Raw genomic sequence first — 72,089 nt, 5'->3', positions numbered from 1 at the left:
TCTTGTAAATTTAACTCATCTAAGCTTCAAATAGCGAAAGTGGAATCGCTGTGAATCAGAGTTTGTGACTGATCACCCAAGTTCTTTAATTAAAAAAGGGTAAAATTTCTTTTTTTTTTTCCGGATGTGGTGTCTCCAGCCCGGTCTGCATCATAATATTCCAATTAACATGCATAGTGTGTTTTCTTGCTTGTTGTATTAGGTGTAATATTCCAGCCATACGAACTTACCAGATGCTTAGTGTGAACTTTTTTGCCATATTGTTTAGATCATGTACTGTAATTTTTTTGGAATGAGTCTCTTGTGGGAGATTGTAATTGCAGCAATTTAATAGCCTCTTAAGCCTATAGTTTATAATAAAGTTAGGTGTAGAATTATGTGTCGTTTTACATTTACTGGTAATTGTTCTAAACCTCGTCTAATGTTCTTTGAAAAAAGGAGCACGATTAATACATTTTCTCTAGCTCCATGAAATACGTAAATTATATTTAAATTACAGTGGGTTTCATTACTTCTGTATTTAAAAAAAAAAAAAAGAAAAGAAAAGGAGGCTGTTGAGATCCTGGTTACAGGAGACTCTCCTATACAGAACATGACACATCTACTTCTGGCTTATTCCCATATGAGAAATGGGGGAAATATTATAAAGTGCTATAAATGATAGAGAAGATTGGAATATAATACACAGAATTATCTGGGAGAAAGTCTGATTGTATCTCTGAAAATCACTGGCAATCATCTTCCATTAAATGCCATTTCTCAAACTGTACAGTACATTTGCTGACTTTTTTTCTGAAAATTCAAGTGCACATAAATAACATTTTCTACGATTTCTTCTTCCATACTTGTGCTATTTAATCATTTACCCAACAACCAAGCGTTATCAATCATTTCAGAGCCCTACCAACCTTTCTGCAATAACTTTCAAAGAATGAAGAAGTAAAAATTACAGCCTTCTCCAAGTGCACTTTAGATAACGTGACCAGTACCTGTGAATCTACCCTTACAAATGTAAATATAATGTTTCTATGTCAGCAAAAAGTCTGCTATTTTAGACTGTGAAAGCACTACTATGCTTCATGCCTTGCCTACATCTGCCAGAACTTGGTGTGTTTATCTAAAGTTGTAATGAAAAGATATTGGAGAATTGGCATATGTTCACAAAAGAAAGTCAATTATAACACAAAAGCACTGATGAAAGTTACTATTCAAGATGCAGCCACAACCCACCAACTCCCCCCCCCCCCCCCAATTTTTTTTTTTGCTTTTGGAAAGTCCTCTCCTTTCTCTTTGTTTCCTTCTTTCTTTTCATGTCTCCTTCCTTTTTAAGGTTTTGATATGTTTTCTACTTAGCAGTAAAGCTGGCGTTAGATGAAGTAAATGTTGTTCTTTGGAAGTGCTTGGCCGAAAAACAGTATGTTGTGGTGCCTTTGAACTTCTAGTGCCTTGAGCTGCATCAACTCTCTCTTTGGAGAGAAATCCCAGCTCACAGTGCCTCTGTCCTCTCTATCCCTGGGTTTTGCTAGCTAGGAAAGACATCTGGACAGTAGTGGGTAGTAATGATAATTATGCTATGCTGGGCTCCCCCATCAGTGGTACATCCTGCTCCTCATGAGCCCATCTCATTTCAGCACCAACCAAAGAGCCAGGGCATCTCCTTCACGTCACAGGCAAGAATTTGGCAGAGCAGCTGTGTTCGTGACTCCTGCTACTCTCCAGAAAGAGACTTCTTCCTGAGTGAGACAGTAATTCCAGGCCTCTGGTTCCTGATCTGAAGCTCAGCTCCTTTTGAGTTCAGAATCATGATCAGAGTTTGTTCCTGTATAAGAAAATGACCTACTAAGGAAAATAAAGCCTTTTTGCTTTGTTTGAGATCTAATCTCTTCGAGTTCAAATAATTTCTTATTTCTTAGGCAATCTGCTTAACTGCAATGAAAAGGCTTAATATTGGATGACTCATTACAGGACTTAGAGCTATATCCAGCGCTCATTCAGCCTTCACTCTCAAATGTCCTTCAGTGCAAGGTACATCTATCATTTTAATCCCAGAGCTGCCTGTACTCTTCAGAATTTCTTTTCTCTTCATCTCTGCTTTTCAAAATTCTTTAGATAGGAATAAAGTTGAAAACAGTGTGGTCAGCAAGAGTCACCTACTGTAGTTTAGGTATTCTCTCTATGCTAGAAACTTTTTCCCCTGCATGATTTTTTTTTTTTTATTTGTTGATCTGCTCATCTGTTGATCACCCTGATGTCCGACATGTGGCTACAGCAAGAACTCACTTCTATGTCATGTTCCCTGGATTATTTCAGAACTTGTCTGTATGCTGTGCACCATACCATGTAGCCTGGGTTCCCTGAGAAGGGAGATCTTTAAAAGTTTCTACGCTTGAAAATAATCAGGGATTTAGATTTCTAAATGAAAAGATGAGTTGTTTATAGAGATTTGAATGAAATCTCAGGAGAAATGCCCTCATTTGGTGATGAAATTCAGATAGTCCACTGCTATATTGTCCCATAAATGCATCAGCTTAGAAAAGATGATTGCTGATTTCTAAAGGGCCTGAACTCCCAACTGTATGTATATGTATTCTAAAAACAGAATTTCAGACAAGCAGATATAAAAATGTTTCAAGACATGACAAAAGAGGGTATGAAAGTAGAGAAGGATATGGATGCTTTGAGTTAAGAAATGCAAATAATGTGTTGATTTCCTCGTGGAAATTGAACACAATGCTCGGCTCTCTTATGCCAAAGAGGGAATGGGAGGGACCAGCCTCCTCTCTTTGTCAACTGTATCTTTAATCCATACCTGCCCTCAACAGGAGAGGAATAAGGGTGAGGTGGCACAGGGCTGGGGAGAGAGGTATGTTTGTAACAGGAATGGCAGCATTGCTTAGTCTGTTATTTAAGGAGCCTCATAGGTGTCACCAGCATCATGAATCATGTGGTGGATCCTACACTCACCACCACAAAACTTTGTGTGCGCTGAGAAGTCCGGACAAAGACTTCAGAAGTCCTAATCACCAGGACAGGACACAAGACATAGCGTGTCTTCTATCCCATTTCGGAGAGAAGAAAAAGAAACAATTCCATAAGCAAAGCAGACGTTAGCATCAGTACGAGTCAGAGTTTGCTCTACTGTCCTTACTTGCCCTGATTTCCATTCCCTGGCAGATAGAGGGGAAAAACGTGTCATCAAAATGCTAATCGGCATTTTTCCATTAAAGCACAGTTTCATTAGAAATATATTGGTAATAGAAATATATTAGATCATTGAGCTACCTGGCCTTCATTCAAAACTTCTGATGCTCGTGATGACTCATGACTAGGAATGTATGCACTTCAAAAGCATGAGGGAGAAGCATATCCAGTGTACAGAGCAACCCTCGACCCACGCTGTGGTGCTAGGGCATCAATCTGTAACAGTTCTTCATAAATATGAGTGGGCAAATCCCAGATACTAGGGTTTTTTTCTATATGTGCTAATGGGTAGAAAGAAACGGGAAACAGGTAGATGAAGGGAAAAGAGAAAGGACAAGCGATCAAGTGAAACTCTCATTTCTTCTTCCCCCCCAGTAATTTTCTCATCACTTGTGCCTTCTGTAGTGGAGGTTACCTGTGTTTGCACCCTGATGTGGGATCAGCTGGACATGTGCTTCTGTGGCTTAAAATGTATCTCACACACACAAAAGGGTCATCCAGGTACAAAGAGGAGTTTAAAATGACAGCATGCTACTGCCCACTTCTAATGTAAGGGAGACTTGTACTGGAAAGGGTCTAGTGGAAGTTGTACCTGCCCATGGCAGGGGATTGGAGCTAGATGGCCTTTAAGATCTCTTCCATCTCAAACCACTGTCATTCTATAATTTAAGGAGACTTGCTCTCTAGTTGCTCTCTCTTTGCAGATGACTCATGCAGGAATACTCTCAATTTCATTTCTCAGCTGGTTCCCAGCCAGGGCATGTGCAGGTTTATATGGTAGAGAAGTGTAAAGGTTACCAGCTGTCTTTAATTAATGAACACATTAATTCAGTAAATCCCCATCAAAGCTACACAGGAGATGTCTCTTGACTTTATGTTATTTGATTGTATTTAATATTCTGTTAATTTGCCAGATGCTTTCTTCAGAGTTTTATAAGTGCCTCTGCTGGAGTAAAAAAATCAGTGGTACTCCTGGATCTGATTGCCTGTGCCAGTACTGTCCTGTGGAAAAACACCTCACATCACTTAATAGTTAAATTTGCTGAAGACCTTCAAACAATTTCATCTAAGAAGCACTTGCTGACACTGAATATATACCAAAAAAATTTCAAATGAAAACACCTGGGAGAAAGCCCAGGCAACTGACGCATTAAGGCCTAGGAGTTAATCAGCAAAGAGGAATAAAACTCAGGTTTGTGGAGTTGGAATGATGGCTGAGATCTTAGTAGAGAAGAAAAGAAGGTCAGGGGAAGAGAGAAGGAGATTCTGCTGGGAAATTGGAGCCTTCTCTCACCTGATCTTGAACCAATATCATTTAAGTCCCAGCTGCCACAAGATTTCTTTCTTACTTGCTCAGTAAACCCTAGCAAGAGTTGGTTTGGCCAGTATCTGATTCACAGTGCCTTCCAGATACCATGTAGCTTTTAATCTTATCTACCATTAGCTTTTTATATCTGTTGAGACACCAGCTTCTCTTGTACAATTGCAACTGTTTTGAAGCAAGAGCTCTCTGGACTGCTGTAGAAATCCACAAAATCCATCTAAAGTCTCGCTCAAATATAAAAAGAACCAATTTATGTTCAGTGAGATTTGACACTGGACTTCAATAATACTGTAATTGAGTCTGCGTCTCTAACTTCTGTCCTTTATTTCTCTCTCTATTCCTTCATTTTCATTGTCCTTCATCCTTCCCCCAAGTACATTTTCTTTTTGATTGATTTCTCAATCTCTTCTTCATTTCTGTTCCTCCCTTTTCCCTGTGCCACAAGCTTCCCTTTGCCCTTTCTCTTATGCTTTACATTGTCTTTTCATTTTCCTTTTTTTCCCCCTACCATTCCTTCTACTGTTTTTTTTTGGTTTTTTTTTTTGCTGACATCTCTCTCCTTCTTTCACACCTTCCCCCCTCTTGGCGCTCAGCTGTGGCCATCAGTACCTCTGGGGCAGATCCACCAATGGACTTTCAGCCTTTTCAGTCCCTGAGCTCCCACAGGTTAGCCCAGGATTCTAAAACCCTCACATTCCCATCTCTCTCCATTGATTCTCCTTGTGGAATGCTAAGCAGAGGCTGAGAGAGGTGCCCACCCGTGTCCCTTCCAGCTGAAAAAGCTACTTGCTTTATCCTTTGACATCCTGAATATAGTGCACAGAAGCAACTTAATAACTGCAGACTGCAACTACAGCACATGGACAGCCACAGCTTGTGCTGATATTTCTAGTGAATTGACTGGAGTGCATCAGGGTGTTGTGGGACACAGTGTCTTTTCACAGACACTACTGTGTCTTTGGGGAAAGGATCTGTACTGGAGGGCTGATTTAAAACTTTTCTTCTCCTGCAGTCAAGATCAAATAATTTGTAACCAGGAACATTTATTGCCTAAGGGATTTGACTGTGTCCTGCTAATAACAATATTCCCTGAATAGATTTTAACGTATTATTTTTTCTTGTTCATTTAACATTGTTGCCTGAAAGTTTCCTTTAAATGAGTTCAGACATTTCCCTGGATGATCAATTATCTCAATTCATGTAACGTTCTCATGTGTAAGCATTTCCTGTGATGGCAATAAATGAAATTTGGTAATAAACTCTCATAAATTTATTAAGGTCCCACAGACACAGATCACCATTGTCAGTTAATATAATGCTTCCCTGGTTACTTAAAAGCTATATTATCTGCCATTACATTTATAACCCCACTTAATATTAGCCCACTTAATAACCTCTCAAACATTTGGAACTGAATTTATAGCTTCCTGTCAACACCTCTCTAAAGTTTATTGCAAAATTTCCTCTCTAAACATTTTTGTGGTTTGAGAAAGGATTATTTTCATCAAAGTGACATAAACTTCACTCAGCAACTCACTTTTTTCCCCCTTCGTTATGTCTTTTTTTTTTTTCCTCTCCATTCAGACCTTCTTTATTTATTCTGTACACCAGTCTAAGCTAACCCCTGGCTATACAGATGACAGCCTAAAGTCTTGGTTTCAAATCTTGAGTGCAAATAGCCCTAGATCCTACACACTGCTTGTAGCAGCAGGAAACAATAACTTCTGGGAATGTCATTGCCTTTGCAGTTATCTCATAGAGTAAGCTTTGCATTGCTGCTTTTCATGGACTGTTCCTAAATATATATAGAGTAGTCTGAATCTCTGCAGTCAAGTAAGACCATTCCCCCTGTTTCTCCCCATCAACTCTCTCTGACTGACCAGCCCACACTCAGGTAGGTCAGGCATGTTAGCAGACCAGGCTGTGAATTTCCAGAGTGAAATGCATGACTAGTTCTCATCTGGTGTTGCTGCCTAAGTGACATTCAGGACAGACTTTGCTATTAGGAAAGTCCCTGGAGCGTACAAACCACGGTGAACTGGAACTACTGGTTTGTGCTGTCACCCTCTGATGTAGATCAGAGTGCTTCTGAATTTGCCAGTTGAGGCGTGACATGGGTTTTATTTTTGTCATGCTTTCTGCAGCCAACTTATGGTAGAAATATCTGATAAAGTTCCCCATGTCTGAACAGTTTCCTGTGGGCTGAGCAAGAACAAAGCTTCTCACATTTATGATTTTTCCTCTGAGCTGGAGTCCATCGGTATTGTAACCAAAGTAGTGGTAGCAATCCATTAACAGCATAACATCATGCTTTTGGAAGGACTTTTGTAAACTATACTCATGGACTTTGCATTTGCCAAGATGCTGCATGCAGACTGAGGATCTGTTTGATGAGACATGGATGGAGGGAGCTGCACATCGGCTGACACTGTGTGTGTTTTGCTTGTCCTGCACGTCATTTTGTATGTGATGTATGGGTTGGCAAACAAGTCCTGCCCTGCAGGCTGGTGAGGAACGCAAGCAGTGTGATGTGATCAATACATGTCTGAGTTTTCTGCAGCTGTACTCAGTAAGGTAAAGCCAAAAACCCAAAAAATCAACCAGTATCAAGCCTTCCCCGCTAAGACTACTAAAATCTAAACATGGCTTCCCATTCATTAGGCTGTGTGGAGTTTTAATTAGTACACTGTAGAGAGGAGGAATTTTTACCCTTCGTTTGATGCCATAGGCTCCAAGACGCTTTTTACATCTTCCTTGACAAAATGTAATGGCATCTGGGCAAGACAAAATAGAAGGAAAAGCACATCTTTTGCAGTGGGAGAAAAGCAGTGTGATGATTAATCTCTGCCACTGTTGCAGTTGCTCAGGTGCAGGTGCAGACAGGCCTTCTGGCCCTGGCACAGGGGTGCTCAGCTGATGCCTACCGCTCTTCAAGCTGGCTGTTCCCCTCTGCCCCAAGGTGTGTGCAGCTGCCCTTCTGCTGAAGGTTCCTGCCTGCTGCAGGGGGGTAGGCAAATAGGGAATTACGTGCACGTGCATCTCAGTTGCTTCCATGCAAAATCTGTCTGTTTGGCCAAAAATTATAATGAATGTGTGCTCATATAGGACTTTAAGCTTTATGCTGAATGGGAGAGGAGGTCTGTGAAGTTTGCTTTACCAGCTTTTCTCCATGGACATTACTCTCTGGAGAAAGGATCATGCCAAACCTGGTATGGAGAGTGATCCTGCAGCTCCTCCTGCAGTGTTTGCTCCTGTGGATGTGTTCCCATTCTCATCTGCCTTAGGCAGCAAGCTGTGTTGGAGTTTCTCCTGGGAAGCAGATGGCAGAAGGTGGGCAGAATCAGAACAGCCTGACTCTCTGATCAGTTAGGTTTTTGTTAGTCTGGGTTGCCACACAGAAAGTTGTATCACCCACAATCTATCTACTGGTAGAACTACTCTGGATCAAAAGCTAAAGCTTTTCTGTATAGAAAAGATGCAGTGATAGCAATTGTACAACTTGCTGAGCATGCTTTCCTCACATAGATTTAAATTATGGCTATAAAACTGTGTTCTCTTTGTTTTGTCTTTGTGGGTGCTGCAGAAGGATTTAGTTTATTTTTTGCACTTTTGTCTTTTTGCCTTGGCATTATGCTGAGATTTTGAACAGCTGAGTTGCCTGGAAATTCATATTTCCCCAAATGAACCATTTGGCCTGTACACTGATGGCAGAGAATGCACATTGGCACAGTCACAGAAGAGAAAGCTTATTTTACCAGCAGCAACTGTGTCTCTCATTCAACCTGGAACAGCAGACAGGAAACTAGGGGACTGTTCAAGAAGCAGTTCCAGACAAATTATGATCTGAAATCAATGTTGACAGAACTGTGATGGAAAGCAAATACATTATTTCTGTGAGATTTTCTGTTGCCACATTCTTCCTACTTTTGAAAGAGAATACTAGAATGAAATCAACCTTAACGCAAGAGGAAAGCTTATCAATTCAGTTTCATATCTTTTAGCTTTTTCTCCTCTCTAATTTTTGAGCATCTAGGAGGGCAGTTTCTTTCATGTGTTCCATATTCAAAGTTTAAGTTCCTTGGTGATTTCTGTGTCTTGAAGATTTCTTTTGCCTTAAAATGTTACTTTATAAGACTGAGATAGTCCTTTGTTCAGATGGATTCTTTCATTTCTTTAATGATCAAAATTTCAGTTTAATGTGAGATCAACTTGATTCTCTCACAACTTTGTACTGAATGGAGGACTGTGCCTTGTGGGTACTCTGCTTGTGAGGGATCAAGACACAGGCAGCAGAAGGTACACAGCAGCAATGCAGGTTAAACAGTCCCTATTTCCTCTCACTTGGTGATATCTGACAAAGCAAATGTGTTTCATGTGCTGAAACATGTGTCTTTGAGCGTGTATATGTGTCTTTTCCAGTTCGATATCTGGCAAAATTTGGAGGATCAGAAAGGAGTACAAAAGTTTGAAACGTAAGGACTAGACGGTAACTACAGTGCACCCAATGTCTAGGTGGTATGGTTCTGTGTGGAGCCATGAGTTAGACTCAGTGATCCTTGTGGGACCCTTCCAACTTGATATATTCTATGAGTCTATGATTTTATGATTTTCTACCAAGATATCAATTCTATACTTTGTCTTTACAGTCTTCAATTACAATAAACGCAGACTGTGTGGGGATGTGCTTCTCTATGTGCTGCTGGTGGCCTCTTGAATGCCCATCCCAGAGCAGAGAGTTGGATCATCTTTGCTGTGCAGATGTAGGCTAGGTTCCAGGTGGACAGTCCCACAGCCATGGACTGACCGTGCTGGTATCCAGCACAAGGCAGTTGGCTAGACCCCTCTGGTTGCTCCTCAGCATCTTGTGGAGTTCATCGTCTCTCACAGCTTTTCAGTTATTGTGCTGTTCATGATACCAATGCTTGAAATCATGCTATGGCAGTATAGTGAAAACCATAATAAAAATATAAACTACAGTAAGTCAGCCTGAAGGCCCATCCAGCATCCTGCCTCCAGCTGTGGCCAGCTTAAGTCCTTAGAGAATGAGCACAAAAAGTTGAGCAAATGAGAACTGGTTCTGAATTTTTAAGGGCTTCCTACACCAGCGGCTGAATCCAGACAATCACATTCCCTTACCACTGGTGGACATTGATGATTCCTTTAAATTTATTAATCTCTTTTTAAATTCATTTGTAAGTTTGGCCTCTGCAACTTCCATGGGTAGTTAATTTCACAGTTTAATTAGATGTTAGGAGAAAAGGTATTTCTTTTTCTGCATTTTAACCTGGTGCCTGATAATTGGGGTGCCTCCTAATTCTCATAGTGGGTGAAAGATTGAATAATTGTTCTCTGTTTACTTCAGTTATCATTATAAACCTCTGTTATCTCCCCTCCCAGCTGTCGCTTCTTTTCAGCTGAAGAGTCCAAGTCTAATTAGCTTGTCCTCAATTCACTAAGTCTGAAATCTAGCTCAAAATAATTGCCAAGTGAGATGCTAGTACACTTGTCCAAATCATACCTACAAACCTTTGGAGGTTATTGTACTACCTTTAAAACTGATCTTTGTAAGACCCATTGTAAATGCAAAGGGCATGTAGAGACTACTCAGAGTAGAAGGATAAAATGGAAAAATATGTAACACGTTTTCCCATGATGTCACTTTTTATTAGCTATGATGCGAAACTGTATGCTCTGGTAAGAATTGGGTGAATCTGTGCACACAGAAATCTTGCAGCTATCCCAAAAACACCTGAAAAGATGCCAAATAAAATATACTTCAATTCTGATTTCTTCAGAAAATAAAAATAAAAAATGAAAGACCTTCAATTGGTGAAATTCCACAATGGGAGTTCTGTGATGGTCTGCTGTTTCCTCAGAGGGTTAAACCAAACTACCTAGGAATGGACCAGGTCATCAAATATCAAGAGTTAAGATGTCCTGAAAGGCATTTATAAGTAACTGAATATAATTTAAAACTGTCAAGATTATATAAAATTGTATTAGTAAACGAGACACGGATAGCAGAATGAATGGTTTAGACGAGCCTCATTTGAACAGGATGAGTATCTAGTTCAGACTTGCTTTCAGTTAAATCATAAGAAATCATGTTATGTTCTTTCATTATATTATTTTCCATGTTACAGTATGAATTCTTTGTTAGCTAATCTTTTAATGTTCACGTCCATTATGATATGAAAAGAAAAAGTCAGGTATAACTTAATATATTTATATATGTACACTTTAAAATCAGTTTATGATTTCATGAGCCAAATCAAGAACTGAATCCTGCTGAACACAAAGGGACTCTTCAGGCATGAAGCCACCATGAAATATTCTGTATATTTTTCAAATAAAATGGACTGGCTTTTAGATTTCACATGTAACCATAACTTCACAAGGTTGTATATACTCAAAATAATCTCAGCAGCCTCAACACCTCTTTCATAAACATTATATACAAAATTCTGTGCAAAACTGATCAGTGTATGAACTAGAGTCCGAAAAGCCCTTTTCCATGTGAGAGCAGATATCTCCCATCTCCCATGCAATACACAATCTGAGTCAAGAGCTTGGATTGCTCTGGGGGCACACAGAGCAGACGCTCTTTGGCCTTCCAGGTTCCTGGCCTGCCCCAGGGTAAGCTGTTCTGTTCCAGCCTGTAGGAGCTTTAGAAATACCAGGGTACAGCTTGGAACTACAGGAAAAAAACAGATGCTGAAACATTTACATCTTCTGTGAAATGAAACCATTTTTCCTTATTCGGCTCTAAATATGAGGCAGATTTCAACTGAGTGTTTTATGATGTGCAGAAATGCAATAGCCTTTATAAACCAGGGGTTTATTATGGTGATTCCCAAAGTTTCAGAAGACTTAGAACAGAAGTGTTGCCAGGACTACTTATCCAGGGCTAGGGAAAGATCGTGCATGGCCATTTGGCATCTTAAAAAGAAAGGAAATGCAAATGGCACACTCAGCTATGTAAAGAAAAAGAACAACAAAAGACAGCCAAAATAAATAAAAGTTGAGGGTGTGCAAATTATAATCCCTAAAGACTACTGAGCCCTTCCAATCTCACAGCTTCGTAGATACATGGGAAAATAGGACATGAAAACACAGACAGGCTCCTGAAGAATGATGCTCTGCTGGTTTTGTCCTTGCTTCTTGTTGGCCTTCCTGTGCACAGAGAAAAACCAGCAGTGTGGAGCAGCCTGTGTAACTGGCCTGACTTTGTTTCCAGAGAGGCTGAGTCCTGGCTGCCTGGAGCAGGCAGCATCTCTTAAGCTGTTTTACCACTCTGAAAGTGATGCTTGGTTTCAACTTCAGCTCTTTTGTTTTCAAAACAAGCCAAAATAAACCAGGTCATACTTTCTTGCTTTGTTATCCCTTCATTGTCTTGAATAAATCAAATGCAGCTTCATCCAACCAAGTACTTGCGAAAGTCAGCAGTACTTAGGAAGAAATTGCTACAGCCAGCATATTTTAAACTGCTCAGTGTTCTTCATGATATGAAAGTTATTCATTCAGTGACTGTCCCCTGTTTTGTCCTTATCCTTCTTCTAAACTAATGAAACTAACTAATAAAACCGTAGCTATTAATACGTTCAAGGAATGTTGAATAGTCTTTTGTACTTCTTCAACAGACATTCTGATACTTGATCACAAACAATTAATACTCAGACTTATGGTACTAAGAGAAAAATGCAGCAGAAACAATAATCCAAACATTCATCCAGTAAGAAACTAAAAAATATTTCAGACTTTGGGATAGAGTTCCACATCACTATTTTCTTCTTATTCTTTCTAAGAAAAAGCATGTATTTTAGAAAGTCCAAGTACTGATATGTCATTGGTGGTGGGTTTGTTAATCATCTTTAGGATTCAGAAGTCTGCTGTATAGCCATCAATTCTAAGGCTAATCTCTTGAGTAACTTACAGCTGCACAAAAGTTACCTCTTGCTGGTAGAAGAAAAATCCAGAGGTTTCCAAAGTATAGGACTTCCAGTGAATGATACATAAATGCAGATAGAAACTCATTGTTCTTGAGTTCTCATCTTATTGTTCCTTATGAGTGCAAAGTGGATTTTCAGTGCAGCTAAGGACAAACCAGTTTTACAATCACTGGGCACAGGTGTAAGTGATTATCAAGGCTGGATGGTAACTTGGCAACAATTTCTTAACTCTTCCCTTCCCTTCTGCTCACTTGAGTGTCAAGGAACAAACAGCAGCGACCCACCTGAGGCTCCATGGAACTCCTTCCATCTTGGTAATGTGATGCTATATTATGGAGCTGGTGCCCTGCTTGCTCTGTCTTTGTCTCACCATGTGTTTTGTATTTGGAGCATTGCAGGTGTGTTGCACAGAACAGCAGATGATCAAAGCAATAAGGGAGTAAAGAATCAGAGCCGGTACATTCAAGTAGGATCTGCATCTCTCAGGGTATACAGCTTTAATCTCCAGTGGGCTGTGCTTGTACTAAGATTAGTCAACAAAAGTGTATTTCCTACATTCATCTGTGTGAATTCTGTCTGTTTTATTTTATGTATCTGTACAAAGACATTGCGTCCCCTGCAGCAGTGTGCCCTGTGTAGGCCTGGTCCTCTGGCAAGGAGCAGACTTAAAAAAAAAACCACACAGCAGGCCTGTGTTAATATAACAGCAGACATTCCAGGCTGACAGGATTGTTATCAGCAACTGCTCATAATGCAGCAGCACAGCACTGAGAAGCACCCACTGAGGGCCAGGCCCTGAGAAAGCTGTTTCTAATATAGCCCGAAGCAAGCAAGATTTATTTTGGTCAGTCTGTGGTTCGTATTAAACACATATTTTAGCCATGACCATTCACCAAGTATAGACAAAGGTGTAAAGCTAGTGACATAGAACATTAAGTACTGGAAGGTACAGCTTTTTTTGTAGGAACCATTTTGTGTTCTAATGTGTGTTAACCTCAGTGCACTGAGAGGCAGATTTGCCTTGCTATGCTCACTGCAGGGTTACCATGAGGAGAAAAATAACATCTATTGATTCACTGATGTAGTAATTTATAGATTTTTAGGGAGATATCCTGAAAGAGAGAAAGAGAAATGTAATTTATCGCATACTGGAAATGGAATATGCAGAGAGTATATTCAGCAGACATTATCCCGTGTCTCTGTTTCTCATTTCTAACAGCTCCATATGTCACAGTAATTTAAAATTCAAGCTGCAATGAATTGCATTTACAGTTTCTCACCTCTAACTCAATTATCCACTAATTAGACTTTCATTTAAAATATGCTCAAAATCTCAGGAACTTGTATGAATTACAAGTAAAAACCAAATCACTTTTCACTTTCTATTTACATTATTTGAAAGAAGTGCCACGGGATAATTCAGTCTCTGGATGGTCTATCTCAATATGAAATGCCCAAATCCCACTGTACTGCATCCAGCAGGTATGCCAGGAAAAACTGGGAATCCAGCCTTGTGTTTTTTGAAGGCTCTGTATAGCCTTCCCAATATCACTGTCCCTATGCCCTGGTGCTCCTCCACACAGCTTGTGACCCTGCTACCACAGCAAGGGCTTTTCTGGCTTGTGCAGATCACACCAGCAAATGGGTCTATCCTCTGTTTGGCCGTTGACATCCCATCACTCCCAAGGAGGTGTTCAAGGCCAGATTGGATGGGGCCCTGGGCAACCTGGTCTAGTATTAAATGGGGAGGTTGTTGGCCCTGCGTGTGGCAGGAGGGTTGGAGATTCATGATCCTTGAGGTCCCTTCCAACCCAGGGCATTCTGTGAGGTCAAACTAATGCTTCTCTTCCTCAGTATGCTGAGAGTTTAAAGATCCCCTGTGCATTGGTGGGACTCCTCCATAGAGCTCACCTCACCTGCCCTAAGGCAGGCAGGGCAGAAGATCTAAGGAGCAATGGCAACTCGATGACAGGTTGAGGGAGGCACAGCAAACTGCTCAGCCTCTCCTCCCCTGTCTTATCACCCCAGCTCTCCCCTCAGCAAAGAACCAGCTTTGGAGGAGGCCACTGAAGCTGGTTCACCAGTTTTTCCAGGAACTTCCCTGTGAAAATAGCTTTGCTCACATAAACCTGCTGCATACACTCAGAATATATAAGCTGAAGTACAGCATTTCTCTGCAGCAAGCTCTGGCTATGAATTTATTTTCTTCCTTTGCAGATCCCTCTGGATCTACTCTATTTCCTCTTACTTATTGTGCAATTAAGAACTGAAATGGGAATCAAATAGTTCAGCCCAATAGTGAGGCCTCTGTGGATGGGCACTTCATTTCTCTCATATCTGTTGCAATGGCAAATCCCCACATCTATTCCCATGGTGTACTGACGTATTGCACGGCTGAGAAAGTCATTACCCTTCTCAGGGAATAGCTATCTGGTGGGCAGCTGCTGAAAGACTGAAAAGAAAAGCTGTAACTTTTGAAATAAGAAAAAAAAAAAAGGGAGGAAGCAATTTTTGGAAGCTACAGCCGTTTTCTCAAGGACAGCTGTAAATGGCAGTTATTGCACACAAATAGAAGCCAGTAGTAATGAGAAGAAAGCAACAAATAAACAAGGCAACAATGCCAACAAAATAGTATTCTGCTGCCAAGAAAATGCTTTATTTCTCATTAGCATAATTATTGCTTAGAGTTTCAATTCCAAATGCTACAGAAAAAAAGTTATATCATGATTAAATATTTTGCCATTTCTGGCAAGGAGACAGGCTTAGGGAGAGCAGAGCACAAATGCCATCACTCCCATGTTCTATAAAGTTATCTCCTTATTTGAGAAACTGCCTTCTTGCATTGGCAGGCTGACGGAGCTCCAAAACCAATGGAAACCAACACAACCTCCCTGAACAAAAGAGCTGCACCAAGGCAGCCTACAGAAAAGCTGGGGAAGGACATTTTGTAAGGGCATGTAGTGACAGGATGAGGGGAAATGGCTTTAAACTGGAAGAGGGTAGATTTAGGCTAGATATTAGGAAGAAATTCTTTACTATGGGAGTGGTGAGACGCTGGAACAGGTTGCCCAGACAGGCAGTGTTCGTCCCCTCCCCAGAAGTATTCAAGGCCAGGCTGGATGGGGCTTTGAGCAACCTGGTCTGGTGGGAGGTGTCCCTGCCTATAGCAGGGGGATGGAACTGGATGATTTTAAAGGTCCCTTCCAACCCAAACTATTCTATGATTCTATGAAATTACAGCAACAGAAGCTGTTTGATTTTAGACCATCCAGTGCTGTAAATGAGAATTTCATACTAACCTTTTCCCTTCCAGAGGGAAGTCTGGGAGAAACACAGGCCTAAAATCTGCTTAAGGAAAAGTCCTGCAACTTTGCTTTTATGAATATTTTTTCATCTGCTTCCTTCCCCAAATGTTAGGGACAAGAGAAGAAAGCATTAGAAAGGTTTAAGGCCAGGCTGGATGGGGCTTTGAGCAACCTGGTCTAGAGGGAGGTATCCGTGCCTATAGCAAGCAGCAAACTAGATGATCTTAAAGGTCCCTTCCAACCCAGACCATTCTATGAAGAATTTTGGTGCGACCTTAGAGGGAAGGAAAAGAGAGAGCAGCTGGGATACCTCAATCCAGAGAAAAGAAAGAGTACAGCATTTCCTAGTCCTCCTCTAGGAGCTGCTTTCAAGTGTGCATGGAATTATTGCCTAAACTGCTTGATGCAACCTCAGATTTAAGCAGTGAAAAATCTGTGTGAGGACAGTAATTTTTACCTAGCCTGATCCATTCATTTTCAATAGAAGCACAAGAAGTAGCAAAGAGAATCAAACTTTTATTGAACAGCATATTTTTGTCTAAACACTGCATTTTTTGCTCTAAAGATTGGCTCACATCTTTTCTGAAAAAAATTTAAGGTAGCTCTGCTGGTAGCTTCCCTGGGAGCAAGGTAACATGAATTTCCCATCAATAAAAAACTGGATGGACCGCAGGAAAGCCCTCTGGCAGCAGCTCACTGCCTGATGGTGTCATGTCCACCCATGCTTTATTGAAGGGGGCTGATGAGGCATTACCTTTGAAAATCAATTTTTATGCATGGCAAATACTTTCATTTTAAAGAGCTATGTCCTATGGTAGGCATCGAATTGCTGCAATGTCACTGTGGCTTTTTTTTTTTGAGTCTGATAGCTGCTAGCTATAATTAGCAGTGCCCTTTATGCAACTTCTCATGTCCCTGAGAGAAATCAGTGCTGCAGTTTTGTTTTACCTTCCTTTCCTTACCTAGACTTCTGTAAATTGAAATGCAAATGCAGCCAAGAACTTCAGGCTTTGAACCATATCTTATAGAGCTTCACTAATGTATGACAATGTTTCAGCTGTAGTATGAGATGGTGGGGAATAAAGATACATGCTCATACAATTGCCTGGTGATCCTTAAGGATTGGAAATCTTGAACGGGTTAGACAGATGTTTATCAGGTATTACATGGTATCATTTATCCAGCTGCTTGGACTAAAACCCTCTGTAGGTCCCCTTTTGACATATTTTGTAATGATTCTGTCTTTGTGGGATGATGATGTTACCTATAAAATGTTAAGTAGACCTGAGGACCAGCAAAGTTTAACTGAGCTCCTCTGTGGATTCCCTCATGTCAAATAAATTCTTTCATTAAAAACACATCATTTTCTTTTGTCATAAATCTTACAGGACCACAATACCTCTGAGACATCAGAAGACTTGATGAAAATTGGCTGTTCTGTGCGCTAGTTATTAGACAAGGGCTGATGTGCATGCATACAAGCAGGCAATGAGATTGTGAGCCTTGTTACACTATGAAATCAGGCTGAATTACACAGCTGATGCAACAACCTTATCTGACAATTTAACAAATAACCAGTCTGCGAGTAAAAGAGGAAAATCTATATAAGGTTTTAACTATACTGAATATGGAGTGTATTTTTTAGTGTATTGAAGCCACATTCTTTTGATATTCAGGCAATGTAAAGCCATTAGAATCCCTTCACAGCATTTTTCCGTTTCCTGTGTGTTACTGGATTATGACACAGAAACCTGAGTGTATCACTGTATCTGTTTCCTTTAGAGTAAGCATCACTGATAAAACAATTACCTTTCTCTCTACACTAAGAACTGTAATATGCACTAAGTGCTTATTGAGCAGGATTAAAATAAGGGGTGACTTAATAGCATGAATTTTATGTGGGATTTTATCTCCCTGTGCTCCAATACTATCTACAGCTGAAGACAAGATGAACATTGCAGGTAATAAATTTGTGTGTGAGTTCAGTGCTGAGTATTTCTATTTATACACAGGAGAAGTCTTTGGGTTGTATTTGACCTTCTATGTATAACGATGTAGGAGTGCACCCACTCTAAAATCTCCTGTCAGAAAATCACAGGAGATTGTATCCAGGAATGCTAATTACCCATGATTTTTCAGAGATCTATCAATAACAACAAGCAAACAGGGCAAGTTGAGTGGGGAAGTTCCACAACTTTTCATATTGTTACAGGGACTGCAATATTACAGGATGTGCAATATGTGAAGGGTCAAGCAAAAGTTGGAGCCAAAAAGGCAGGTATGTCAGGAATAGAGCATACAGTTCACTGCAGGGAAGAGAGCATTTATGGAAATATGGTAAGATTCTATTCCTAGCAGGTGTGTGTGTGTGTGTGTGTAGGTCAACATGTACAGATACACACATTCTACTACTGGGAGAGCACACTGTAACAACTAGCCATCATCCTTGAATTTAGTTCCTCATTCTCCATGGTCATATTAGCGTTGTGAAATGAGAATGGAAAGGAAAGATCTCTGTGATGTGGACTAAGCAAAAAATTCTGCTGATTTTGAAAGTGTACACAATAGTACTAGGCTTGTGGCTTGGAAAGTGAGTAATTCAGAAGCATGTGTAAGGCTGGTAGAGATGCTCATTTTCTTTTTCCCTGTGTAATTCATTCTAGTTAATTGGTGTTTGCCCCTTGTTTGATGCAATGCGTGCTTCCAGGGGAACTATGAAGTATTATGAAAAAAGGGTTTCACTTTTTAACATGGTTTTAAAGAGCAGTGCTTCAGAAGGATGCTTTCTAGTGGAGAACTCTGGAGGTACCAACTCTGATGTCTTTATTTGCAACAGAATGTCACAGCCATGCTTTCTAAGGTCAAAAGTGTAATTCAGTGATACGTTCATTGTAATACTCCTTTTGCTTTGAATTTCTTCTTCATCAGGTGTTTAAATATGAGTTGATGTGCAAAAAGGAGACAGTACTACTGTAGGTAAACAGTTTAATCATAGAATAGAATATCTCAAGACGAAAAAGACCCACACGGATCATGGAGCCCAAACTCTGACTCCACACAGCACCACTCAAAATCCAAACCCAAAAGAGCATTGTTGTCCAAATGCTCTTTGAATTCCACCAGCTCGATCACTGCAGGTAGCCTATTCCAGGGCTTTTGGATGCTAGGGCAGATTTCTGATCTCAGATTTCCTTGGTTATCTTTTCTGCAAACAGCCATTTTTTCTTACCAGAAATACTATTCCCCTGTTTCTGATCATTCTTTTGTTGCTGAGCCAATTCAGAAACTTAAGATCATCATATCTGTCACGGTAACAGAAATCATTTAAATTTGACTTTTATATCCTTTTGCTTCTAAACTGTCATCTCTAGCAAAATGCGTCTGCACTTTCATGGAGAACTAGCAGTGTTTGGTATCATCTGTAAGGGATATTTCTGTAATGGTACATAACTTGAACTTCCATGCTGTCCATTCCTTTACAGACTTCATGCTTTAAATTGCAAGGTTTTTAGATTTGCATTCCTTGGATAAGGCAAGTTTTTGCTGGTCCTCGTTAGCAAAAACATCTCCTTAGGAAGGTTCCTGAAAAAGTCAAGAAATATCCCCACTATTTTGGGATTTCAGGAGAGCCTAAAATTAGTCATTAGCAGGGTGTAGATATTTTCTTTGATGTGAATATTTCCAGAGAATACATGTCAATGGTACCTGTTGTCACTGCATTTTATTTTAAGCTCTTATTTCTTATATTTCTTCATCTCTAAATTATCTGTGGAGACTTTTCAATTCACATGAGTGCATTGCTATGCTTATTGTCCTCACTATGTTATGTTGAGGAATCTTGACAAAAGGCTTTTGTCTACTAAATGTATTGGCTGCTGCTTACTACAGGATCACCAAGCACCATCATGAATTTATCCCAGCTTCATTTTCTTCCTCTCTTTCACAATTGCTGAATGTTTAAAACCTAATGGGATTGAGAAACCATGTTTAGGGTGGAGAGAACTGAAAAAACTCAAATGTCTCCTCCAGAAAGGTTCCAATTGATTCATGGAAGCAGGTTATTAAGAGGCCTCTAAAGAGCTCACATAAACCTCTGCAGGGGAGCAGGCAGGGGAGCTCACACTGTGATGTGTGTGCACTCCAGTGGTAGGATTATAGGCCATGCGAAAAGATGTGGAAGGAGGCCGCTTGTTCTTCCCTGGCAGGAAAAATTGTACACATTCTTCTCCTGCTAAAGAACAAAGGCACTCATCCTTCTTCTGAGTGATGGCATCAGGAGTAGTGTAGTAACAATGACATAACTATTGCCTATTTATCTGGAAAGGGATGTTTTTCTCACTCCCAGTCTGCGCTGGCTAATGGGAAGAATGTGAAGGCAGGAAGTCACCTTCTTGCCAGCTGCTGGGACAACACTAAAATATTCAGATTGTTACACTTAGACTGTTGCAGATGGTCATTAAAGTGTAGATACGATCCCTGAAAAACTGAAAGAGGTCTCACATCAGGAGCAGCACCCTCACTAGGGCAGTGATTGATGGAAGAAGAAATATGCTTTTTATGCTTTTTTCCCCACATCTTCTGCTGACACAAGAAGGAAATCATACTGAGACCAGGCCAGAGAAGCCAGGACACCATGTTGATCTATCTAAAAAATCATGAGTAGATCTCATGATCTCATCAATAGTAGACTCAAACTGGCTGTTAAATTCAAATTCGTTTTTCTGCTTTGGCCTTGAACTTTGTAAAGTGGTACAACTTTTGATTCACTGATGTGCACAAATAAAGTTTGAAGCAGGTTGGTCCCCAAGGTTTCTGAACAAGAATGGTATGGATGGCCTAAGGGTGTTCATAGCAGAATTAAATAGAAATGTTTTCATCAACTACTTTTCATGTGCTTTCAGTTCATTCTCACTCCTAACTAAATGCCAAAATGCTGCCTGTAAAATAACAAGTAGAATGTACATGGAATTTCAAGACTTCAAACAGACTAAGGAAAGAATCTTCCGCTGCTGGAGATTTTTTTAAAAGAGGCTAAGCTGTTAAAGCTGCTTGTTAAGTTTGTCCTGTCTTCATTTGCGCTCATGCACATTAAAACAAGAGGGGAAGCCACCAGGATCTGATGTCCCCAACCTGATTCCGGATGACTTAATGGAGAAGCTGAAAACCAGTGAGATCAAGCCCTGTGAGTAAAAGATAATAAATATCATTTGTCCATTCAGTAGTCTGCATTCTCCTGTTGTACCCCATTACCCACTGATGACTTCTATCAGTCTCTGAAATGAGAGGTGGTGATGCTGTATGTTTATTTCCACACTGGATTGAGAATGTCCTACCCTTATGCCTGTTTCAAATGGTGAGGGAAGTACTCTGCGTGCATACCCCTATAATCTTTTCTGGGGTGGATCTGGAAGGTTGCACGTAGCATGCAGCTACCGGGAACAGTAGCATGCAGAATGCTCCATCCCAACTGAGCTGGTTAGTGGGAGAAGAGTGGTGAAGATGAAAAGAATGAGAAAATGCTTGTGGTTTTGCTTTGTTTTGTTTTTTAAGTGCTTGTTTTTTAATTAGCAGTCTAGAGGAAAAACTTTATGCAAAATATTTTTTTCCTTGTTTTCTTAAACTCCCTGGTGCCATCCACTGATGGTGGGATAATTGATGTGGTGTGCTAATGCTGCATACCAGTCCACAGTATCCAGGGTAGGAAGCATTTTAATATTTCAAACATGGTTGGCTTGTCAGAGCTGTTTTCCATCTTTTCACACCAATACAACAGGGAATTTTTTATGTGACTTCAACTACTGGTCTCCCTACAGACTATCTTGTGTACAGTAATTCAGCACTGTTTTTAAAACCCAGGCAGTGAATGCAAATGATCAGGATGCATAAATCTTCAGTGTTGAGGGAAGAAGGCAAAGCTGGTATGCAATGGAAGGATGAACCACTGGTCTCCAGATATCTTAATGTCTTCTTCTCCCGCTTGCTCTCTTAAGTGACTGATCCACTTTCACAATCTTTTTGAGGTACGTCAACTCCACAGTTTCTTTCTTTTAAAAGAAAAAAAAAAATTCTTGCCAGGTATCTTTTATGATTAAAGTGTTAAGGCACATCGTTTGAAATCAAGGGGGAATCACTTTTGATTTCCTAGTCTTTAGAGGCGTGAAATATGTATTTCTAGCTCTGGGATAGGGATAACCATAGCTGTGTTGATAAGTGCTATGTTTCTTTACTCCAAAGACTGAAGAAAAGAAGCTTCACTCCCTTTGAAGTTTATCCTTCTGAGCTTAGTGCTGGTACAAGCAAAGCGTCAGCATTCCCCTTTGGAGATGCCTCATTTCTGCCTCGAAGTTTCTTTCATTTTTTTCCCTTCAAACTTGATGAAGTTAAGAGAACACAGAGCAAGCATGAAGTCAATATCAGGAAGGTTGTATCACCCTGATAATAACCCAAGTGGAGAGGTAACATCAGCAGCAACAAATTTCATCCACTTCTGATAGAAAACACATTTTTTCCCCAAACTCTTCACGGAGCGTTGCAGTGTGAAACGAAAGGGCACTCACACACCACCTGTAACCAAGGCACTAGTTCAGATGCTCAGCTGAATGGATCACTCCCTTATGACACTCCCTCTATCTTCACTTACACTGTCATCTTCTGAAAGTGCCTCCTTCACCATGACTGCTGAGAATGGAGGACTATAACTTTGGCGCTTCCATGAGATACATAAAGTCAGATTTTGCAGGCACCCTACAGAGTCCTATCAAAACCTCTCACAAACTTCACCATTCCACTGTCTCCTTTGAGATACACATTTCTGGAGCTGTTATATATTTGATATTTTCCAAATACATTTTAAGTGTTCAAAATCAGCAGTTCATTTTACAGCACCATTCTTGATTGTTCAAACTTTCTTTTCTTTATTTAGTACACTATAGAGAGATATATAAAAAAGTGAGCCTCTCCCAGTCATTTTGAGTCATAGTTACTTTCTTCCATTTCTCATTTTTAATTGCCCTGTTATCTCTCTAGCTCCATTCCCATTCCAATATATTAGGAAGAAAAAAAATCCAACCTTCTGTTTTCTCCTAGCCCCTTGGCTAACAGTAACTCATTCTGGGGTTTTAATTGCAATTTTAATTAAGGCTGCCTCAACCCTATTGGCTCAGAGCCTTTCATCACGCTTAGCAGTTTTTAGTATGCAGTGCAGTGCAAGTCAGTCAGCAGGGACAGCCTGTGCATAGAGGCTTTAGGGACAGAGTGGAGCATATAACACGTTTTGCTTTACAAACCTGGGTAGGGAATAAGCAGATGAGAGGTAATTTCTTAGCTGTCTCGCTCATATATGAGTTCATTTTGTCACCACAATGCTTTGTCAGTTCTTTGTCTTATCAGCTAGTTTTGTGAGGTAACAATACTCAGCCTCCGTACACCTCAGTCTAATCACCACTCTGTTAATCTTTGCAGCATTTCCTCATATAGGCACTAAACAGCACTCCTCTTCTCCAGCACTAGCAGTTCTGTTTGCAGAATTCCAGAATGGCTTCCTTCCCTCTTGTGGATGCCACAAACCCAGTATCAGTTGTCTGTCCTGACCTAAACCCCTCCCCCCCAGCACCTTTTTCTCTACTCCTGTTGAACATCTTCCAGGTGGCCCAGGACAAAGGTATGTGTTCTCATCTGGGAGCAGAGAAAACCTGAGTTTGGCAGTTGTGCCATCTTAAGCAAAGCAGTCATCTATAATTAATGCTTTTAAATTAAATGCTTAGCTTTTAAAGTCTAAAGGACACTTATTACAGATGTGTTTCATGATTTGCTATTACTTCACTGTATATGACTCATCTTACTGACCCTGTGCTAACATCAAGTCCAGATTTGTGTTAATAGGAGTTATGTTCAAAGGGTTGTGAGTGGGTGCTCCTGACACTGCAGTTGCTAAAAACAGCATTAATTCATTTCCAAGAGTACAGAAATTTTAGCTTTGATAACATAGCCAAAATCTGTATTTCATCATCTTCACTGGCAAACAGTTTCACTTCCTACCTTAAACCTTGTTGGGATGTGTAGATAGTATATGCAGTGATGTACAGAGTGGAGCTTTTACTGCATTTATATATTCCAAAAAGATTCTGAGAAGAAAAAACAGTGACAATGTTCAAATACACAAATGGTTGTCATTCCTCCAACTTTTCTGAGAATTACTGGTCTTTATAAAATGCACTGAGTTTCTCTGATGAATTGTGAGCTATAAGAACAGTCACTGTGACTAATCACAAATAAATCCCATGTCTCATAATTATTTTGGCTCCAGATTCTACAGATTTCATAATGCATTAGGAAAACATAACCAGCTATGTGATTGCATGGTAATTAATTTGGGAAAAGCAACATGGATTTTGTGTAAAACAAGCTAATGTTCTTCATTTATTTCAGCTTCTTCAGGAAAAGCAATTTGGGAAGAAATTCATTCTGCATTCAGCAGCCAGGAGCTTGTGACAGTCACTGAGACAGGTGACTCAAACACAGTGTTCAGAACCCTGGTATCAGATCAGCCTTTCCTGTAGTGAAGCTATCGATCAGGTTCTGAGGACCAAATTGTCACAAGGATGGAATCCACGGGTTCCCAATACCCCTTCCCTCATAGTGACAGTCTCAACAATGAGAAACAGAGCAGCTACAAAGAATAAATTAGGAATACTTAATAAATAGCTTTCAACAGATTTTTAGCATATCAAAGTTAGTTTACAGTGGAAATTTATTTGTTCTGATACAGCACTGGGCAAGGTTTGTTTCTCAGAAGACATTTATCCAACAGAAGTGTCAGAAATTAGACAATCCCAAATGTCACCTTTTCAGTAGCTGTTGTTACCCACCAAAGCCATTCACTTTCACAGGCAGTCCCATGACTAAAGGGAAATTTTGTTCCAAACAAGAAATAACCACAGGCTTATGCTTTATAAATAATTGCAATACCCATTCTTTCTCTTTCCCTCAAAGGCATGTAGGATTTGATAGAAGTTCGTCCACATAGCAGAACACCAGAAGTAATTACAAAACATAAATGAGGCTTATCCATTCATCTCAGCTACTTTGTCAGATTGTGTAGACAGCAGGCATTTTATCATACCTTACACGATCAAGTTTTGTAATAGCTTACTTTCTTCGTGCACCTACAAAATCAAGTTAACTTAAGCTATAATGAAGCTCCCTGGATTCCTCTCTGAGAATCACTTCTAAAGTACAACTCTTCAGCTTTTCTTACCAAAAAAAAAAAAAAAAAAAAAAAAAGGATGCTGTGAAAAAGGAAGAGGATTGTATAATTATAGGCAAGCTACCCTCTTAACAAAAACTAAGCATAACTACACTGAATAGGTTTCAGTGACCATAAAGCAACAGGTGTTCATAGTGTTTTGGCTCCTCAGACTTGGTGCTGTAGAGCAGAAATGAATGAATAGAGTTGGTTTCAGAGGGGGGTCGTAACATCCAATAGTGCAATTGCAGGTCTCACCAGTTCAGGCACACACAAAGCCACCTAAAAATCACTACATTGCTTCTACAACCAAGTTTAACACCTACATATATGCTTTTCAGCAAGAAGCACAAATCAATTTTGGTACTTTGTCCAAGATGGCAAATCTAGATGACATACAAAGAGCTTTGGTTCTGGTTGTAAGGAATATTTCTGTTTTCATTGATTCTGGGACAGATAAAAGACAGGAACAAAAGAGATCTTTGCCTCCAGAATTTCAGAAGATACTTGAGATGGCCAAGTTTAATGATATTTCTCAAAACTTCACCAAGCTACTTTGGAAGCCTTTCATTCAGAATTATCTGTAGGTTACTGTTGGTTATACATTTGTTTCATTAGTTACTTTACAAACCCTTAACTTTTGTAATCTTTATACTTACTGTCATATCCATAACGAAATCTTTTAGCTTCTTCTACCTTTTCCTAGTAGTGAAAATTTTGCTTTCAATTTTTTTTTCTTTGTATGACTTTTTTTTTCTTTGAAAGAGCATTTGTAAAGAACGGCTCAATATTACATATTTATTAGAAAATGAAAAATCTTGTAGGCTTTTGAAGCGCACTGAGTGCCCTGTGGAGTTTAGAGAATTGCATCTTCTGTAGAATGCTGCAGGAAATCTCAAGAGCACTACAAAAGGATATTCACAACTCTTCAGAGGTTTCAATAGTAATTTTCAGCAGAATCTTTTCAATGTGTCCATAATTCTCTTGTAACTTTAATAAGGCCTCTTGGGACAATCCTAATGCATTCTTGTTTTGAATGCTCCATTTGCTGGGAAGTTTATGGTCTAAAGACTGGATTGTTACATATCCGAGGCTCTTATTTTTATACTATTTGGGCAATATCAGTGTGCCTTAGCATGACTATGTAGGCTAAAAAATGGAAATTAGGTACTACTATTTGTGTGAGCTCTTTTCGTCTGTGGGATTGGATTGAAGATAAGACTTCATTGTATGAAACCACTTCTTGGGTTCTGGTGGATGTGGAATTGGACTAATTCAAGAAGGAGAGGTTCCTTTTCAATTTTTACACCTTTTAATAATTTCTATAAACCTATATTGGCTGCTTCTTGTCCTTTGCATTTTCTTTGTTCGTCCATTTTTAAATAACCAGACAGGCACACTATTACAATTCAATTTGTTCTTCAATATTGATTTTTTAGTCTGACATAAGATTTATGGCTGTTTGCAGTGACAGATCTTTGTAGCCTGGAGTTCTTGATAAAAGAAAATGTGCTGTTTCCTTCAGCTACATTGTCTGGAAGCCAAGAGGGCAAGGCATGCCAGGCCACCTGAGCTGTTCACCCTGGAGATGAAGGCTGTGCTTACAAGACCGTTTAATGAATAGAACTCAAGTCCATTGTATATGTCTTAATTAGATTTGGAATATCTGAATTTACCATTGTAAGGTAAAAAATATCTTAAAATGGGAGACGCTGCCTTACCTACCTAACATCACAAGTGACAACATTCTTTCTTTCAAAGCGAGAGTCTGAAGTTCAAAGTTGGTTCAAGTTATATTTTCAAGTACAGTCAGGGTTTACTCAGACTGAGATGTGATTTTTACAGTTTACTTCTGGCTAACAAGGGGGAACTATTTCTTCTGAAAGTCAAAGGTCATAAAGGGGAAACATTTCCTTCCATTGCTTTCTCTACCAATTGGTTCAAACACAAATCCAACAATGGGTGAATGCTTGGGAACAACAAAAAAGGCACCACCAGACTATGAGGGGAGTGCAGCTCTGCTCTTCTCAGGGCTGTGTGACCCACAGATACTGAGCAGGAGGCGCCTATAGCTAAAATGCAAATAACTCCTGGTGCACCTACCATTGATCTCAGAGCTGGAACAGAAAATAAACTCTATCTACCCAAAGTCTAATAGCTGGCCAGGTGGGATAAGCCATCCACATTTGCTCTTCTTTGCTCTGATTGGTGCTGGAAGGGAAAAGGATCATAGAGGCTCCATAGCTCCATGGCTGCTACCATCTGTTCGAGCAGGAAGTGTCTAACAGCAGGACATAAGGCAGATGGCCGAGGTGGCCAGAGAATGCAGCAGTTCCCTCATGTCCCTCTCTTCTCCTTGCATAATCCCCCTGTCCACACACTGTGTGCTGTAGGAATATCCAGAAGGCATTAAAGCAACATCTTGGGAATTAGGCAAAATATGGTATGATGTCAACAGTTACTGCAGGAGCCACCTGCTACTGTTCAAATTCTTTTTCAGATTCTTTTTTGGACAAACAAACCTCAGCTTGCAAACAGCCATCATAAGTGGATCAACGAAAAAACCCTAGCCCATAAGAGATGGCATTGTTGTGGTTCTAAAGGTAATGAAAAAAAAAAAAAAGCTACATTTAGTCAGCATCTTTTCTGTTAGAGCACATATATAATTTTTTTTTTTTTTTCATATCAGTAACCTTTATTCTTTATTTATATATGAAGACTACAGAACAAAAGAAAATAGGACAGTTGCTGAAATTCCATTACTGTTTAAATGGAGTAAATAACGTTTCATATATAGAAGTATCACTTGTACAATATATAATACAGATACCAAAATTCTCTCCTATCTTTAGCTACAGAAGAATCATATTCCTCTCAAGTTTATATCACACAAGAATGTGTAGAGAAAAGCAAATGATAAAAAAAAATTGTGCTACTGGAATAAGAAGAAATGAGTCAGCAAACACACTGACTGTTAGATTGTCTTTTTTAGCTAAATACAAAGAAACTCTTTTGAAAGCATGCCATGGGATTGTAGTTTTAATAAGAGGAAGGCTTACTCTGAAACTGTATATTTCATGAGCACTATAGTCTGGAGATATGCTAAAATATACAAAAAACATCCTAATTTTAACTTAACAATAAACAGATATTCATATTCATTAGACAGTATAGTTTCCTCTGTGGTTTAGTGATGCTATATTTAATATTTTTCTTGAGTATCCTACTTTCATAATCAAAACTATTTCAATATAAAATAGGAGGTGAAAATTCAGTTTTCTGCTTTAAAAACAAGCAGAAGAAATATGTTTCAGGAACTTAATTTGTAGGGCTGGAGGGGAGATCTTTTTCTGCTGCAAAGCATTGAGCCATTTGTCAACAACTTAAGATAAAAAAGAAGTATCTTGGGAGTGAAGTCACAAAAGTATACTGCACAATTGTATGTAAAATACTGTGATATATATTTTTCATTAATGTTTAATGCCTTAGGATAGTTATATCCAGCTTTTCTTTCAATGTGAACTTCCCAGAAGACAGGCAGGATTTATATGGTCCTCTGGTAACAGTACATTTTGTTCTCCTGAAATAATGTCTATCTATCACAAGATATGAATGGGAATGTCTAAACTGACTGAAGCCTGTGGCTAAAAATTTCAGAGTGCCTACCTGCCAGGCCCTGAATTAATGTTTAGGAAACGAACCACAAACCACTTGGCTTCCCTGAGGTGCTGTGCTCTTACAAGACCTTTTTAGTAATGCTCCTTTGAGTCCCTTTGCTGGTAGAAATACTCATACAGATGCAGTGCCATGGGCCATACATTGCTGTACAGCAACATCTCCAGCATATGTTGCACATTTCCACCACAGTTCAGATGCCATAATTAACTAAGGCCAGCTCTCCCAGAGGCATTGTACCAGATGGTGTTGAGAGCTGCAAGCAAAAGGGTTTTGGCCCATGGGAAAAAAGCCACTTAGTGGGGGATAATGGTGGGAGATATGGAAGCTCAGGTACCAAACTATATCATCAGCAGAGAAGGGAGTCCAGTAGGAAGGACAAATGGTGCCTGGCGACAGAACAGCTGGGACACTGATGAGCATAAGAGGAATGCCTGAATGCACACCACCACCCATAAAAACCTGCAGGAAATAATAAAGGGCAAACGGGGTGTCTGAGAATGGCAGAAAGGTAAGAAAGACCCTACCAAGGGCTTCTGGCACAGGCCAGCTTGGAAATTGAGCATCTCTTCCACGTGCTGTTGAAAATTTACTTTGCACGTGCATTCTTTCTTGACTTATTTAGTGACAGTAAACAACTGATTCCATCACTGTTTTCTCCTCCAAGCATGAGACAACACTAAACAGCAGCTAGTGGCTTCAGCCATTGAGGATTAGAGGTGGAGGATGCTGGCAAGTCCTTCGTGAGTCTGCAAAAACTGCTATGAACTGTACATATCAACTTCCTAAGGATTACGTAGGCCTTTACTGGTATTCTTTACTATGTTATTAAATGGCTATCCACATCTCTTGGTGGTTGAGGTTCAAAGTAATCTTCTGTTTCTATAACTCAATATTCCAGATCTAAAATGAGGGAAATAGAACTTTCTGACTCAATGGCTGATGGGAGACTGAAAGCACTGAAGCTTTCTCTCTTTTCAGTGCTGAAAATCAGTAAGCAGCTCAGTAATTATGGCATGATAATATCAAATAATAACTTACATAATTTTCATGGGTAAAGAGATATGATAATAGACTAAGGATATAATTATTCAATAACATACTGAGGAGAAAGAACTTTGCAACTGTGAATTTGATTGCTATAGTTTTGTTTAGTAGGTATAAGCATCATCATTTCATTATCATCATTACTTTATGATTGGAACACCACTCTTATGAAGAAGAGCTGAGACTATTCAGCCTGGAGAAAGCTCAAGGGTATCACATCAGTGTGCACAACTACTTGAAGGAGGATGCAAAGAAGACAGTCAGGCTCTTTCCAGTGCTGCCCAGTGGCAGGACAAGAGGCCCTGGGCACAAACTGCAACACAAAGGGTTTCCTCTAAACATCAAGAAGCACTTCTGTACTGTGCAGGTAATGGAGCACTGACACAGACTGCCCAGAGAAGCTGTGGAGGCTCCTCCTTGGAGATCTTCAGAAGCCACCTGGATGTGGGCCTGTTCAATCCACTTGAGCAGGGGTTGGGTCAGATGGACCGAGAGGATCCCTTCAGCCTCAACCCTTCTGTGATCCTGTGTTTACTTTCATTAATATTAGCTGACAAGTAGTGCTTCTAAATGCCTTAAAAAGTTGAGGAAATTTCACAAGATTTTATTTTAATTTAATTTAATTTAATTTAATTTATTTATTTTCTGCCTTTGCATGGCATAGACTTTCCTTTACTGATATTCTGACAAGAGAAAGTTCACCCTCAAGCTGCTGGATGTATGTTTATATTGTCTTCTCAACTTGTGTCCTGTGTGTGACTATAATGAGAGTCTTTTCAGGACAGAGGGGTCTGTTCATCACATACCTTAAATTGTATAGTGCCATTACTGCCCTATATCTGCTCTCCAGAGTCTTAGTACTAAACTAAAATGTACTTATTTGCAGCCATGATAGACTCCAGTGTCATATCTTAATATATGATAATATTGTAATTCATTAATATTATATTCTTTAATGAGGCCTGTGACTCTGTGTGCTTATATAGGAATTTGCACTTGTGATTTTCCTTGCTAATTTAAGTACATTGTCCACTATCAACTTAAAATCTAGCATCAATTTAAAATTAGGAAATGATGAATCCTGTGAGAAATATCCCTTGCTTGTTATTCTCTCAGGATTGCAGTGTATAAGAAGAATAAGCTGCTTTTTAATTCTTGATTGTTATTGATTGTTTTAACTTTGCACAATTTTACTTTTTGGTTCTCTGAAGGATTCAAAGCTTGTAACTGCTAACAAATGGGGCAAAACTGTTTCAACTTGCATGTCAGAAGTTACACAAAAAGCCAAATGCAAGCGCTCTTAAAGTTTCATTTACTTCTCATGCCCCATATTAATTGCACAGATTTTCCCACTGCCTCATGTAGAACCAAGTCCTGCTTACAGCTGGGCATTCATTTGCAAACAGATCACACTGCTGTACAACATATACAGACCTGAACTACAGTATTCTCAGCTGGTGAACATTTACTTCTGCAATTGAGCTCTGCGGAAAATGAAATCTAAATTCAAAATCATAGAGAAACTTGAAGAAGGCAGAGACCGGTCAAGAAAGAGAAAAGCAACTGGATTATCATATTAGCAGTCTTTGGAACATTGATTTTGGCTGATTAATTTTCAGATTAAAAATGTAGTCAGATCTAGGGATTTTTTTGCTCATTAAAAAAAAAAAAAAAGTCAAGAATTGGCCAATGATAATGCCTTTCTCACAGCATGAGAGCCCTTGGGTGTACCTCTTGTGGATACAAACAAGAAATTGGTCCTGAGGAATCAGAAACACCTAACAACTAATAACAGTTGCTTATCTGGTACTATCATCTGAGTTTCAGTTTCCACTGTGAGCAAATTTGGAGCTTTGTAGCACTGTAGAACTGTTCTACAATGCACCATCCTTGCATTATATTTGTTGAAAACATCCACCAGCTGATAGGAGTCAACTGTTTGTTTTGAGATTGTTTCAGGGAAGAAGGTTTTTATTAGCAAAACTGACTACAGCCAACCTCGTTTTCTCTCTCTGGCAGCTTGTTCCTAGCCACACCTTAGAGCATGTCTTGGAGATATTAATATAGTTGAATTATGCAGTTGTGGCTGCATAGTGAAAGCAAGGAAAGATCTTGCTTCTGGTGCAGACTTGTCAAATCTAATAGCTACAATGATCGTTTATCAATAAAATGGAAAGTTTGGAAGATGTGTGATGTTAGGAGGTTAATGATGTGAGACTCAAGGATGCAGACTGTAATCTTGTTAGTATGCTATTATGGCAATACACATTCATAATTCAGAGGTTTTATGTACTTGGTGTTGATTAAAAGAATTAATCCAGCCAGCTCACCAAGGGCAATGTGCTAGCTGGCAGGCACTGGTAAACAACAAGGCAGAGCAGTGTAATCACCTGTAAGGATAAATGTAGGTGACACAGTCACAATAGTAGAAAGTAGATCCCAGGCAGGCAGCAAACACTGCCATTGCCTATTTCTGGCTTGCTTGGACAGCCGTGGGGGGGAAGATCCACACTAGCATTTGTGAGGGCAAAGAAATCAAAGGACCAGGGACCAGTGAAGGAAGAGACATTTCAACAGCAAAAAAAAAAGAAAGATTTGACAAGCATGGAAAGTATTGGTGAGAAAACCTTTAATAAGAGGAGGGAAGGAAGAGCCAAAATAAGCTGAAAGCTACAGCATTAAAATAAAGCAAAAGAAATCCAAACCAGAAAGATGTGACACTGGGAGAAAGTTCTTTTCATAGACCACAGTATAGAAATATCAGCGAAGCCAAACATTTAGTATGTATCATCATGCACAATATTTATGAAAAAAAACTTAATTAACTTTCCTGTGTTCCATTCTGGTTCTCCGTTTCTCCTTGTAATCAAGCACAGATTAACTAATGAAGAATACATAGCCTGCAAGATATTTCTTCTACAAACAATACATTCCATTTTGATTCTTTAATGGATTTTGGATGTACTGAATTTTATCGGCAGATTTACTTTTGGTCCCCAACACTGGCTTGCACTGTTGCAGGTAAATTATATTCTAATGACAGACCTTTTTCAAAAAGAAACCTTTCGTGTGTTGTGTTAACTGTACAAAAGCCTTTTATTTTATTTTATTTTACTGTATTTTATTGTCAAACTAGACATGGTAAAAATGTAACAGCAATGAAATAGAAGATTTTAGAACTATATAAAAACAATTTATTTGTCTCTATTGACTAGTAATATTGAAAGATATTTTAATACCCAGTAATATTAGGTTTTTCTGCTTCCTTCTTCCTTCTCTGTGCACTGCCCAGAAAATAAATAAATAAATAAATAAATAAATAAATAAATAAAACCTTCTGTTTACATAGTAAAATGTAAAAAAATGTTTACATAGTAAAAATGTTTACATAGTAAACAGAAAGTAGAGTAATCGTCATTGTGGCAATATTCTGATAATTGTTAATTAAAACCTAAAAGTAGCTTCACCAAAATGCAAGAGGAGGAAGAAAACACACAAAGACAGGTCACAGGCTTAGCTAAACAGTCTTCACTAAGTGTGTATGCTGTCTGTTCCTTCTTTGTTCAGCACTGCACAGAAGCAGAAACACTCCTCAGACCTTGGGAGAGTTCATTAATGGAAGGACAGCTTGCAACATACGCTTAGTGCTTAATTTATTTGATTTTCCTGTTTATGAAAATATAGAATTAATTTTGAGGAGTGTGTAGAAGTGGGGTTTAGCCAGAAGCATGAAGTTATTCGTTTAAACAAAGAGGTGGGGAAGGTAGGGAAAATTAAAATGCAACATAAAATCAGAATACACCATTGGCAGTGCTCAAAGCGGTTGCAAATACTAGGCCCCAGCTTCATCTCTCTGAAGCATTTTGTCAGTCTCTCAAGAACTATGAGAGATCAGAAGAGAAAGTTGGCATTGTGAGAAATGCTTTTTTTTCCGTCTGGAAATTGAATTTTTCTTTTTCTTTATTCTCAGTTCCCAAGAAGGCTAAAGACTTGTTTGAAGGACAGCAGCATGGAATCTGGGAAAGAGATTTCAGGAGGAAGGAGAGGGAATGAACTTCTAGCATATGTTGTCAGTTTCCTTCATGTTTCTTATGAGCTGGACGGGATAGGATCAGCTGACTGATACATTTTCTGCCATAACAGTGAGAAAAAAAAAATAGGTTCTTCTTTCCTTCCTTCCTTCCTTTTGATACTATTAGATAAAAATCAGTCAGCCCAATAGCATAAAATCCCCTCATATTAAAGCTATCTTACTTCATAGACCTTCTTCTCTTCTCCTGTGATGTTCTTTTTATCCAAGTGTATTTTTTCAGAGGAAAGTGTAAAATTTGGCCTCAGCCAAGTAGTAATTTTTTCAAATCTTAAAGTATCTCACATAATTCAAGTTTTACAAAGATGAATTTTAAGCGACAAATTGGTCCTTTTGTACTTCTGATAGGTTTGCTAGGTTGATTGAGAGTCAGTGGGTGAAAATAGGACTCAAATTCAGTTTTGACTGATGAGTCAGATGACACAGTTGAGAAAAAAGTAGGGCACAGCAGCTTGTGTTCCCTTGAAGTGGATAAAAATAAAGGACTAGATTTTCAAAAGATTCAGGTCACTGAAGTAGGCTTTGGTATTCATTATAGCAGGTGCATGTGGCAGTAGTATCCGTGGGCTGTTTCAGGCATTGGTTCAGTGACACAATGAATCATGGTTCTTAAAATTTAACTCTGCTGAGGCAGAATTACCTGGAATTACCAGGAATTTTCCAGAATTACCTGGAAAATCAATCTGTCCAAATAGCATGGCTAACTGGAAGTATCATAGATCAGACGGTTTTGCTTTGTGCTTTCTCATGGTAACTCCTAGCATCCTAACATCGTAGTTCTTCATGGTTTCCTCTGCTTACTATAATGTAATAATGTGGGACTTCAGCTGTGAGAAATAAAGACCCAAGCTCATGTCTGGCATTCTGTGCCGCACTCCCAGGGCACTGCTATCAGTACTGACCACATGAAGAGAAGGATTTGCACTGCAGTCATGGGTAAGGAAGGGTGTCTGCTTCACCACTGCCTTCTAACATGTGCTGGCTGTAAAGGCAAGAGTGTTACCTGCATTCTCCATCCAGCTAGGGAACCTGTAGGAAAATACTGGAGTTTGTACTAGCCTTCAGATCAAACTTCTTCGAGCTGTAGGATCCATCCAGCACAGGGAAGACCCAATGTCAGACATGAGTGCTCCTTTGGTGTACCTTGTTTTCAGGTATAGCTGAGAACCTAGGCTAGAGACTAGCTGTAAAATGGATCTCACATTAGGACTTCCATTGAAATAAGTCAGGAGCTAGTTACTGAAAAGCCAAGCTGTTGTATATCCTATCTCTTTTATAGGAGAGAGCAAGCCTTCCCTGTAGTTCCTCTTTCCAGGGTCCCTTACTTCTTGGTCTGCATCAAGGAAACATCTGAAAGACATCCTAAAGACCTGCACTGCGGGCTATGTAAGATGTGCACACAAAAGCAGTTACATCCACTGCCAGTCTCTCCTGCTACAGCAAAGTAATGTGGCCTGGAGGTGATGCATAGTTACCACAAGTTCTCATGTAGGCCAGGGACAGTCAAAGACACGCAGCAGTTCTCTGTTACAAATGACAGCAGTTTCAAAAACTGCCCAGTGCAGAGTCAAAGAGCAGTTGATGTCCTGAACTAGGCTTTGGCACGCCATCTCCAGTGCATGGGGAGATCCAAACATGCATACTCTTCAGACAGCACTAATTACCTAGGTCAGGGAGGCCTCGGAGAGCTGTGCTGTGTTATGTACACACCTGGAGTGTCAGGGAAACAAATGGAATCAAAGGGAATTGAAGCTGAAAGCCATTCTGGCAAGTTAATGTGACCTTTCTGTGAATGGGAGCGAGGGCATGCTACTTGTCAGGGCAAACATCACTACGCAGCATGCAGGTGCACTTCTGTGAATCCCAAAGTAATTGCACGTCCAACTCAGCTGGATGCATATAACTGTTTATATGAATACACAGACTCTGAGGCAATACAGATTGAATTAGAACAAGCAAAGGATTTATCAGTACTCACCAATGACAGTATTATAGCGAGAGACTGTGATTGGGCCTCAACAACCGACCGCAAATGGAAAACAAGGAAATAAGGTGTAACTACTGAATAAAGTAATGACAGACAGGCTGGTCAATGCATAACATAACCCTTTCTGGGGCTGAGTGTTTTGAAAATGACAGAGAAAGCTGGTGGGCTTTCTGTCACCATCACTTCCCAGGCACCCAAGAACCAGGACAACATCTTTAAGACAAACTCAAGTTCAGTCCAGGAGGTGATAAGATCAGGAGGAACAGCAGCTGTTTGAATCCATCTCAACTACTATGTTCTTTTTTTTTTTTTTTTTTTACACCATAACCATCTTTAACACCAGCCTTGGAAGACGGGGGAGGAAGTACAAAAAATTCTACAGTGCAGAAGGAAGAGGAACAAAATATTTTATGAGCCCTTATTTTCAGTACTACTGAAAACTAGTACTACTAACTACTTTTTTCCCCTCTTTCCAAAATCTTGAACAGAAATTAAAAAGACTGATTTTTCTTGCTGACTGCCACAGGATTTAGGAGGACAAAGTCACTTTACTTAAAACACTAAATTTTATTTAATGTAGGTCACGTTGACATTCTGAATTCTCAGCCCATTACATTCCTTTAGCATTAACACAATCCTACAAATCACAAATAATTACTTTTTTTACCAAGACATAGCACAATTTATGACATAAGTAACAATGAAAAGCTTGAGAAAGCACACTATGATTTACATATTTTTCTTTACATGTGCATCCCTTGTACCCATTGTTCCCACACCTCTTAAGAGTGACCAAGTTCCTTTCTGGATAACATCAGGATGAATTTGACTGCAAGTCTATGCATGAGATTACTTTTTCCATGACATCTCATTAAAACTGTTAAGTATCAGCTGTATTGCTTGCACACTGACATCACAGGTTATATATGAATCCTTACTACAACTCTAAAGGAAATTACATTTATTCTGAACAAGGCATGACTCACTTGAGAAAGAATTTGTGCCTGACTATGCATATAAACTTTCTTGATTCTAAATACTGCTACTTCATGATGTAAACCTTCCCTTAAATATACCCCCCTAGCCCTCACCCATGTGCATTCATTCTTTTACTATCACCGTTCAGTGGTCTTAATCTCCATGGACAGTGTTGCTCAATTAAGTTAACAGGATAAAATGACTTTTCTGAGGCTGCCACTAAAACACAAGCCTTCTCTCCTCCCTTTCAAGTAGAATACAACCAGGCAGGATATTGGAAATGGTACAGACACACACTTTGCTGTCTCTTTTACTTCCACTGCAATATTTCTTCTGTCACCAGGTTGCTCGGTGATAAATTTTAAAGACCTAAATATGTCTGTACTCTCCTATCACATCTCCATCCTCCTGCTGCATTAAGATAGGACTGAATTCCCTCTTCAAAGACTGCTTTTTCCTATAATGTCAGACTGCGTTGTTTCAATTTTTATAAGGTTCACATGGTTTGACCCAAATCTAGATGATTCCTTTTAGCCAAAATAGAACACCTTACCCATCTGATACACAACAAATGGTAACCCATCTGACGCACAACACATGGTAGCCCATCTGACAGCTTCTCAGCTGCATTTGTGTTGGTGTCTGTGAGGACACGATTCCTACAAATTGACATCCCACCTGCTCACAAGGACATAACGTTCAATCAGAGCCACTGGATGACCTTATATTAACTTTTTGCAAAAGCTCACAAATGGAGTGTTGAGAAACAAAGGTAAAGATACATTTTCTTCTACAAGAACAGGAAATAAATTATGCTCCAGCCTTCATTTAACAGACATGGTAAATTATGAAGGATTTTCCTTTTTCCTCGGAACAATTAAATGTGGCAGAATCCTTAATGCAAGTGGATTCAGTGAATCTTACATTTATGCCTATCTTTCTTCACATATATTTAACTTAGGACTGATAAGAGAGAATTTTGACTTGATGTAACCCCTGAATTCACACTCTTGTTGCCAAATTTGAAGAAAAACCCTGGAGGACAAATCAGAATTGTTGCTATTCAGTATTCAGCTGTCAGGGTGATAGCTTAGATGCTATTTCATACTTTTCCACAAGTAACAGTTTACTGGCTCCCACACTGCCCGGGTTCATCCTGCTCACCAGCACCACCACCACCACCTCTGCTCAATGTACTGTGAGCTCATGCAGTAGGTATGCCAGAGCAGAACAGGAGTGTCAGGATTGTTACTGCTGAGTAGCTGATTTTAGTTATTTAAGGTTCTTCAGCACAAGTATTTAGACTTTTATTTGAGAGGAAGGATATTTTCATGTGAGACATGACAAAATGAAAAAGTTTGTAATGTTCCTTTGAGATTAGCTCTTTTGCAACAAAAAGCATCTTTCAGTCAACTTGAAATTCTCTGTATATTTGAATCCCTTTCAATTACCTCACTTAGGTGATGAAAGTAGCTTATAGTTTTGTCACGAATAATTGTGCCCAGTGTGGTTGTTTCCTTTTCCCCAGACTCACCCCCCTCAGGGTGTAGAGCTCAGCAATGAGAGCAGCAGCAACCCAGCTTTCAATCTCTTTACCATTTGACGTTCAGCAGAAGCCAGTCACTAGAACAAAGGCCAGTGTACACTGGCACTTCTCCGTTCACTGTCTGCCACCAGGCTGTCATCTCCTCCCTGCCTACCATCATCTCCTGTTTTTTGGTGTTCAGATTTTCAATGGAAATGTGTCAGTAATGAAAGATTAATTTACTTAATGTAAAAGCTCAAAGAAAACAACGCTGTGTTTAACCCTCCTTATTTTGATTTCATCTCTACTAACGGAAAATGTCAGTGATTCACGCTGTTCTGAGAGGGCCTTACTTTTTGCATGGGAGAAAGGATTTTCTCAGCAAAGTTTAGCAGACTGTGCACTAGACAAGAGAAGATGTTACCCGAGTGATGTGACAGGGAGTCACCACATCTCTCTCAGTAGCACAGTTAGTGCTGACTACTACCTGTCTCTGTGGTTTTCTAGCACCCAAGAAAACAAACACAGTTTCTGTCTAAGTTGCATTTGTGAAATAGGGCACTTGTCCTCTTTTCTATTCTTCCCCATGAGTTCCCTCACAAGGACAAGCAGCCTGTACCTGCATTTTTTGTAGCTCAGAACTGAGTCTGGTGCAGTAAGAGAGCACCAATACCTACCGGTCGCAGGTTTCCTCACTCTGCTAGCAGCTGGACTCATTCAGTTGGGAGCCCAGCCATCACTGGGGTTAGCTAATGGATGAGTGATGGAATTACGGGGTTTGTTTTATTAACTGGATCAATGGCTTATGATGAGGGATGATAGCAACAGAATGAAATGTTGCTGTAAAAAAGATTGATCTGTAATAGGTTTCTCCAGAATTTCATTCACTCTTGCCGACGCATCGTGTGTCTTTTTGTTATACAGTACATAATACTGAATTCAGCACACTGAATCCCTGACTAGCTTGATCCTTGACTGCAAAAATGATGTGAAAATGGACATGACATACTCTGTAATAAAACTGAAATGACATATTTGTACTCATATGTAGCATTACTATGGTAAATTGCTGACAGTATTATCCAGCTAAACTCGGGTAACTGAACACTATGACCCTTTTCTTTCTGCACATCTATCCTGATGAAATCTGTAATGTAATCATCAAGTATGTTAAGGGCTTTAGTTTAAAGCACAAACTTAAACAAAGGTGGCTAGAAGTCAGACACTTGCTTTGGAAGCAAGAACAGGAATGCTTGAGTGGCAAAGTTGTGCTGCCTTGCTGTTGTTCCCCAGCCTACGCCTTCAAAAACATTTTGGAGGAAAAAATCCTTGAGTTACAAGGGCAGTGCTGGTTCGGTTTGGCAGAGAGTCCTGGACCTCCCTCTGGCCCAGCAAGCCTGCAAGTGTGAGAGGTTTCTAAAAACGGAGAATGACTGACTCATAAAAATGGAAAACAGAAGGAGGCCCGTGAATAAAATTGTTCAGCTACGCACCACAGCTTCCTGTAACCACTGAAGAGAGGTGTGTTTGTAGGCAAACACTTTCCAATCTTTAAGCAAATATTTGGCCTGAAGGTTGAGAAAATACTGTTTTATAGAAAAGAGACATCCATTCCCCGTCAAGCATGCAGCGTACCTAGCAGATGTTGCTATAAATTAGATCATATTATGAAACCTATTGTATCGGGTGAACTGGGAACACTTCATCAAAATGGAGGCCAGTATGTCACAAGTTTCGTTTTAAATGGCTTTTCTGTTATATATTGACATACTCGGTCACTTGGACATGGAGGGGACAAGTGATTAAGTAATTGGACAGAGTCAGCCCAGCATACCAAATAGGTTAATGAGGTTCCTTGACCTCTTTTTCTGTAACAGTGCTTAAATGCATGCTGTCCTAGTGCAGTACAATAATGCATTTGTTCGGAATACTCCCTTCCAAAGCTTGTCTGCGTTACATTATTATTTCAGGCAGTATTCATTATTAATTGTCATTGATTTTGATTTAGGTAGCCTTTTTCCTACACACCACTGTTTTACAGCAAAAAATGATCCTTGAAAGATATGCTGCTGATGATGAAAGGCACCGAAGTGATGGTGTAAAGATGTGTCCATAGGGCTCACTCCCTGGCTGTGTGATGGAATGAGCACTCAGAAGGTGCATACACAAGCACAGCACACATACATCTGTAGACTGAAGCACACCTGCACTCCTGGCACCTGATCTGCTTGGCTTCTCAGGTATGTACCGCCCACAGCATCCAAAGGCACACTTTGTCCAAGCATTCAAGCTCTGTGCTTTCAGGATGCCACTGTGATTACACAAGAAGGGGTGCAATGTGCTGGCACAACTAAGCTGTAGGCAGCAGTGGTGTGGCCTGCTGGGCATGGCCATGGGACCTCCTCTGTCTCCTTAACCAGAAGCTGCCTTCAGCACTCTTGGGGTACACCAGAGGGGCCAGAGTGTGTGCTGTTTCCTTTCACATGGAGTAAACTTCTTTGTGAGCTGTGAGGCAGCTGCTTATCTGAGATGTGTACCTTTCTCCTGAAATGTTCCTTTTTCACTGTCTGATCTAATGGTTGGCAGCCCTGCCCAAGGCAGGAGGAAGAACTAGATGATCTTTTCAGGTCTCTTCCAATCCAAGCCATTCTGTGATTCTATGAAGCTTGAAACATTTCATTTTGGACCATCGCAGAGGGCTGGATGGACTTGTGTATTCGTACTTGTGTGTGTTTGTATTCGCTATGGGAACCGCTCTGAACAGTAGCCACACACTTCTTGCCATTAAAAGAGTGAGGATTTTCGGGAATGAAGCACAGAATCAGAGCAGTTCAGCCTGGATGGGCTTCTGTAGGTTCCCTGCTTCACACCTCAGTCCAAAGGGTCCCTTTTTTACCTTGCGGCTCTGACGGAGGCCACCAGCTCCTGCAGCCAGAACTCCTCGGTGAACCCAAGTGAACAGCAGCTCCGTGTCCTGCTCCAAAGTGGCAGCTCTGGGGCATCACCCCCTCCTGCTTTGCCGAGTGCCTTCCGAGAGGCGCGGGGAAAGCTTTCGCTGAGACTCGTTTTCCACAGCGAGGCGGGGGGACCTCCCGCACTCCTGCGCACGAAGGGGAAGACACACGCCCTGCCTGGCTTCCCCGGCCGCCCCGCCCCGCCCCGCCCCAGCGGGTTGCACCGGGACTCCCGCCCAGCGTCCTCTAGGGAACGCGGACGGAGGCACGGCGCGCGTAGGCCGTCCCGTCCCGCCCGGCGCGGCGGCTGTCGGCTGGGCGGCCCCCGGGCGCGCTACCTGCGCGGCGCCGCCACGTGAGCGCCACATCAGCGCCGCTCCGCGCGCTCCGAGCCGGCAGGCGCAGCAACGGCAGGCGGCAGCGGCCGCGCTCCCGCTCGGCGGCCCGGGAAGATGCTGCAGTCGCTGGCGGGCAGCTCCTGCGTGCGGCTGGTGGAGCAGCACCGCTCCGCCTGGTGCTTCGCCCTGCTGGTGCTGGGCTACCTGCTCTACTTGGTGTTCGGTGCCGTCGTCTTCTCCTCGGTGGAGCTGCCCTACGAGGACCTGCTGCGGCAGGAGCTGGGCAAGCTGAAGCAGCGCTTCCTGGTGGAACACGCGTGCCTGTCGGAGCAGCAGCTGGAGCAGTTTCTGCTGCGGGTGTTGGAGGCCAGCAACTACGGCGTCTCGGTGCTCAGCAACGCCTCGGGCAACTGGAACTGGGACTTCACCTCCTCGCTCTTCTTCGCCAGCACCGTGCTCTCTACCACGGGTAAGGCGGCGGCGGCGGGCCCGACACCGCGCGGCGCCGGAGGCCTCACCGATCGGGGCTCCCCCGGCTGCCGCCCGCGGCCCCGGGGCGGCCTTCCGCGGGGAGCGGGGCGGCCTCTCGGGGACCCGCGGGGCCGCGCCGGGCCGGGGCCTCGCGGCGGGAGGGGGACGCCGAGCAGGCCGGCCGCGGGCGGAGCGGCCGAGGCAGGGCGAGCCGGGGCGTCGTTTGCTTGGCTTTGGAAAAACCAACGGCTGGGTGGGTGCCTGGAAAGAGAGTGTCTTTAATTCGCTGAGTCTCAGCGTGCTGCCCTGCCGCACCTGGAAGCCGCGCTCGGCCGGCCGGTACCGCCGGCACAGCCGGCCGCGGGGCGTCCGCTGCTCCGCCGGAGGTCCGGCGTTCCGCCTTTCACGGAGCACGGGGTGCTGTCGGTCTGTCTGTAGCCCTCCGGTTCTGTGGGTCGGTGTCGGATTTGGAGCATCTCGCAGTGGAGGCAAGAAGAGATTCTGCCTTGCACGGAGCCGTGGTGCAGAGGCTCTGAGTTGATCTCGTTTGCAAAGATGTAACTTTCATTCCACCTGCCCTTGGCTTCGGGAGGACGTCGGGCTGCCTTGTGACGGTGATAGCAAAGGGGCGCCCGCAAATGGCTGTAGGGCAGAGCAGGGGACGGCAGAGCAGGGGACATCCGAGCCGCTGCCTGACTTCCCAGGAGCTGCAGAAATCTCTTGTGTAAGAGGTGTCTCTGATGAATTAGTGCTACCTTCCGCAAACATCTACACTGATGTCCTTCTGCGTGCTAAATTATTAAAAATGAAGCTGTATTTTTAAGTCCGCCCTACTTAGCACCGAGAGCAAAAGTATTGACTTTGCTCAGTCCTTAAAGAGGCAGGCAATGTGCCAGGTTTGCTCCTCCCCTCCCCCCCCCCCCCCAGGAAGGTGCTTTTGGAAATCAAGCGAGGTGCCCATCTTACAACTTCTCATTGCTTTTAGAAGCACTTATCAGGGTCTCAGCCTCCTTTGCATCTCTTTCAGTCTGAACTGGGGGGAAATACCCAGCTGTTAAATGTCAGTAGTTTGGTTTGTGGCAGTTTTTTGGTGTGTGGGTTGTTTGTTGTTGGGGTTTTTTTCTTTACTGTCAGTTTTGGCTTAATGTTATATAATGCTTACTTGGTTCCAGATAGCAGTGTTCAATGGTATTTTGAAAATCTTGAGGCAACATTCTTTTGGCCAAAGTTTTTGTAAGCGCTTATTTTTCAAAGCAGTTATCTTTCAGGTGTGGGTGTATTGGTCAGCCTCCCTGAGAAGAATGAGTTCAGGCCTTTATGCTGGGAAGCTGGACTGTGAAAACCTAGAACGGCTGAGTTCCTCACTAAGAATTAGTAGCAGAAGCTCTTTGATTAAGAAGAGCTTCAAAAATTCACCAAAAAGTTGTCTAGAGTGCTGCCCTTCCAGCGATCCAAACCTTGGCAGTCAGTTGGTACTATACAAAATATGCCGTGTTTTTTCCACTGCCCCACAGTGATTGCTCGCACTACTAATGCTAACTTAATCAGCTGATACCAGTAATGGCATTGACTGTTTTGCTGTGTAGTTGATCTTATTTTGGCATTGCCTGAATTATTGGAACGACCAGTAACTTTTTTTTTTTTTTAAGTCACTGAGTATACAGATCAGGTTGTCTGCTTATTACAGAGAGTTTTTATTTAACAGAAAGGTGGAAAGTTTTTTTGACAAATGCGATTCTGCTGATCCCGACTGATGGTACCATGTTTCTGGGCTAGGAGAGGCAATGTGAAATTACAGGGAGCACTTGGAGGATGTTCCTTAGGTTCAGCTGATAGAATTTGCCATTCATCATGTAAACAAATGCACACAGAGGACATAGCTTATCCTGCAGCCTTTTAGTTTTCTATGTAGAATGCATAGGGAAAGTGTTTGATCTCAGCACCCCCAACTCTACTTCTTGTTCCCTCCCTTTCATTTTATGTGCGCTGGCTTCATCCTAACTAGAAAAAAATCCTTGAAAAAGATGATAAAGCCAGTTAAGAATTCTGAAATATTCTTCAATGGATGGCATTTGTAAAATAAAAACAGTAAGGTAAATTATTTCTTGGAAGAAATTCGTATGGGCTGTGTGCGCAGACTGCCCCAGGACAGCCACAAACTGCAACATGTCCCTGCTGTGGGCTGGGGGTGAGGCTTCAGCAGGCTGTAGCAGTGACTGCGTTGAAACCACCTCTGTTTGCTCTTGTATGTAAAAATACAAACTTTATGGTGGTTTAAACTTGGTTATCTCTGTCTCCAGCGGAAAACTGAGGCTTCCTTGTGCTGCTCCTGTGTGTAGCACTTGTGGATCATTTAAATACCTATGATAAATTGCAGCTACTCACCAGGGTGGGGATGCCAAACTTTGGGAGGGAACTTGGTTTCTCTTGTAGGAGTAGTTAGTTACTTAGCAACAGCACTCACAGGAAAATGTGGTTTGCTCGAGATGCTGTAGGAGACAAAGCTAGATTGTGCTGCAGTGTGTGGTGGAATGTTCTTTATGCTGGAGCGTCAGTAAGGAAAGTGAAAGAAATGAAGAGGTGAGTCGAGAAAGATGCCAAGGCAGGGTTACTTTCAATGTGCTGACTGTTTGCATGTTGATTTAGGATGTGAGGAAACCACGTTCTTTTCCCTCCTTTGCTTGGAGAGATGTGAACACAAACCCCTGGAGAATGGTTTAATGTTAGCTGGCACTGGAGGAACAGCCATAGCTGTTTGCTGTAGCTGTCTCCTTACAGATTGATTAGGAGGTGGTCCCAGAATCACAGAATGGCCAGGGTTGGAAGGGACCTCAAGGATCATGAATCTCCAACCTCCCCAGAATCAGGCATGGCGTCCAGTCCCACCTCATAGCTTCAGTAATCATGCACAGAGTGAAAGAGTCATTCTGTCTGCCTGTGTGTCTGCTCTCCTCTTGGGGTATGTTTCCATTTTTACTGACTGCAAAGCAGCTCCAGACTTGCCACTGCCCTATTTCAGTCCACCCCCAGAGTTAAGCTGCTTTCGTATGGGGCATAGGAGAGTTTTAAGGTGAGGTCTGCTTTATGCTCTTCTCAGGACAAAGATTTGAACTCTAATGGTTTTCTTCTCACTTGAGGAAGAAGAAAGAAAACGGCTTTATAAGACATACAGTGCTAGTCTGTAAGAGAAAACAAGACAAATAGGATGCAACAATACTGAGAAGATAGATTGGATGCTTTGTGTCACAATCCCTGTCTTAGAGCGCATGGCAACATTAAATGAAGTCAAAACAACTTCAAATTTAAAACTGTTAGATAAGGGACTTAAGTTTAAGAAAACAAAACAAAAAACCTCCAACTTATCAGCCTCTCTGAGATTGAGGCAAATAAAAGTCATTTACATGACTATTTCCAAAATGCCGGTATTTGTAAAAATCAATGACAGCAAACATTTTGAGAAGGAAATATCCTTTTCTTAATGCTTCAGGATGTGAGTTGCTTTTTACTTACCAGAGGTGACAGTTCCAGCCAATAGCCTGGTTGCATTACCTCTTGTGTGCCTGAGACAAAGCTCTTGTGTTCTCCACTGACATAGAAGGTAGCAGAGAGGAAATCCGGGTCTGTCCTCTCATGCAGGCTTTAATTGCAGGTGTCTCATGTGACCACAGCTATCAGTTTGTACTTGCTGAAATAAAGGGTGGCAACCCTAGCTCTAATCCAGTGTTTATGCTTTGCAGGCCAATGAGTAGTATAGCCTATCTCCTGGCAGAAACCAGAGAAGCTATGGAATAGCATTACTGCTTTATTGTTCAGAGCAGTGATGGCTGGTGATGGGTGGAGTGCTGCTCTTACATACTCTGTCCTTACTTCTGCATCCCGCTGTGCTGCCTGCCTTGCTCTCATCTCAGTGGTGTGGAGCTAGTCCTGCAGCTCTCCACACTGGAAGGACTGTTGTTGATGCCTCTCTCATCTTTCTGTGTCAGGTCTAAGGTCATTTTTCCTCTTCTGGAAGAAAAATAAATAAATGAATGAAGCAGTCCATTGAACCTAGTTTGATACGCAGTGTAACTGGGGTCAGGACTGAGTTGATGATATTCTACCCTGGGCTTGTTATTTGACTCCTTTTGTAAATGTTAATTTTGTTATTTCTCTATTTCTGATGTGTTAAAATTATTTTCAGTTTCTCACAAATAGATAATGTGGCTTCTGATTACCCTCTTATTATTTCTAATTATTACTCTGGTTTTATTTTGTCCCGTGATTCTTATATCTTGAAAGGAAGAGTAATCTCTTCAAAAATCTGCCTTTTGTTAAAAAGTTTGTAATCCTTTTGCAAAGTTGGAGTTTTTATTGCCATTCTGCTGACATCCCTAAATTGAATCCTAAGCTAAAACTTATGTACACCTTCAGAACAGGACTTGTAATGTGTGTACAGTTAATATCCAAATCCTGCAGTTCCTAACCATTACTGAATGGGATTTTCACTTCCACATCTATATAACTCAAAATAACCATTCTCTGAGATCTGTAGTTTTTTCAGTCTGTTGGCTGTTCTTTGTTCTCTGTTTCATTTGATCCACTGCGTCATCGTTTTAATCATCTATACTTTTCCTTAAAGAAGAACATCACAGTTCCAGAGAAATTCCTGGTTGAGCCCCTGCTCCATGTTCAAGTTGCTGAACCATATGAAGACTACAATGTTTCCTGGCATGTACAGAAATGAAATCTTCTCAATTTGAGAAAGATTGGCATACTTGAGCAAGTTCTCACGCCTTCAGGAGTAGAAAGTAGCAATATATATATATTTTTTCAAAAGTTTGCTGCCTAACTTCCAACTGTGTTTCTGGACCTGAGGTCAGCTGCTTAAAGGTTATGATATTTGTACAATGCTTAGTTCCAATTCTAGAGTAGTTACTGGTGAAGACTCTGTGGTCTGCTGCTTTTCCACCTGAGAACCTAGCTAAAATCTTTTGTAAGATTGCATTTCTCAAAGGAGAAAGAAGTAATGTAATTAAAAACTGGAAAAGAAAGAAAGAAATGAAGGAAAGCTTTTCAAGTGGCTTTGCTTCATAGAAGTATCGGAGTGGCTTTTGCAAGAACACATGAATTTTCTTTCCACTGGAAAGATGTGCATTCCTCTCTGAAAACAGAGAATAAAAACTTGGAGAAAATTTTTCATATCAGTCCAAGTGGTTCCCCAGGTGCCACTAAAGCACAGACATGAAACCGGTGAGTTTTCCTGCTGATGCATCATCTGTGTTACCATGGCTCTCAACTGATTTTCATACCAGTAGCTTAAGTTTCAGAAAGTATCACAGTACCTTTGAGGCTTCAGAGGAATACAGATCCGGAAGCAATGAGAGTGCTTAAGTAGTGCTTTATGACAGCAGCAGGGGGGTGAGGCTGAGCTGGGAAACAGGTTTCACCAGCAGAACAGACCAACCCAGTAGTCTCCACACCACTGTTTAGCATGAGAGAAAGCAGGGCTATGTCCTCCACTAAAGTTGCATGCTGTGTACCAGCAGAAACTTTAATAGCAGCTTCTTTCTCTCTCTCTTTAAAATCATCAGTCTGGGCTGATGTTAACCTAACAGAGAGTAGAGACTTTGTGCATCCTTTTACTGTCCTCTATTACAGTGCAAAAGCTTAGAGTAGCTTATGCGCAGAACATTTTCAAACCGTTTTACACCATTACAAACGCAGCTTTTGAGAGAACTGGTGCCCTGAAAATGGGGTTTTGTCATCTCTTGCTCCTCATTTGCATTTAATGTTCTGCACATGGAATGTATTTTCTGAAAATGTTAAAAATAACCTCAGAAACCAAAAGGAAAAGGCTAAAACGTACTTCTGAGTTTCATCCTACGTGTAGTACCTGAGTACTTGCTTTCATGTCTTTCAGTTATTTAAATAGTATTTTACTCAAATCAGTTAAGTAACCTTAAATTCTTTCATAAAATCTTCACCATTTGTAAGAATTTAAGACTGTCTTAGTTTCAGGGAAGAGAAGTACTGAAATGACAGAGTTGAGTAATATGTTGTACAATGAAAAAAGTCACTAATTATTATTATTTTTTTGTAAGCAGAAACTTAATCCTAAGAATAGATGAACGTAGCTTCAGGATTCTGACTTTTAAAAATGAAAATTAACATCAGGAAGCATTTATGTTTTGGAACTTTTTTTCTTTGTTCTACTAGCTATATGGTATTGCTGACTGTTATGCTGAGGGAGTCCTTTTCTAAATCAATACAAAAATATTTTATTTAGATGCTGAATATTTTTCAGCATTTACAGTAAAGGGACTGCATACAGTTGGTATTGATGTGGTGGTATGCCATTAAAATAGAAAGGTACGCATCTGATTCAGCTTAAATATTTCCTGCAGTGTTGGTAGAAGCTGTGTGCCAGGTTTTTCTTATAGAAACATGCAGTGAGGATAAAAGCTTGAGCACAGGGTTTGTCTTTTGTACCTTTGAGAGAGAAAAAATAGTTTGATCTACAGAAAACTTCCCAATTGCTAAGCCTGTGGGAATTCTGGCACAAGTGCATGTCTGCTTTTGCATCTTCCTTTCCATTGTAATGTGCCTAATCGTGACTCACCCAGTGTCCTGAAGCTAAATGAGGTACAGAATTGCAGGGCAAAAGCCTCCTGTGTCGAGGAAAAAGGAAGCAGCCAGACAACAGCGATTGTAAAATTTACTGTTTTACAAAGTTCTTCTTCCTTTCTGTTACATGCATGTGTTGGATACCTACTGTAATTGGTTTAAAATGCAAGATGATTTCACAGCAAGAAGGATAAAGTGATAGAAGACTAAAGAGGATGGTAGTGCTGAATTGAGTGGGACTTGTGTGCTTTTATCTTAAAGCTTGTATTGAATTATCTCTGACGTGACAGTTGGACTTTTACTTTGTTATTTTAAACCTACAAGGAACACTGTGAACACATTTTAAAATATGATTGTCAGGCTCAGACATTGCAACATACAACGCATAGTAGTGCCAAAGTCCAGAGGCAAGCTAGAGTGGGTGCTTTCCTTTGTTTATTATATAGTTTGAAAAGGGTTTTGTTCCTTCAGAGTCACCAAATGCAAAGGCAAGGCTAATATTATAATTTTGCCTGTTCCCCAGTAGTAGGCTGAGTTCATAGGGGTCATGGCTTTAAAGAAAGCTGTTATGGAAAACAACTGTGTGTACAAGCCTTTATGTGTAACTTCATAAAAGGCTGAGAAAAGCCATGAAGATTTCTTGTTGTATTGAACGTTAACATGAAAAGGCCACGAGGTCTCTACTTTCTGTATTATTTAAGTAGCTGTTAACCAACCATATATTGTACAAGAAAGAGATAGGCTTCAACAGGAAAAACCTACATAAATGAGAAAACTGTGTCAAACCGGAGAACTGCCATTTCTCTGAGAATTTTAGAATCTTCAGGCTGTATGATCTACTGGGCAATTAAATTTTAAATAGTTTGCAGCATGTCTTGTAACATATTTTCATGGTCATATTCTAACTTTGCTATACTGCTGTATCAATATTTCAAGATGGCTAAGATTCAAAAATGTGTTGTTACTGTTTGAAAGATGTTGCTATAGAGAAGTGTTAGAGTGATGCACGGAACGAATGCAAAATGCTGTCAATCATCTGAATGGTTGGCATTTGGTAATGAAGCTCTGTTATGTAACAGATGCTGATGCCCATAGGTGAGTTAAACAATATCTTATAAAAAATTCTCTCCCCCAGCCAGTCTTCTAGTCCATTATTGCAACTCCCATTAGGCAAGCAAACAGCGTGCAGAAATGTCTGATGTTGTGTTCTGTGAATCAGCAATTCACGTTGATAAGAAAAGAGAACATCTGAGGATAGGGCAAGTTCCTGCCTTACTTTGTTATGAAGTTATTTATTTATATTCCGCCTATCTATAGTGCAAAAATCTCTTAGTCAGACCTTTCAGTGCAGCTGTTTGTACTAATTGAAGCCAATTGCATGTTCAGGTCAAGCTTTCTGGGGTAATTGCCATCTGACAATTTTGCATGCTGCTTGGAGGAAAATGTCATTCACACTAGAAGTTGTTACTAGTAATGGATCTCAATCAAAACTAGGAACTCTCTTAACATCATTAACAGATTTTTGAGTTCCAGATTTTAGCCTTGCATTATGCCATGTTCTTAGATGTCAGGTGGGAAAGGGTGATAATCTCTGATGTTTCTGAACAGTCTTCTATCAGTAGATACTGAAGCGTTTGCATCTAAGTACTGCTTTACTTTCTGGAGCTCTTTCGTCATGCTCTATGTCTTATGTGATAGAGTGGCACTTCTGTATGCATTCTGCAAAAGGATGAACTAAGGCAAAGAGGAGAAAAGACATTTGTGAAAGACTGTGTAGGAGTGATCGGGATAGGAGCATGTGAATGTTTCCTTGCATTTCTCTGCTCCTGGGCCACGTTCCTTTACCATAACCTGATTTTTTTTTTCCATCTTGCAGATACACTTCCTCATGACATCATTTTCTTGCTTTGGATGGTTGTGGTGTTTGTTGTTGTTATTGGTTTTGTTTGTTTTGTTTTTGTCAGTTATACTTTTCCTGTTTAGTAGTATTAGTGAAAACTGCAGCTACTTGAACAAGGACTTAAAAACTCCGTATCAGTCTGTAATACATACTTCCATATCTTTTTTTCAGTGGAGACTGCAGAAGTATTGCCACTCCCAGCTAGGAGGTTGTACCGTTGTGTACTCAGTGCAGATAACAAGACTGTTATCAGTTAATACAGCCCAGATAACTTATCAGACGCATGAATAGCCTTTGTGGGAAGAAGGTAGAGTTTGCTCAGCTTTAGTGTGCTGGTTGCCTTATGCTTAGCAAAGTGTTTGCTCAGGATGTGTCACTTCCTGTCCGTGAAGGCAGGGAGGATTCACTAATCCTCCTGGTTAGATTAAGGTAAAACAGTATTCAAGGACCATATATATCAGGAAAAATGATAAATTTTAATAGGAGACTTCTACAAAACAGGTATCCTACATGCGTTGGCCTTTTCACAATTCTATCTACCTAAGCTGTTGGATTTGATAGGAAATTCAAATAAGCCTTGCCTGCCTTAATAACTTTGAAAGAGAGAGGAAAAGGAGAAAGAGAAATAAAGGCAGACAGAAAGATCACCAGGTCTGGATCCAGTGCCTGGCCTTCCGCCATGGTGCTCCACGTGATGTAGAACCAAGAAGGGCAGCAGCAGCAAAAGAGAGAGAGCAGGCCAGCCTCCCCCACCCCTCATAGCCCCTATTTATAGCATCAATGCAGAGAGGGAAGAGATGGTCTCCTCCAGCCTCTATTTGGAATTGTAGTTGGCTCCAGTCTCTGCCAAGTCTGGGACACCGGCCGCCAGCCAAGCCAAAAAGGTGACACCAGGCCCAGTTCAGTGACTGAATGCTTCTCAGGTGTTGTTCTGGACTGTTCTAAGAGTCATTGAGACATCAGCTTAGTTGTGCCTGGACTCATCCCTTATGAGGATGAAATAAAATCGAATGTGCTGAGATGCGTAACAACTCTACTGCTGGAAGGAATGCAGCTTGGACTCCTGTCTGCCACCCTATGGCCCTACCTTATTCCCTGTGCTAGGTCTATTGCTTCCTGGCCCACAAGAGTTAGCCGAGTCAGCTTATCAGCCCAGGAAAAAAGTAATCACTTTCTGCAGGATTAGTTTGCTCTGAGTTGCTGCATGATGATAAGCTACAAGTACTGCAATAGGGGTAGACCCACAAAGGAAAAAGATTTTCTTTCTCAGCAGGACATCTTAGATTAAATCAGGTGCCTCATATGACAATTTGGAGAAAGCATGAAAAGAATCCAGTGTGCAGCCAAATTGACAACAGATGTAAGGAAGGGGCTGGCAACCTAAGAACATGTTTCCTGTGCTGATGATGCATCAGGCAATTGCTGACTGCCCCTTGTGAAGAAGCATTATTTCAAACAAGATTAAAATGACAGCTAGCAAAACTGAAATAATTTAACAGGGCTCCTCTCTTTGTTAAAAAAGGTGCCATCACTGAAATATTTCTACACCCTGACAGGAATCCATCAGCTGTTCCTCAGATGCATGCATCTTGAGGGGAGCTGTATTTTTTCCCACTAAGTAATTAATATTATATGATAAATTTCATAATATTTGAAACTAAGAAGGAACTAATGCAGTCATACTACCCTGTTTAGTTACTCTTTATAAATCCTGATCACTGACGATTACAAGAAACCAGGATGTGTTCCTGGGGCCAGATTCTTGCAAAGAAATATTTCCCTTGGTAAGATATGAAGACTGTCAATTCACACATTGCTGAGCCAGGCTCTTCAGTGCCAGGCCTTTATTTTGGGATTACCAGCCAGCTTATCACCTTCTCCTCCCCACAGTGTACAGAGGTCTGAGAGGTCCTGCTTACAGCATCCCACTTCCCTTAGTCACGGGTTGGATCAGTCTAACCTTTTTCTTGTTGGCCATTTGCAAATGCACTGATAGAAGGGGGCTGGGTGGTTGCTATGCAGGTTCACATGCATATACAACTTTAAGGTACTGGGACTTAAGGAAATGAGATCTGAATTCTGTTACAGTAGTTGCAAGAATTTCCAAAGACATCAAATATCTGACCAAGAGGCATTTTGCTAGCAAACTAAAGAAACATCATTTTAAAATAAATTACCATTAGTCTGAACAGGCAGTTTGGTGTTTGATGCTGTACAACATTGAAGTTGCTCTGTTTGTATCTTTGTATTGTTGTCCGAATGTCTTGTATCTGTAGTTTACTGTTCTCAACACTACGTTGCTATTTACTTCTAAATAATTTCTAGTTGAACAAAGCTATCTGTGCTTCTTCATCATAGTATGTGCAATTACAGTGCTGTTCTTTTGCTTTCCTCTTACTTGTTGGTAGCACGTATACAGCTGTGATAATCCTGGCTATCCCAATTCCAGTCTGACTAATTGAGTTTATGGTTCCTGCAGTTGGTGTTTGCTATTATGGGCTGTTCTAAACATGTGAATGATTCAATATTCAATATCTGTAAAGTTTGCTTACAGTTCAGTAGCTTAGCTCTCATGACAGCTGAAATATTTTCTTTATGTTCTGTTTTGAACATAAAGTGGTAAGCATATCCAGCTAGACTATATACAGATAGCCGAGTACCATCAAAAATCACATTTACGACCGTGATTTAAAACAAGCCATCTCATCTGAGAAATATTTCAATTTGGCCCCTTTGTAAACTGTTTATTTTAATTTTAGAAGCTGTAAGTGTTACCTTCAAGTTAGAAATAAATATTCCAGATGAAATATACCTTCCATGAAAGTGGAAACTGCAGTTTAATTCTCTATATTTTGGTCAGTTGATTCACTGATTGCTGCTGCTCGTGTTGATTTGCTTCTTTTTTTGCTCTGTGCGTTTTTGAATTCTTCATATTTCTAAGAAGTTGCTATTAAAACTGCAGGTAGAGAGAGGATTTATTTACATGCAAATGCATTGTCACATCTGATTGGTTTGAGTTTAAAATATTGAGGCATCTTGTGAAGATATGTAAGTAGTGCGTGTCTTTTTCTGCCAAATAAGGGAGCTGATGCTAGTCATTTTCCTGAGTTCCACGTATCAAATAAGTTGCAAGATTAGAAGTATAAATTCCTATTCCCCATTGTATTTAGTAGATAACACTTTCTTCCGTGTGAGGTTGCATTTTAATGGAAATATGCTGCTTACAGATTTGTTTTCAACTTCCCAGCATGAAATTGCTTAATTTTCATTGCTGCATGATAATTCTTTACTGTTCACAATGCCAGTTTCATTCATTGTTTTCATGCTCTGTTCTTCCTGATGGTGCAATAAAGCAATTTTTGTTCCAGAGTAGAGGTGGGAAGCATACTAATATGCAGCTGGTTGTTTCTTTTTATTCCCAGATGATAGGAAGAATAACTATGGCTCATTTCAGTGCAAGAAATGATAACTTAGCAAGGCTGGATAGGTATTCTTCACTAATTAGATGTGATGAAAGTACTGCAGTAAGTGCCACTGCAACACATTCAAAGCTTTTGACACCTCCCAAGATACATTCAGGATGGTACCAGGTGCTCATTATCAATTTTTAGAAGCCTCTTCCCAGTAAGCAGTGCTAGACTCCTTCTTTTCAAGCTGAGTACTGTACTGCACAGGTGCTGGGCTCAGCAGTGGCAGCTGGCACTATACTACATACACATGTAGTATACTGCATGTAAACAAGGTCTTTCAAGTGTCGGAAGACTGAAGTAGTTGATAGAATTTTAAATCCCACTTCAGGAAAATTAGAGGAGGTGGGGAAAGAGAAAATTGCAGCATGAAATTGAAACCATGGTTCCAGACGTTTTCCAAGACACAAGCTGCTCCATCTTTTGCTAGTCTCTTCAGAATGTGTGCATCTTCACAGGTTTGCTGCCACTTAAATGCTAAGTACATTCCTAAGCTACTAAAATGAATTTTTCTGTAGGTATCATTGTCGCAGACTGCCATATCTAAAGATGAAATCTGGAAGTATTACTGTTGTTCAAGGTGTATCACTGATGCTGTAGTCAAGGCAAAAGTCACAATGACTTTGCCAAATTACCATATGAAATGAGAAAATCACTGTCATGTACAAAGTGGTGACTAAATTTGTTCAATAACGTTACATTCTCTGTTCTGCAAAAGCATTTTCCATGTTGAGATTTATTTATTTTTCCTACACACTGAACATTCTGGGCTGTGAATCCCAGGAAGAACTGCAGAAAGGTTTGTGCCTTTTTCAATACCTTGGAATTGATGTTGAAGTTCTTAAGATTTTTAATAAATCTGTTTCTTTAATTGCTTTTTTAATCTTGGCAATCAGTCGCTTTAAAAATCCATGATTGTAATATGCAGTATTATATATTGTAATATATAGTACAGTATGTATATATATTGTAGTATGCATATGTGCAATATTGCTGCACTTGTGTTGCTAAATCTAACAGAGCAAAAACCCTTAACAAAAGATAAGTGCCTTGTTTTCTAATGTTCACAGAACTACAAGTAGATGTTCCTTTCTAAAATCCATTCACATTTCTCTTTTATCAAATTTTAGTTTCTGAGGCAGTTTTTTCTATCAGGAAAAATTCATAATAAAGTAATCTGGTAGGAGGAGGGGGTCCTTCGGAACAGATTTTTTGACCATCTGTTGCCTAGCAGGCAGGTAAGCTAATGAAACAATAACTGGAATTTTCTTTGCTGAATTCTCTGAGGAGCCCTCAGGAAGTCTAACCTTGCTTTTGACCTGTTGGCGTTATCTTTTATTCAGCAGACTTTTGTCATTTTCATAGTCCTCTTCCCCCCACATTGAATAATGAAGCTGAGATTTCAGAGGAACTCTTGATTCAAGGTGCATGTTGCATTACTTATGCTAAATGACTGCTAGCGGCACCTCTAAAAATGTGATGCTCTGGTTTTGGATGAGTATTTCTGGCAGTGTGCTGTTATTGAGAGGTGGGGGGCAGGTCAACACCAAAAGGATTCTGGTTTGATTGCATTTTACCCTTATAGGGTCTTAAATCCAGAAGAATACTAAGAGGAACCAAATCCCAGTGTATATATATATAATATTTATATATTTCAGGTTTTAAAACAAACCTAGTAAGTTTTGCTGCTGTTGTTTCTAACTAGCAAACGCAGCTATGCCTGCATATCTTCCATACCTTTTGACTGTAATTTGTGGTAGAATTGAAGCCTGAATGCTTTGACACATTGATTTAGCAGACTTGTCTGCTGAATATGCTCGCATATCTAGTCTTTGCTCCTGTCTTGAGCACTGTATCAAGCTGTGTACACATACAGCATGGAGTCCTTAATGGCACATGTCTCCACAAAACATGGTTGAAGCTATCAGGACTCTGTCCAGCCCCCACAAATCTCACATTGGGCTCAAGGTTTAGCATGCTGTTACAGAATTTCCACAATTAGTGGTTTCGTAGGAGTTGGGTAGCTTACAGTAGGATTTTAAAAGAGCTGATTTTGTGTTCACACATGGCAAATGGGAAAGCTCTACCAGCTGAGCGTCTGGAGAACTCAAGCTTTTCCTACAGAGCACATGTCCTTTCTGATGACATGTCTAATAGACCTGGAAATTGAGCATGTGCCTCATGTGGCATTGTGCCACCTTAGTTTCACGCAGCAGGCCCTTTTGTAGGGACAAGCAATCTGCTTTTGTTTAGACTGTTTGAGGGTCCTCTTGGGCTGCTGATGAGTGCTTTACTCTCATGTAATATATCCAGGCAGGCTTAGGGAGATCCAGTGTCAGGCTGTGATGTGGAAGAATGTCCTCATTTTCACTTAAAGTTATTACCTTTTGAGTTGTGTTTCTCTCTAACCCTGTAATTGAAAAGAAATGTTACTCCACCAAGCACTCACCAATAGTCACCTGGGGCATGGAAGGGACTTACTAATTTCTGTACTTGGATTTTTTGGCTGTATTTGGCTCATGTGTAGTGGAACTACCATTTGTGCAGCTCTAGTAGAACCCATTTTCCTGTGCGGCGTTGTGCTGAGCACTTCCTTATAGCCACTGGTGTGTGACTAGTTCATCGTTATAACTGTACAGCAGTGATGGTAATATTTTCCACTACATTAAATAGAAACTATAGGTAATAACTGACTAAAACTGTAGTCACAGTAAATGATCAAAATGTTACTAGCCATTCAGAGTGCCCATCCAGCTGTAATCTTTGCATTGGCATTCATGGTGTGATGAGTGAGACATGGAATGAACCATGTGGTGGAAAAAAGCGTAGAATTAAGCTAGAATTAAAGAAGTATTAGTATTTGTTTGGGTTGGCTTAGTTATGTCTAGTTTCTTTCCAGATTATTGAGTGTCCTTGTCTGTTCTTGGGTGACCTGTGGTTTAGGTAACCCCATGGAGTGTAAATGCTGTCATCACTGATCTTCCATCTCTATGAGTCATCATGGCAATTCAGAAACTTTTTATAAGTGAAGGTCTTTCCTACAGAAACTGGAGCCTATCAGAGAAAAGGAAGTATTTCTCATATAAGGAGCTGCACTTTTAAACTGCTCTGGCAGGGGCCTGCTGAATGTGTGTGCAGGAGGTGATGCTGCAGAGGTTAAATTCATTTTCAGACTTTGAAGGCTGCTGAAGGCTACCAGATTTCTTGGCCCTGTGTGGGTACATCTGCAGTAGTGCCTTGGTTCAGATCAGGAGTGTGCTGCTGAACCAAGTCTCCTGATCGTTCCCACTGGTGGAATGCACCATGGACTGGCCTTGCAGCATGCAAACTGGATTCCTCTTCAGTGGAACAAAGCTGAAGGAGGCAACATTGGAAAGCTACGAAGTGCACCTCAACTACTAAAATGGGCATCCAGTCTCTGCAAAAAAAGTAAAGCAAATCTGAAGCTAAACCCCCACTTGCCCAAATGTAATGACTTTAGGCCTATGCAGTCAATTGTTCCGCTGTATAGATCCACATCTACTGTGCTAATGCAAACAAAGTGGCTATGCAAGTCTTACCTTTTTCCCACATTTATTTCTCCCATTGCTATACTTGACATTCCTATAGTTAAAGTAATTCGTTTCGGACAGGAGTTGGCATGTACTTGATGCTTTAAATAGTATCATCAACTGTTGGATTGTTTTGGTTTTTTTTTTGTAAAATTTAGATGAAAAATTTAAAATAAGATCTCAGCTCTTGTTGCACAGCCAAGCTATTTTCTTATTTTAAAGGACTAGTTCTGTCAACAAGTGAAACACAAAAGATTTCCTTTTTCATGACATCTTGTTATTTCTCTTACTGCCTCTGTGGGTATCAAAATTGTCAAAATTTAAATAGAAAATTACCATTCCTAAGTGTATAATTTTTAAAGGCCCCCCTGCACTGTCTGCAGCTTTTCTCTTGGTGATTGAAGTGGCAACAGGTGGTTGTACTGCTTAATATTATGTCACTTGTACTTAATTGAAAATAATGTTTTTAACATGCATTGCTGTATTACTATTTTATGGATAGAGATAATAGCTAACTCAAGGGTGGAGCACTGCAAAGCTATTTTTCATCAGTCTTCAATAATGGTTTTTTTCTAGTTTGTATAAACATGTTTAATTTTTCATCTCTACTTGAGAGAAAAGATTAATAATAATTTATATGAAAGTATGTCAGAATTTGGAGACAGAAACAGGAGGATATTTATGTTTTATTGTTACTTGTTCTGAATATTTACAGTGGCACAGTTCCTCTTGATGCATAATTGATATAAGAAAGAAAGTTAAAGGACTTGGAAAGACATGCGTATGCCACAATTTTGGTTTCCCACCTGGAGTATTGCATGGTATGTATGGTGATGTAGAGCAGTCTTAATATCATACAGGCTAGTGGTGTCTTGGACTGCATGAGGAGTGTTGCCAGCAGATGGAGGGAGGTGATCCTTCCCCAGTACTCAGCACTGGTGAGATTACACTTGGAGTTTTGTTTCTGCTTTGGGCTCCCCAGCATATGAGAGACATGGGGCCACAAAAATGATGATGGGGCTTCAGCATCCTCTCTCATCAAGAAAATCTGGGGCTATTTAGCCTGGAGAAGAGGACACATAGCCACTGATAAGATCCCCCTATAAATACATGGAGAGAGTGCTAAGTGGACAGAGCCAGACTCTGTTGGAGCAGATGGACACAGAAGTCCCCTCCAACCACAGTCTGTGATTCTGATTCTGTGAGAATATATGAAAAAATGTGAGGCTGATTTTGAGACAGGGAGCTTAGAAGTTTTTCTCCAAAAGGGAATTTTAATATGCACATGCTGTTGTTTTTCTCTCCCATACTGTGCCACTTAATGATGATCTCCATTATTATGATTTTTTTTTATTTCTCAAAATTGCTCTTTTAAGTATTTTTCTCATTGATGATTGCTATTTTAAAAATGGAAAAAAAAGGGAGGTAGGTTAAATAGTGATGATGCTGGTACAGTATAGACTCTGTCTCACAGTACTCAGTATAATCGTTCCTTTTCCTTTTCCACTGTGTTTCTAGTGTGATAATAGGTAATATTTCTACTGTTTTTATTTTAAATAGTTATTTGTATGTTGAGTTCTAAATGCTTACAACATACATTTAAAAATATAATTATTCACATACTATTTTTTTAAAAAACTGACTAATTTTGATGTAATTTTTTTTGCTGCTAAGTATTTATTTCGTTTAGGTAATTTCCCAACAGAAGCATTATCCTGTGCAAAGATCAAGCTCAATAAAACCTTATGCAGACTAAACAATTCACACAGGATTGCTGTGCTTTCTGAAAATGGGTGTGTTATGTGTCAGTAGGTCACTGTGTGTGTTTAGGCTGACCTGCGGCATGTTAGTAGGACAGGAATTAAACAGGAGTGTTTTTTGCCAGCAGTGATACAAACCCTTTGGGGGTTCAATACCAAATGTAAGATCATAAAGCAAGCATTTTATCTCAGTGTATTTACCTATGTATGGGAAGTATTCCTTGCTCTCCTTCAGACATTTTCCACAGTTTTATTCATCAGCATCCTCTCTTCCTGGAGTTTGTGGGCAGAGTTTCTAGATCTGTTTCTTTCTTTGGATGGGTGAAATATTCCTTCCTGTGTAAGCGCAGATGTGGTAACCTTTATATGCTTTCCAAGATATAAATGCTTTGATGCACAGCTGTTCTGGTAGAAATTAGTTTTGAAGCCACCTTTAAATGTAGGTGCCATTATATCCATGTCATTGGGTTGATACCTTTGACTCAGATGATCCTGACAGCCACGCAAGTGACTTACACAATCTTATTACAAAACTGACTGTGTTCAATGCCATTTCCACCTTTCTTGATGCAGCAGCAACATTAATGAGCTCATTATATGAACCCGTTCTTTCTGAGCTAACTCCATACTCAGCTGGCAGGATGGTGGTTCTGAGGAATTGATGGTCTTTGGCATTGACACAGTAGACAATGGTTGCAGAAGGAACTGAAGCTGTGTACAGTCAGTCAGTAGATAAATACAAGTCGGTATGTTGGAGTCTCTTTGCTTTGGAAGAAGCCTGTGTAATTTCATACTGAAATTGTAACTAGTAATTGGCAAAACAGAATTCTCTGTTCTGAGAAGTGATGAGGTGAAAAATCATCTTGATGTAATTTTTATGATTAACTTAATTGTTTAAATATTTTTTACCGCTTTTGTTCTAGAGACATTGGAGGGATGTACTGTTGGAGGAAGCTGGAGCAGCACTAAATCAAATCACTGCAGCTGGAGTTTTAAATCGCCCTTAATGCTGCTGTGTGAGCAAGGACTTAATGATTTCCTTTATGACAAAACTGTCTTAAGCAGTTTCTGCCACGCCCTTTATCGCCTTCCTAATTAGGCTACTGCAGCTGTTTGAGGACTGCACCATAAGCTTTAATTAAAGAAATGAACTAAGTTTCAAACAAATTGCCTCCTCACTTTCCCTCGGTTTTTTGACCCAGATCACTTAATCAGTTCGGTTTACAACATGTGTTCCTCCTCCCAGTGCACACAGAGCCAGTTCCACCAGTGGCTCAACTGAGGAGGCAGCAAAAATGTGATGCAAATGGATTTCCTTTGTTTAAAAATGCCCACCATAACAGGGATTTTTTTCTCCTTCTTTTAACCCGGCTGGATATCGGAGTTCTCAGACTTGTTTAAGGAAACTCAGTTGGTGACCTCTTGATTTTTTGCTCCTGCTTTTTTGCAAACGACTTTTAAATGTCGTCTTTTAGTTGTTTTGATGCGTCTCAAACTTCTGAGTGAAAGTTCTGAAAAATCCTTTCTAGCAGTAGCACAGCACTATGGTTTGCGCTTTTTTAGCTATGGGCCAGTTTTCACCTATTTTTCCAGTCCTTCAAATTCTTTTTCCCATCTGTGATACAAAGGAGAGAGGTTTACGTCTGATGGTGTGCTAAAAGTTGTTAACTACCTGCCTGCTTACGTAGTCATCCCTAAAGTTGTTCACTTGGAGAATCCAGTCATTGTTTTTCTCAATGCGTAGCTGGTAGAAGTAGAAAAGGCAAAGTACCTTTCCCAGAAGATAATTCGAGTCTGAGTAGATGGTTTGGCATGTATAGATATGCTGCATGATGTAGTGTTTCTTTCATTCTGTGTAGTAGGTGACTGATGTCTGCTAAATTTATTGAGCACATAGTTGACCTGTATGACTTTCTGCAACAAAGTCAATATTAAAAGGTTAAAGCATATTAAATTATTTTTAAAAATAAGCAATTTTGTAGAATGGAGAGACATTCAAAACTACATCCAAGCAGGTAGAGATGTTTTGTATACTTCTGTAAACTCACAACTGAAGTTCTCCTAGTCATAAGACAGTTAAAATCTTTTAAGGAAAAAAATCCCCGTACATAGACATAACTGAAAACCAGACATCCACATCTTGAGAGGTTTTGCTCTTTGTATGAACAATCAAATAAAAATCCATGTCAGGATGCTGAACTAGATGGAGTGTTGATCTTATTTAATATGGCAAATATTGCTGGTCTTGTATGCATTTCTGTGTGAGCTTTCTGGGAGGAATGGTGCCTCTAACTTATGAGAAGTCAATAGAAAGTTAGGTATAAATAATATTCTTTAAACTCAGTGTCACTTTGCTTCCGTGTTTTAGCAGCTTTTCTGAAAGTTTGGTTTTTCAAAGGGCTGTGCTTTTAAGGAAGTGGTTGTAGTCTGATGTTCAGATTATACATAAGAATTTATTATAAATCTTAGACTCTTAGACATTATAAATCTTAGACTCTGTCTTGATAATCAGTGTACCAGTTATCAGAGACGCTATGTGGGCAGGTTAATTCTTGTCCCCCATAATAATTCCATCCAACTCCTCTCTGATAGATAAAATATCATCAGTTTAAGAAAGAGAATGTAAATAATACTGTCTTTGTGAGGTTCCTATTGTCATAACAAAAGTTTTAGGATTTTATAAAAATAAAAATGTTTTAGGATTGCAACTGATAAGGCTTCTGAATGTTATAGTTTTTGCTGAAAAGGCAAATGAGCATGTTTTATTATCTGTGTAGAACCAGTGCATGCTACGAACTTCATAGAAGGATCTTAGAAAGCTATTTCCCTGAAGGAGTAACGGTGCAAGGAAGCAACAAAAGATGCAGAAATGGCTAAAAGCAGATATAGAGTGTCTCCTGCCTGGGATCTGCAATATTTTTGTGTTTTAATATATGACATTGCCATGTTGTTTTTTTTTTTAATGACTTCTGTACTTGTTTGACTGAAGTGTATAGATCTTGCTAGAAGTAAGTCACATAAGCAGTTCCATACTAAGAGAATATATGGGTCATTTTTCTTCCTACTTTTCATAGTATTGTAAATTGTGACTATTTTAGCTCAAGGTTTTTGATATAATTATTCCCAACCGATGACTTTGGATCCTGAGTAGTAAGCAAATCAGCATCACGCTTCTGTTTCTGTTGGAAGCTGTTATACTATTGTTGGCTAAGCAGAGCACCTTGATCTGCAACTGTCAACATTGAATATTATACTTCCTGTAACTGTTAGCTGCTGAGGAGCACGCAAACAGTCCTCTTTAATGCTTATGTGATATGGCAATCTCACTAGAATGGCAGAGTGAGCCTTAGAATGGAGATCTGCTTCAGGCATTTCAACTAATTCTATGAATTGCGAAAATTATGGTAAGGTTTAGCCAGACAGGCTAGTCTGAGCACCCAACTTAACCAAATCTTGTTGAAAGCCTGTAGCAAAGGCTTTCATTTAAGACTTTCTTCTGAGTGCACGTAGGGAAGATTTATCCTTCAAGAGTCGTGAGAGAAGTATAAGAGAGGTGACAGTACCAAAACCACTCTTTCCTGAGAAATGAGCTGATTACTACCTAGGTCAGCACAGTGGCTGGCTGGAGTTAAATTACTATTAATTTACTTAGTGCCTAATGAACTGACAAACACAACAGGGATTTTTTGTGTGTGTGGTGGTGGTTGTTTTTTTGCGTGATATGGATATTTGGGTTCAAATTAGTAAAGGCTTGGACTAATTGTATAGTACAAGCATACATTTAATTATAGGAACCTAAAGTTGCAAGGAATATTGTAGGTCTGCAAGCTTAAGTTCTTTTGTCTCGTATAGCTTCATAGTATCACACCATCCATAGAATTGCCAAGCTTCATCATAATGTTGTTATGACGAATAGCCGGACTCCATCTTAAACATAGCTGAGCACTGAAAGTGCTCGACTGTTCCAAAACTCTTCTCTGAAGTTAGAAACTTTTTTCTAATTCCTAGATTTAATTTATTCATGGCTACATCAAAGCTGTTTGTTTGTGTGGCAGTATTATTCTTTGTCTAAAAGATTTCTTTTCCCTTGGTAATACTGGTCTGCTGGTGCATTAAGGAGATGGTATATCAATGTTAAGTCTCTATTCAGCTGTGCCGGGGAAGCCAATCACTCATCTTTCTCTCATAAACAGTTTCTATTCCCTTGGCTTTTTTTTTTTTTTAAGTGACCCTTCTCTGTTCTACTGGTGTTAATTCATTCTTAAGCATGGATGAGGTAGGTTAGTCCTGATCTAGATCTTATTCAAGTAATACTAGTTTTGTTTTACTGAAGACACCCAGATGTGCTACAGCAGTGCAGTTATCATTTTCATATTTGAGTCATATGAATCAATATTACGTAACCTTTAATGAACTCATACGCAAATCTTTCTAAAAGAATACTTTCTAACTTTGTGTTGATTGCCTGTCACAAAATACTGTCAGGAAAACAAAGTTACTGGAGTTGACCTTTTGTGGATATAAGAGAGATTAAACAAACAAAGAAAAAAAACCAGTAGGGGGAAATGGTTAGTTCTTGAGGGAGAGGACTGTCACAAGTGGTGTTCCTCAAAAGACTTTTTTGGGACAAGTGCTATTCATTTATATTACTGTGTTCATAAATGAGCTAGAAAAGAGACTAAAGATACAAAATTAAGGTTGTAAGGATGGAAGAACCACTAGGCAACTGGATCATAAAATGGCACTGGAAAATGAGTAGGATAAAGTGTTAAATGAAATATGTAACAAATGCCATCATTTACATATGAAGTTATGGGATCTGCTTTAATGAATACTGGGACACCTCTGAGGGGCAAGGCCTGAGGATCTGATGGACAGGGCCAAGGAAATGTCAGCTCAGCACTTACTCATAGTCAAAAACACCAGTTGGTTGTCCAGCATTACTAGGGATGTAGTAGAACAGAAAGTGGAAGCTTTACTGTTCTTTTCCACACCTGTGATTTGCAATTCAAACCAGACTGAGCGCACTTTTCACGGCTTAGCTGCTAGTGCTGTGTACAGGTGTAATTGCACCACACGTTTGTAGAATTGAGATGGGCCTTGATTGCCTTGTTTAAAAACAACAACAACAAAAAAAAACAGTGGATACATTCCAGCCTGGATGTGGCTCTGGGCAGCCTGGTCTAGTGGTTGGTGACCCTACGCATAGCAGGGCAGTTGAAACTAGATGATCTTTCTTCAACTGAGGCAATTTTATGATTCCTGCACTTGAAACAAATGACTGTTGGTATTTCTAGCACACAAATGACAAGGAAGAAATCCAGCCATAGTGGCTAGATCCCCTGAGTTTTCTTCTGAAAACCTTTGCTCTGCTTGTAATGCTGGATGCTTTAGTGGCAGTATGGAAGCGTACAGTCTGGAGTGTTGATTTAAATGCTTTAAGTCCAATTTCAGTGTTTTTCACAGAAGGACTTACAGCATTTTACTATTGAGTAGATCTAGGAATGTTTTTCTGGAGAATGGATGATCCCTTTTGACAAGGTGAGTAAAAGAAATTGCTGCATCACTTGGTAAAACTAAGCAAAAAGGACAGTAGGAAAACCCAGAATTAAGCAGTTTTCCTGCTGTAGGTTTCCTTGCTCTTGAGTTCACATTACATTTTTCTTAAAAATAAGCATTAATACAATTACTTTCACCATTTTGAAATACAAGAATATTTTTGGATTTTTATTTCCTTCTTGCCAGTACTTAGACTCCATTTACCTGCTTAAGCCATGTCAGCAGATCCCATCACTATTCTTTATTTCATGCCGTATATCTAATATCAAATGGATATATGAAGTCTAAGCTTTGACTCAGTCTATGTTTTCGCTCTGCTTTATTCTAGGTTATGGACATACAGTGCCTTTATCTGATGGAGGGAAGGCCTTCTGCATCATCTACTCGGTCATCGGGATCCCCTTTACACTGCTTTTCCTGACAGCAGTGGTACAGCGCATCATTGTTTATGTCACCAGGCGGCCTGTACTCTATTTCCACATTCGCTGGGGCTTCTCCAAGCAGATTGTTGCCATCATCCACGCTGTAGTCCTTGGGTTCATCACTGTCTCATGCTTTTTCTTTATCCCAGCAGCAATTTTTTCTGTTCTGGAAGATGACTGGAATTTTTTGGAGTCTTTTTACTTTTGTTTCATTTCCCTGAGCACTATTGGCCTAGGAGACTATGTGCCAGGAGAAGGCTACAATCAAAAATTCCGAGAGCTGTATAAAATTGGAATTACATGTAAGTGTTCAAGTTAACCAGTTACCTAAGAGACACTTTATTAAAAATTAAAAAAAAATAGGCATTATGTCTCTCTTCCAGAGTTGGTGATTGTTTTGTGAGCTGTCAGCTTGCAAACCAGGCATTGTAGGTAACTATGCAATGTTGCAACTGAAGGCAAATATAGGCAACTGTGCTTTAAATAGACAGTTTCTTAGTTAAGAAAGGAGAAGCTGAAAACAAAATTCTGTTATGCTAGAACGTATCTACGTACTCTTATTAATAATAGCAAAAGATGTTCACGTTACTGTTATGAAAATGGATAGGAGTATGTAGAGCTAAGATTTCACAGAGCATCACAAAGTCAGAAAATGATCCTTGTAACCCAAGGTTATCCTGTAAGGTGAGATGACAGGCAGGCAGAGATGAAGGAGGAATGGGAAATAGGCAGAAGAGCAAAATTTCTTACTCCAATTGTAACATAAGGTAGCTGAAGCTGGCATTGGGACATATCAGCTGTCAAAGCGAGACAAATAAAGTGAAATGATGATACAGCAAGATGTGAATGTTAAATTATAATTGCTTAATTAGGTCTGACACAGAAGAGAGGCACAGTGATCAGTGATTAGATGAAAAAGTAGGGCTGAGAAAATGATCCGTGTGTTGATGTTCTGGATGTTTCTGATCTGGCTTCAGTATGCACAGTCCTGGTTCAGCAGAGGCACTCACTGAAATATTTAAGCAGCCAAAACAACAAGCCATTCCTGTCAGGTTCATGTCTTAGGCTGCTATGTCTTTATCTGGACTCCGATACGTGATCCAGTAATCATAATGTAGTCAAAGTGTCCATTAGAGTGGTTTTGTCTTTTGCATTCTTGGAAGCAAGTGCTTGAACTAGCCAAAACTTAACATGAATCTACTGAGATTCCACAAGGCCGAGTGCAAGCTGTTGCACTTGGGTCAGGGCAATCCAATCTATGTGTACAGACTGGGAAAAGGACTTGGAGGTTCTGGTGGATGAAAAGCCAGACATGAGCCTGCAGTGTTCTCTTGTAGCCTGGAAGGCCAACAGTATCCTGGGCTGCATCAAAAGAGGGGGGAGCAGCAGGGAGAGAGAGATGATTGTCACCCTCTGCCGTTGTGAGGCCCCATCTAGAGTGCAACATTTGGGTCATTTCAGATTTTTTCCTTTCCCCATTCTATTTATCTTACCAGTAGCTTTGTATTATTACCCTGCTGATCTGCAGAGTTAATCTGGTGAAGCTAAATGATCAAGTGAGTAGTGGAAGTCATGCATAATAAATACATTGTAAAAATTCTGAAACGTTAAAAAACCATAAGACGACATTTGGGATTACATTTTTTTCCTTTTTTTTTTTTAACTGAAAAGTCAAGTGTTCTTTTTCTGTACAGGGACAACTTTTCAATTTCAAGCTTTAGAATGCTTAGAAAACAAATAGAAGGAAATTCTAAATGCAAAAAGTAGCCTATAGGCAAAGTGATGTATTTCTGATTTGAAATAAAATAATCCAAGGTCATAACTTTTGAATTAGCCTTTCTTCTCTCATGCAAACAAGTCATGGAACAAAACACAATGTATAAAATATTTTTCTCTTTCTGAACCTAAATTTTCTTCAAAGAAAACTTCTGGAGTTCCAGATCTGAAAACTCTTAATGATTACTACAGGCTTTCCAAAGAAAATGCAGGTGTCCTAAATGAAGTGTTGAATTACTTGGACAGTGTTTCAGAGATGATTAGAAGTTTTCATTGCAGATTTATAGATGCCTTTTAATTGGCATAGCTTTGTTATTTCCTCCCTGTGTTAATGCATGCCTCCCATTTGAATTCATGAGATAAAGATTAAAAACAGTTCATAAATTTTAGCTATAGTGTCGATTTAGATCGGTGCCTGATATTGCCGTATTGATTTAACATTGTTCCTGGAAGAGAGGAGGAGATGTTATTTTTATTGAATAACCTGCAACTGCTTGTAAAATATTTATGCCTTTTGGTAACAGAGTATTGTCCATGCGTAGATTGTAGTAATTAATCTGTGTTGATCTTGCAGCACATTTAATATTCAGCCTTTGGATGAGCATGTTTTATTAATAATTATACACTTCTGCTTGATTTACTCATTGAAATGATAAAATATTCAAGTTGTCATGATCCTTGTTATGTTGTAATGATGAATTGCAAGGATCTAATGAAGCATTGGGATTAAGAAATGTTCATTTTGATGCCTTTACTCCAATTCTAGTTACACATTTGGAGTGGAAAACAAACGAGCATAGTGAGCTGCTAGTCATATAGAACCCTGATTCTAAAGGTCTCAGTCTATGAGAGTTAACAAATTCCTTCAAAATCAAAACCAGAGTTATCAGTAAAATCATTAAAGTAACATTATCAAGTTTGGATAGCTTCTGCATATTAGTAAAATGCTGCAAATGATCTTCAAGGTTTCATCAGACTCAGCTACTTTGTCAGGTTTTGAAAATATCAGCAATTTTACAGTGAATTTAAATTTTGTTTTTATAGGTTTTGCACAGATTTCTAGGTACTTCATTTTTTGCTTTTGGTTTTCCCAATTATTTTGTAGTTGTTGGGTATATTCTTACAGTATTAAAGGAAAAGCGATTTGTCCTGCTAAACTGATACAAACAGCAAGGAACTGTAATTACCTGCCATATTTTGTACTTCTGTGTGTAACATGTAGGGATACTAAGGGGAAAGAATATTTTGAGAGTGTGTAATCATTAAGGTTGTTAAGTGTTAAATTTTAAGATTCCAATTCATTAAATGCCTTTACATGCTTTTGTCTGGTACAGTTGCAACAGATTCTAAACCACTACTGTTACTTTTAAAAAATTATTATGTGGAGTCTTGTTGACTGTAGAATGCAAAAGAGCAGGGACTGGATTTGACAGTCCAGAGTGGGTCATGGAGAAGATTAACATATTATTCAGAGATGGCAGGGGTGGAATATATGGCAGGAAGATACAGGGTTAAAAGTGTTCAAGCCCCCACTCAATTTGATAACAAAGACTTTTTTTTTTTTGTACCCAGGTTACCTCTTGCTGGGCCTCATTGCAATGTTGGTGGTTCTTGAGACATTCTGTGAACTCCATGAGCTCAAAAAGTTTAGGAAGTTGTTTTATGTGAAGAAGGACAAGGAAGAGGACCACGTGCATATAATGGAACATGACCAGCTCTCTTTCTCCTCCATCTCAGACCAAGCAGCCTCCATGAAAGACGATCAGAAGGCAAACGAGCCTTTTGTGACTTCCCAGTCCCCAACTTCCAATGACAGCTCTCTAAACAATTAATACAGGGGCATCCACAACATTGTTTTGGTGCATTTATGCTACTTACTATAAGAAATAGAATGTATCTTTTATTTTCCTGAAAATACTGAAGCTGGAAGACTGTGCTATTTTAAACAAAGATTCATCACTTCTAACACAGAAAGGACTTCTGGGGAAAAGTGTGGGAGCCACCCTGGGAATAGGGAAGGAAATGTAGGATGTGACTGGGAACATTAGGCCATTTTGCTTGAGAAGAGATAAAGAGGTGGGAATACCACTTTCAGAGGTACCACAGAGAGAGGCTCAGACAAGCAACTTCATCTCTCTTTAGGAGAGCAGGGCCTTCACTGAAATCCAGCTCGTCTGGTTGCATGCTCTGTCTCACAACTTGTGAAACTTTGCGATACGTACTTTATCTCAGAAAGGTAGTCACAGATTTATTCCAAATACACAGAATATCTTCATCTGGAAAACATTTCCAGAGCAGTATCTATAGACCTGCTGGAGGGGAGTATCTAGCTGATCCTTCTATTACCCAGTAAGTTGCATGTGCAAACAATAACGCTAGGAATGAAAAAGCAGGGCTCCATCCCTTCCTCTGCCCAGGCCATTTGCATTCAAATTTCCTATTTCCTTAAAATGTCCCCTAATCACAGGAAAAATGTTGTCCTGAAGAGAATGTGCCTTGAGTCTTCCATGCTGTTTTGCTTTGTAAAAAATACTTATGTAAACTCTGTGAGGTAGCAGGAGCCATTCAGAAGTGCTGGATGATAGGGCTACAGGGAATGGAAAGTCCTCTTCCCTTTGGAATATGTAGGAATGTTTTGGGTTTTTTTTTTTTTGGCTGAATGGAACCGAATGAAAAGGGGAACTGAAATTCAGCGTATGTCATATTTGTCATAGTCAAAAACTTTAAGTATTCTCCTAGATGAGGGTTGAAGTCTTATGAGCAGCGTAAGGGCTCAACTCTGTTTCATTTACAGTACAGCCCAGCGTGTTAGGCATCTGGAGGAATAGAACCAGTGTCATCTTTGAACACAGCCCCTTTTTCTTTATTTGGTGTTCTAGCTAGTACTCAGAGCACTTTGGAGGAGAATGGAATGTTTCCAGGCAATTTTTCAGTTTTTCATATGGCAAGAAAACAGGAAAAATGTCATATTTGGTTCAGATGGAACCGGATGGAACCGATTTTTTTTCCCCTTGGGAAAAGTCACTACAAAGTCAAGATCCCACTCAACTTCTGAAGCTGGAACCTCTTTGGCTGTAACAGGAGAGGCATTTTACTCCAGCTACCTGTCACTGTGCTGAATGCAGGGACCTCAAAGTGAATTTCAGGGAGCAGGAGATGAGACTAAGTGGTGGCAGTACTCTCTTCTGGCCTTAAGAATCTATGAAATGGGAATCTCAGTAATGTTTTGCAATGAATAAAAGATCTGGAGCACAAATAGCCATATTAGATCAACCTCCCACATAGGAATAGTGTAGAAGAGAGCCTTTTCCCTGCAGTGCAAGCATGCCAGATTGCCTGTAATTTGGCTTGTAGTGTTTAGAGCTGAAGAATATTTTACTGTAAAAGAAAAAAAAAATGCAGCTTGTCTAGAATTAGCTCATATGGGAAAAATACTTGAAAGTAAATAACCCAAAATATTCTGTGTTTGAGCTTAATTATAGCTAGCATCAAACCAATTTTATATCTTTACTGGAAAAACATACTTATGGCTAAACTAACTAAAAGTCTTCAATTTATATTTGTAGAAAATCAGAGCTAAAGGTTTTGGTTGTTTTGGGTTTTATAGATTAGGTGAGAGCATACTGTGTTTGCATGTTCCCAGGAAAGTGGCTATTTTTATACTGCTTAAGTTAACACAGTTCTATTTATAACAAATGTTAACCAATATATATGTACATATATATATAAATATATTTATATACTGTACATATATCATAAATCACCAGAGTTTAATCAACTTAGGCACAGCATTTTAGATTTTGTTTTCTTAGGTTTCTCTTCATACAGTGAATAATAGGAAACTATGGCATAAAATAACAGTGGCATAAAAATAAGCATACTGTACCACAAGAAATATTGATACTGTTTTTTTTTAGTGAAATTTTATTGTTGTCAGTACATTAAAATTTAAGGTTTCTTTTAATTTCAGTGTAACATTAAGCTGTAAAGGATATGCACAGATACTAAATGATATACAAAATAATTCTGCAATTTGTACACAGTTGCAAACCATAGACACGTTAAATGAAAGCACAGAATTCAAAGCAGAAGCGATAAACTAAGCAGTAATACTGTGATGTGGGTGAGTCTTTGTTTTTTTTGAACTTAAAACGAGTATGGCTTTTGGCTGCCTGCACTATAAAGTGAGGAGTATCTTCTTTAGTAATGTGTGTGCGTGCACATACTGTGCAAAAAGCCTATCTGCATTTGTCAAGATTGCGTGTCCTTTAGTTAGTCTTCCTCAACACAAGGAGAGACTGTTAATGCCAGAGTGTGCTACCTAACTTTGAAAATGATTGTAGCTTAGCACTGTATTGGTTATTCGTATAGGGGGAAAAAAAGCATTCCGAAGTGTGTTTGTTTTTTGTTTCAGATGCTGACTGATTATAGCAAATAAAAAATAGTGGCATAACATTTACCTTGTCTTTATAGACTAACTACTGCAGTATTTGAAGAAATGAATGAAAAACTGTCATAGCCTGTTACTAGTAGCACTGATCAATATAGTGAGCTTCATTTCCTAGTGCATTTACATCTTTGTGTGGAATAAGTGCAGAAGATTGGAGTGGTTAAAGCTGGAATCCAGTTTAGAAGACAACAAATTATTGTTCAAGAACCTTGGTATAAAATGTTTATCTTTCCTAGGAGCAAACTGTGAAGCATGTATTTGTAAACTCACTTGGAGAGCATTGGTTGCAAAATGCCATTGCCTGAACAGAAGCTGCAAGAGGGAGTCAGAAGTGAGTAAGTGACCTATGGAGAATTGTCTGCATCCTGTTGTCACCTAGTCGTCCTCTTGACTTCAGTTGATCAAAGAAAATGGAAGAACCAATTGAGTTTTGATGCTGGGTGACAGCCATGTTTGTCCCTCCGAGAACTTGTTGTGTGCCCTAAGAGAGATTCTTCCCAGACATTACAAATG

At 40.0% G+C, this 72,089-nt stretch overlaps 1 protein-coding gene across 1 annotated transcript; it reads left to right on the top strand.

Moving 5' to 3' along the window:
• Nucleotides 1-41,501: 41,501 nt before the first annotated feature.
• Nucleotides 41,502-71,482, top strand: KCNK1 (potassium two pore domain channel subfamily K member 1). Its single transcript, XM_031591915.2, has 3 exons — nucleotides 41,502-42,086; nucleotides 65,257-65,652; nucleotides 68,699-71,482. Exons 1-3 carry the CDS (start codon nucleotides 41,732-41,734, stop codon nucleotides 68,956-68,958), a joined length of 1,011 nt encoding a protein of 336 aa, XP_031447775.1. The 5' UTR covers nucleotides 41,502-41,731; the 3' UTR covers nucleotides 68,959-71,482.
• The last annotated feature ends 607 nt before the right edge of the window (nucleotides 71,483-72,089 follow it).

Source organism: Phasianus colchicus, chromosome 2 (assembly GCF_987193195.1).
Source record: "Phasianus colchicus chromosome 2, bPhaCol1.hap1.1, whole genome shotgun sequence".
Taxonomy (NCBI): domain Eukaryota; kingdom Metazoa; phylum Chordata; class Aves; order Galliformes; family Phasianidae; genus Phasianus; species Phasianus colchicus.
This window is presented reverse-complemented; position numbering and strand designations above follow the sequence as displayed.

Excerpts from the sequence above, each read along its gene's own strand:
- KCNK1 (XM_031591915.2), top strand. The coding sequence starts at position 41,732 with ATGCTGCAGTCGCTGGCGGGCAGCTCCTGCGTGCGGCTGGTGGAGCAG. Across the intron at positions 42,087-65,256 it reads CACCGTGCTCTCTACCACGG|GTTATGGACATACAGTGCCT; the intron begins GTAAGGCGGCGG and ends GCTTTATTCTAG. Across the intron at positions 65,653-68,698 it reads GTATAAAATTGGAATTACAT|GTTACCTCTTGCTGGGCCTC; the intron begins GTAAGTGTTCAA and ends TTTTGTACCCAG.